Genomic DNA, 60,948 nt, shown 5'->3' on the forward strand with positions numbered 1-60,948 from the left:
AAGTCCCGTATCAAGTATTTGCTGGCACGGAAAAGATCCCTCACTGTTCAGAAGGCCATAAGTGTCGAGTACATGCAGGTCTAAATTTGCAGCCCTCAACTGGCAAGTGGTGGCATCTCAATATGAGTGAAATAATCTTGTAGGGAGGGTAAGCAAACAAATGAACAGACTATTAAAATGATTGATATGTAGATATTTGTTACTGTTGTTAAGATAGCAGCTACCTGGATAAAATGCCTGCAACATCTCACTCAAGTGATCGTATGTAAAGCCTCACCAGTCATAGATGAGTAAAGACATTAGCTAAGGATGCCTAGAAATTAATACATGTAGTTGAAATCTTTTGAAATGATTAAATCAACATAAGGTCAAAAAGTTTTACTTAAACTTGTTTTCCAACAGCAGCATGCTAAGAAACCATGATGAACAATTACATGTACATGTATACACCTCAAGCATGTTTATAGATACAGGTATTTCTAAAAGGTGTTGAAACATAATTCCATTGACTTTTTCATCAATAATATTGTAAAGGTGCATTATGTAGGACATGTATACAAAGAGTTTTTCCACATGAACTGATTATTTACTATTTAGTAGCATAGAAGGAGTGTTATTGTGGTCAATTTTCTGCCAAAAAAAAACAATTTCATATAAAATTTAGTTTGATGAGTACACTTTCTGAAAATTGTATCAATGTTTACTTTAAAATGCAAAAAGGTCTGATTTTCATGTACAAAACCCATTATATAGCCTCTGTTTCCATGGAAACGGTGTTGGGGACATATATATTTTTTTAGTCCATTGTAATGAAAATTATCCATTGAACAATTTCTTGGATTTTTGTGGAATCGGTAGATATAGATAATGGTGATTTTTACTTGTTTGTTGCCATGGCAACGGTTTCACTTTATTATGGAAAGTTGAAAAAAACCTCTTTTTTAACCTAAATTTTTACATTTTCAGTAACAGAAATAAAATAATATGATAAATTAAGCATAAAATAAAATAATTCATGCCATTTTAATTATTTTAATATGATAATATATAAAATTAATAAATTTTTTTCATTGAAAATAATTGAACATGTAAAGCGTCAAATACCTCAAATTTGGCGTCTTTTACTTAAAAAATGGGACGGGCAATATCTTTTAAGATGGTGTTAAATGATGAAGCTATTCTTCCCAAACAAATTGATGTATGACATATGTACAATTTCAAAAAAATAAAATTTGGAGGGGGTCGCAAACCTTACCTTAATAGAATTCATGTTATTTAATTTTAAATCAATACGTTTTGTAACCACGGACCAAACTCAACAACACTCTAACGTCAAAATATACCGACATGAGGTTCTCAAAAAAAACTATCCCTAACCATTTCACATCGTATTGTCCAATACCAGTGCACTCATTAAAAACGTTTCTTTATCACTTGAAATCTATTTTGCTAACGATTGTTCCAGTAGCATCATTTTGTTTGTCAATGTAATAAAAATTTTCACTGCATAAGTGTGCTTTCACAAGATCAGCATCTGTGAAGCGCCAAACTCTCAGCATGACGTTATTAACTTTTCAATGTTTTTGTTAAGATTTTTACCTATACTGTTATTGGTAATATATATCCAAAGTTGATATAAAAAAGATGATTGAGTTTCTTATTGACAGTATCTATGTAGTTATTTGAGATCAAGTCTTCCAGCAATTGGAATTCTCATTGCTATAGCAGACCCATTTTTGTACAGCTATGAAGCAAAATTGATTTAAAAACGTCTAGATGAAAAGAAGTATCTAGATCTGGCCCTCAAAAAGACGTATGTGTATACACTTTTAGTAACCATGGCAACACATTGTGTGTATACACTTAAACCAAAAACCGATAAAAAGAATTATGTATCTTAGTGTAGTGCACTTGTGTCCCAAGTTATACTGAAATCGGACCAAAACTGTAAGAGGAGTAGCATTTTGAAAGTTTTTCACAGAAATGTCTATTTTTAGTTACCAAGGCAACACCGTTCATTGAAATCAAAAACCGATATATAGAATTATGTATCTTAGTATAGTGTACTTATGTGCTAAGTTATACTGATATCAGACCAAAACTGTAGGAGGAGTAGCGTTTTGAAAAATTGTTTACAGACGGACACCTTACTAGTAGAGCTATAAAAAAAAATAACTGATATGTTTACATTCAAGACTATTGGATGTTTGCTAACTTTAACTTTGAGTTGTTTTTCTTAAAAAGTGTTCAAAAAGATAGTTTTAAAGAAAATATTTGCTGAGACTAACTGTTAAAGGTCAGAACACATATAATATCAATAGACCTTAAGAATGAGTGACAAATATTGCTCCCTCTGTTCAAACTGCGATTATATTTTGCCACTATTTATCGATGATAGAACTTGCAATAAGCAGAAATGTATGTACCTTGCAAATATTTCGGGGGGGGGGGGGTTGTATAAAATGTACAAGTTTTGTCCATAAAGTTCGTGGAATTGTCTTATATATATATATATATATATATATATATATATATATATATATATATATATATATATATATATATATATATATATATATATATAATTTAAAATGCCACAAACCTTGAAATAAAGTGCTCTGAGTAAAATTTATTTTCTTTATAAAGTAAGTCAAAGCTTAATAGAAATTAAATGTGTCGCAAGTAAAGCGGCTATCGTCATTTTTGATATCTTTAGTGTAACTTACTATACAGATAGTGAAAATTTTAAGATAAATATCTAGTGTTTCAAAAATTGACAGAAAAAGTGACGTCGGGCATTTGAACTGAACAGCGTCCAATCATAAAATTATGTTTTAATATGGATAAAACGACGTAAGAGACAAAATATTTATTTATACAACTTGAAATTATTATAATATTTAAGGAATAACTGTCTAATTTTTTGGTTTCATGATGTGATCAATCGATTGGTTTGCGTGATAATTTGCATAAACCAAAAAATCTGACAGTTATTCCTTATAATTACATGCCCTTGATTCTGCAAATTCACGTGCTACAAGCCCCGCTTCTGTCTCTATTTGTCCCGCCCAGCACGTGATTTCTTTTTTACCATGCCTATCGATGAACCAGTAGATTTATGTAGAAATAATTTAAAGTATTTTTACTATTTGAAATTTTACCTCGCACAAAGACTTTGGAAATGTAAATATATTTAGTTCAATGATTTTAAATTGGTATATACGATTTTTTTAACGGTGTGTAAAATTTTGGAGACACTGCAAGAAGTGGAAAACCACTGGGTTTTTTTTTTTTTTTTTTTTTTTTTTCTGGTTTTTTTTTTTTTTTTTTGGTTTTTTTTTTTTTTGGTTTTTTTTTTTTGGTTTTTTTTTTTTTTTTTTTATGAAAATAGGATATCCTCATTCATGAAGTTATAAATCAAGCGCAACGTGACTGGGCTGCGCAGCCTGTGTTTCCGAAGTGTTTATACTGAAAACGCTCGGAAAATATCGTGTATCGATTTGAGTTTTAAAAATTAAATCAATTATGGTCTATACATAAATATTGTTGCACACACTTGGCAGTGTGGCATAAAAAAGAATATGTAGCGTGTGTCCGTGAACATGTAATTAAAAAAAAAATCAAAATCCATATTTTTGACGTTATCATGTAATTAGCTTTACATGGGACAGGGCCGTGAGGCTTGAATAAACAAAGTATTTACATTCGTATAACAGTTTGTATTGTTTAATTTTTATATATTTACTAAATCATGGTGCAAATTAAAATATTGTCATACACGTTAGGCAGTGCGACCATTATCAAGAAAATTATAGCATTTGTCTACAAACTTATGGACAACCCTCGTAATCACAAACACATATTTACATTTGATGTACATTTTTGTTCTATATTGTATTGAAAGTTTCTGCATCTTTGATACCATGAGTTTACAGTAAACGTCAAATGTCATACATTAACAGAAAAGAATGTAAAATCTTAATCGAAAAGAATGTAAATCATTCTGGTCTGCATCTTTCTTCTTTTTTTTAACTCTTCACATATCTAAGTTGTCTTTAAAATTCTGCAATAGTTCATTCTGATCTTTTGGGAATTGAAGCTTTTAATGATATCACAATAATTGGTATTTGGAAGACCAAAAGTAAAACTTTAAACAAAAACCTTTTTAAGCGGCTATGTGCGATAAAAAGCCTTTAGCAATATCCGGCACTAACAATCCATTTCTAAATGCTCTCATCTTTTTTTTTTTTAGTCTTCTTCATTATTTCTAACGTTATAACCCGAGCATTACGCCTTAGATTATTCTTTTTAATTTGGATCTCTTAAGGTAAGTGAGCGCTTTTAATCATTAGGCCTACACAAGTAATTTCTTTACTTCTGTCAGTGAGTGTATATTATTTAATACTAGTGTGGTTTATTAAATTACAAGTCTAAATAACGAAAAATGGAAAGGCAATGCAGCTGATTACACGTAAAAGAAAGTAAATATTGCCGACAGAGGGTCGTGCCTGCAAGCTACCCCTTTTCTTAATATACACTATACCCTAAGTGTGGATATATTATAACCATATATTTTAAATATAATGATAACACATATAATAGTGAAGTAATATTTCTTTGATTTTGTAAATTATATAGATTTAAATGTTACTATAGTTTCGTTTTCGATTCGACGTGATTTCTAAGGAAACCCTTTAGGGTTTAAAAGTATGTTAAAGCGTCAACTACTACACCAAAACCATTTTAGTGTAGCGCCATCGTAGACGTTATTTAACTATGGTGTTAAAAATTTATTAAATCCTAAGTTCCTCATTACCACTTTTTTGGTCATCTGAGTTACTCAGGTGACCTTTTGCTATCTCTTTTCGTCCGTCGTCGTGCGGCGTGCGTCGTCCGTCATAAACTTTTGAACATTTTCAGCTTCTTCTCTGGAACCAGTGAACCAATTTCAACTAATTTTGACATATAGCATCTATGGGTGAAGGGGAACAAAAATTATGAAATTCGTGGCCCCTGCACCCCTGGGGCCAGAGGGGTGGTGCCAAAACCATCAAAATGAATGCAATCCTTAAAAATCTTCTTCTTTACTACTGGACATCAAGCAATCGAACTGTTGGCATGATTGTAATGAGCATTGAGCCCTCTACCAAAACTGTGAAATTCATGGTCCCAGGGTCAGGGGTTCTGGTGCTAGGACGGGGCTATATAGATCATATAGTGAAAGTGCATTATTTCTTTGAAAATCTTCTTCTTTACTCCTGGGCATTATTTAAACAAATTAAATACATAGCTATGATAAACAGGGATGCCTCTTCCAAAATTGTGAAATTCATGGCCCCAGGGTCAGGGGTTCTGATGTAAGGGCGGGGCTCTATTGATTATAAAGTGAAAATGTTTTAATTCTTTAAAAATCTTCTTCTATGCACCTGGGTATTATTCAAATAAACTAAGTACATTGTTATGATAAGCAAGGATGCCTCTTCCCAAAATTGTGAAATTCATGGCCATGGGGACAGGGGTTTTGGTTCTAGGGCAGGGCTATATAGATCCTATAGTGAAGGTGAATTATTTCTTTGAAAATCTTCTTCCCTGCCCCTATGTATTATATAAACAAACTAAGTACATTGTTATGATACGCAAGGATGCCTCTTCCAAAATTGTGAATTTCATGACCCCAGATTCAAGGGTTCTGGTGAGAGGAGGGGGGGGGGGAGAGGGTTCTATTGATTATAAAGTGAAAAAGCATACTTTCTGGTGTAAGGGTGAGGCTCATGATTATATAGTGAAAATGCATTAATTCTATTAGATAATCTTGTTTTCTCCTTAGTGTTAAGCAGATAAACAAAGTAATTAGTTATGATGAGCAAACTTATGGCCCCAGGGTCAGAGGCTCTGGTGTTTCTCGGTTGGGGGGGGGGGGGGCTCTATTGATAATATAGTGAATCTTTAGTAAAAATGCATTATTTCTTTAAAAATCTTCTTTGCACCTGGGCATATCTGAGGCAAACTATGTAAAAGTTTTTATAAGGAAGGGTATTTTTACCAGATTTTTGAACATCTGGACCATTTAGTCAAGTGTTCTGGTCCTGGCCAGGGCTCTATTAATTTGTATTCTACTGAGAGGAGTTATTCCCCTTTGCCATTTACTTTTGATAATTAATCACTGTAAATAATGTACTCGAAAGGTAAATAGAATAAGAGAATTATGCAAGAATTTTTATTGTATAATACAAAAAGTACTTTCATAGTTTTAATGATCAGGTAGACTTGTAAGTGGTAGATAAATAAAAATGAGACAAAAATAACTTGTCTTAGTATATGTTCATCAAAGACCAAGAGAGGCCAATGTAAGAGATTTCAACAAGAGATTAAAAATAGTACAGAAGCATTGATAATTTGTTAATATACTATATAGTGATAGTGATAAATGGGGAACAGGTTAGAACCTAATTTATGAACTATTAATGAATATTATGGCTAATTATTTTGTTGATCCTCATCACCCTATTTTTCTTGCTTTTGGGCAAAAAAGCTTCACCTTTCAGTTCATTTTATACTCTTTGTATCCTTTAAATTGTTGTATCATACTCAGGTGACCGTTAAGGCCCTTGGGCCTCTTGTTTAATTTAGTGAAAAAACGTTCCTATCTATTTAAAATTCATATATAAAGCATTTAACCTAATATAACAATTTAACGCATAAGAAATCTTTCATATTCTCGGACAGCACTGCACAATTTCAAATTCTTTAAATAGCTTAATCACACCCATTTCTTCCTCAAGAACAAATTCACAAATATCCTAACTTTCAAAGTTTTACGTATAAAGATTACTGGTTTACTCATGAGGAGCAATACATTGATGTAGGTTATAGTTTGTATAACTCAGAGTAACTCCGAGTTTTGTAACCTCAGTACATTAACACATGTTAGATACATGTTTATACATGTACATGGGTTAAGAAACCGAAAAAGTTAAGAGACTGTTTACTGTAACCGATAGTAATAAAAAATATTCTTGAAAAAAAGCAATATATTTACAATAGATAAAAAACGTGAGGAATAAAATCAATATTTATGTAAACTGTTTAAAATGCTTTTAAATTGTTAACCACCCAAAACAAAATGTGATCTTGACTTGATAACAAATCATTGAAAAGTACAGTCTACATAAGTTAAATCGTTAAAAAATGTTGTTCCTTAGAATCAACTACTTTTCGTATCAAGGGTTTAGCTTCAAGCCTTTGATGTCATAAAGGGAAGTTTCGAAGGACGTGTTTTAATGACACTGACTTATCATTCAGTCAAAACGAAAAACGACTACTTTCTCTCGGTAATATTGAAGAAAGCTAATACTATGAAAATTTCATAAACTTTATAGATTTCATTTCAACGTATGATGAAGTATAAATAGTTTTAAATAATTCTAAATGAGTTCATTCCATTTATACATAAAGAAAAATAAAAACAGTATAAATATGTATAAGAATAAGTATGTATTTTTGCAAGTTATGTGCACGCAAAGTAAAATTAATATTAAAACAATTTTAAGTTCACCTGAGCTGAAAGTTCATGTGAGCTTTTCTGATCACATTTTATCCGTCGTCCGTATGTCTTATTGTCCGCCTGTCCGTCCGTCTGTAAACTTTTTACGACTTCTCCAGAACCACAGGGCCAATTTCAACCAAACTTGTCACAAAGCATCATAAGGTGGATTCTATTCAAGTTTGGTCAGATGAAGGATCACTCCTTCATCCAAAGGGAGGTTATTAAGAATTAGTGAAAATTTGGTGGCATCTTTTAAAAAATCTTCTCAAGAACTATTTGGAACCTTTATTACATAGTCATTACATAGTCATACAACCATTCGTCACAATAAATTAAAAAATAAATATTTTGATATCATAGCCAGCTGCTTCTTTAATAAAAGTGGGACGCTGTCTCTTTGAGGGGTGGGCACTTATATATTTAAACTTATCAATACTGAACGACCTTCTGCTCTTCTCTAGCCAGAGTGCTCAGAGAAGCGATGCGGCTTATGTATCGTAATTAATCTATTACAGTATAATGGAAAATTTCGAAAAGTGCTAGAAAATCAATCAAGGTTCTTTGCTGAAACAAAACTGTTCTTCATTGCAGATGGCCGAAGTTAAAAATTCGAAGAACTAGCGCTATGGCCTCAGTGTTGCTGAATGTAACAGATATATGCTTCAGCACGAGATCCACTGCGATGTCTCATTTAAAGTAGGAAAAGAAGAGAAGCTTGTTCGAGCTCATAAGTACGTTCTTGCCAGCAGAAGTCCAGTATTTGACGCATTGTTGTACGGAGACCTAGCGGAATCTAATGAAATAAAAATTCCTGACATTGAGCCATCTGCATTTAATGTTCTTCTGAGGTAGATTTTCATTTTTGATATTTCATTGCCGTATTCTTTTGAAAATCTGTTTAGTATAACATACATCCTCCTTTCCCTCGTTTTTTAAACAATTTAATGATAGGTACAATGCAAATAACCAATTTAGTAGCAATATTGTTTGTCAATTTCTGGATGTATTGCATATTATTTAGCCTTACTATTGACCTATTAAAGTGTTGGGTTTTTTTTAAATTTTATATTACAGAGGAGACTTTACCAAATACATGTACTATTAATTTATTTCACGTAAATTTCTAAAATACTACTTAAACATTATGAAGAGAATATGTAATTATTAAACGTTGTCCATTTTTACCAATTTGAAGTTTAAACATTGTCTGTGATTTGCGAGTACACTTAAAATTGTTTTTTCATGTTGTGTGCATGCTAGTACATACCTGTATATATGCCTCACTTTCGATTTTTTAAAATTTTCTTTTGTTACTGGATTAGTTTTTTTTTAATGGAGTAGTGGTAATGGTATTCAAATAGTGCTGAGAAAATGCAGATGTCATTTGAGGATTTTTTATAGAAAATTTATATGCGTTTTTTTTTTTTTTTTTCAGATTTTTGTATTGTGGCGATATTGATCTAAATCAAGATACAGTGATTGGAGCATTGTATGCTGCTGATAAATACGATGTGGAGGAATTGATGAAAGCCTCTAAATCATACTTAGACCAAAATATTACATATGAAACAGTCTGTACAATTCTTGAAAATGCAAAGTTATTTAACTTTGAAAATCTGACAGAAAAATGTATGAATTTCATTGTAGAAAACTGTAATTCTGTCTTACAGTCACCGTCTGCCTTAGGTTTAATGAAAGAAACCCTATCTGAGATAGTCTCGTCCAAGTATCTTAATATGGAGGAGCTGGAAATGTATCACTTTTTGATAAGTTGGGCTGAAAATCAATGCGAAAAGAAGGGCTTAACGAAGTCTGACGAAAATATCAGAAATGAGATAGGGGACACCCTTTATCAAGTTCGTTTTCAGTCAATGAATTTAGAAACATTTGTAAAAGATGTATGCAGGCGGGAAATACTTACTCCTGATGAGATGATTAATTTGCAGCAAATTATTGTAGGTAATTTGCACAAAGGAAACACAAAATTCAATCTTGGAGAGCGGAAGTATAAAACGTTTACGTTTTTACGCTGCAGTGACCAAAGGGACGGTTGGGATTATAAGGGTACTGAGGACAGTATAGAATTTACCGTGAACAGAGATGTTAAACTTCATGGTTTTATGATGTGGGGAGGAAAGTCGGTTCCATATACGTACACGGTTGAAAGAAAATTATTTGAAAACTCGAACGATGTCGCAGATGTACCTTCCCAGCCTATAGAGATAACCAATTCTTCAGATATTCAGTTCGTTGTTAAATTAAGAAAACCTGTGCTTTTATATCCAAGTAAAAGATATAGAGTATGGGTTAGGTTACAGGGACCAAGAAGCTGGACAGGTCAGACTTACAAACAGTCAGTTAATGAACGAGGTGTTCAATTGTATTTTTATACGCACGGTGGACAAAATAATGGGACTTCAGACACTGGCGGACAATTTCCAGGATTCATCCTGTCATTGTAAGCAGTCATTAACGTTAATAACAGTGGTTTTAAAACAGAACAATTATGTAAATATGAATGTGAGTCCTGGATTTTATTTTTTGCTGCCTCTGCTCGTCTGGTTCCTTCTTATCGTTAAATACCTCCAATACGAGTCCTTAATATGGTCTGACTTTTTTGAGCTAGACCCTCTGATCTCAGCTTTGAACAAATTTCAAATATTCATATATACAATCACACAAATGATTGTTGACAAGAAAGACTGGATTAAGTGAAGGGGGATTCTTCAACACCCTCTGCATAAAGCTCAACTTACACCATGAAATATATTCTGATTCTGTTTTATAGATTTGTCTGCAAGAGATTTAAAAAATACGATTACAATATTGCATAATAATATGCAAACATTTTCGATGCTAATTTGTCGTTTATCTCACCTAAAACTTTATAATTTTAAAGTGATGGGAACAGTCTACATCTATTACTGTGGCAATCTTTCAAAGTCTCAACTGGGAGCTCTGCAAAATTTGCTTTCTTTAGCGACGTAGTAATTCGACAAACAGCATTATACTTTATGAAACAGAAATACGAAAATCAAGTGTCACTGGGAGTAATTTTAGATGAAAAATTTGGCTTTCAGCAAAGATTAAAAACTGCTCTTTAATTTTTTTTTTTTACAAATCTATATCTTTTTTCTGTGATAATTATAGAGCCATGTACAGCTCTGATTTTGCAGAGTCCTGCTATGTCATGCTGTATTTCTTTGTCACCGGTAACATTTATAAATTCATATTAATTTGATTTGATTTACAGTGGTAACATTTATTTCATAAATATTGATATCAATATTTTAAATCTGCGTCAAATAAAATGTTGATTAATTTTGAAATATATGAATATCTTTCATTGTATAGCCTATCATGTTCTACATATATGTATGTATACAAAGTTCACAGTTTAATAGTTGCTAAAATGTGAAATAAACTAGATGCCATATTAATTGTCAAATTCATAATAAACTGGACTTTATATCGTTCAAGGAATACCTACATTTAGAGTGACTATAAGCAATTTAAATGTTTTCATTAATTTGAAAAAGAAACGAATTCAATTTTCTAAATTTGACTACATGTAGGTTAGGGCAAATATCATTAAAACGGTTTGTAAGAAAAGATGGAAAGGAGATTTAGAGATACATGTAATTGTCTCTCAAGAATCAATACATTGCGTGATTGCTATGAGCATTCCACTATTGACAGGAGTAATACTTGCTTTAATAGACTTGAAAACAAGTTTCACGCTACACATATGGTCAGCATCCCCTGCTCGTTGGAACAGCGTCACTTATATCTTTGGATAAAAAATATTCTTGTACTCATAGGTGTATGATTAGATAAAAATGAACATAACATGTAGATTTGAATGTACATCAGCCATTTTTTAAAAATTGTATAGCATCTAAATTATTTAAAGAAGGAGGAGGGAGGGGATTTAAAATGATAGAACTTTTTTTTTTTTAAATTGTGTAAGACTGACTTTAACGTGTACATTTATTATCCTTCTGATAAGAGAGATAACTTTCCAAGGAAATTATTCCAAGGAATCTAATGATCTGTCTCACCAGAGTTTAACAAGAAAACATTGATGTAACCATCAATTGTCGCCCGGGAAATAAATAAACTAAACAATGAAAATGAGTCTTGATCATCAAACCGCTTCGATATGTGTGAAAAAGGCATGCATCTAAATGCTGGAGACGATAGTCGAGAATATTTTGAAAACATATAGTCGGATGAAAATCGAACAAAAACGATACCCTTTTAAACTTTATCAATTCCTCAAGTAAATGTTGGCTGCATAAAATATAAATTGAAACCAGACACATGCATCACCTATTTTCAAAAATGTCTTTCACTTTAAGAATATAAAACACGAACTGTGTAAAGTACGTTTTTACCTTTTTATGCGATAAGTAAAATTCGATGTTCTAAAAAAAGGGACCTGTCGTTTTTTCGATAGTAAATGATACGCAACTTTATATATTAAATATGAAAAACATCTATATTATTACAGATTCACTTTATGAAAGTAAATATATTGTGTATCTCGTAATTTAAAAAGGGAAAGAACATTCTGATTAACAATCTTTTTAATGTTTAGAAAACCTTTAATTCTGAATAACTTCTCCCACCTCAATCCCCATATACCAACACTTAAACTTATATGTATAGAGCAGCCCGGTCCTCCGGGCTGCAATAATAATGACCACATTCTGATGAGCATTAAGTTACAAATATTGATTTCTATTTTCTATTCCTTATATTTTTATTAATTACTTATAATAGTTTACCTAAAACATTCATACTCAGTTCCTTTAAATGTTAAAGTTGAGATATTTCTCTCTCTTAACATATAATTCTTTTAATTGTTACAGAAATTTCACCTGCAGACAAACCAGACTTTACAATCAGTTAATAATATTTTTTTCACTGAAAATATTTTGAAGAACGATAACTCCTGTAGAACGAAAGATGTAGATGGATGCATTTTTATTTTACAAACATAGAAAACAATGTGATATTCTGATTTAAAAAGCAACGCTTCGTTATGTTTTCTAATGTGAATTAGATAGGTATGATAGTAAATATTATTTTCATATATACCTCATATTTTAAATTTTAGGGTGAGAAAAAAAATTATTGATCTTTCTCCATATCAAATTTTCATCGTATCATAATTGGACATAATATTCATTTCTGAAAAAGTAAGCAACGATTCATACTTCAAACTATTTTCCATTTGAATCTAATGCTATTGTTGATGAAAATCAACGTTGGGAATTTAAAAAAAAATTGCTGAAATTTGTAGCAGAGGGATATTTCACCTTAAGATATACAACTGTTAAGTTATAAGTGAAATAATTAATGACGTTTATATTTTTAACGAATTTGTGTTGAACTTCCTTTTTTCCATGTCCAAGGTTAGAGAAATTTATTTTTATTATTCTAGCTGATTGTGAGTGCGTGAAATATTTCATAATAATTATGTAGGTTCTGAAGGCAGAATTTCAGTAATTAGTGGATTGCTTCACTTATCTTAAATGTTTATGGATAAAATTGTGAGTGAATATTCAGAAGGTTTGGTTTTGTACAGAGTGGATACCAGTGAATAGTACATGAAGTAAAATGACAAGTGCTCATTTTTACCGTAAAACGATGATAAACTACAAGAAGGCGATATAATATCCGCCTGTAAATGCGTAATCTGAATTGTTTACATTCGAGGGGAAAACAATACATAATCTAATCAAAAATCTTTTAAAAAGGTTTTTGTGTCTGATTTGGAACTCAGCTAGCTCAGTTCGTATATGACCTTTGCCTAGAATTTCGTAATATCAATACTTACGCTTCTTGCTATTTTCGTTTTATAATTAAAAAATGCAAATACGTTTAATCTGAATATATTTCTTTTTTTTTACCTGTTTTGAATTGAATAGTTATCTAAATATGCATTTACTAGCAGTACAAAGGCATCTGTTGAAAAAATTAGAACAAAGTGTCACGTTCTTTGTTTTGTTTAAAAATGTTAATCAACCAAGCGAATAATTTAAGCAATTAAGACGGATTGCTCCGTAGGTAATGCAGAGAATGTTTTGATGTATTTTACGATCAATTCTGTCAATATTTCTTCCTTACAATGAGAAGAAAACAAGGGAATTCTATAGCGACTTGTTCATGGATTTAAGTTAGGTAGGTGCAGTATTTGTGAACATTTTTAGATTACATCATACATTAGATAAAATTAATATTAGTACATTTCATTATTTTTAAAAAATCTAAAAAAAAAATTTAAAAATAGTTTGAGATATTTGAGAGAATGTATCTGCTTTTCGTTAAAAAATGGGCGTTTTAGCATATTCCCTTGCATATCTCCTTTCATTAAGGAAAATGATTTTTTTGAATTCTTAAAAACTCCTAAAAATAATAATTCAGTGCCCTCTGACCTATATACATGTTTCCAATAAGAGAGGCATGTTACTGGTATTTCGTTATTTGCTTATTCCGTTAATCTAATCTAAAGGATATTTCATGTATATACAATTTAATTTTTGTTTACTATAAAATATGAAAAATTCTTAAATTTTTTTGCATCTATGATAAGGAAAGATACGTGGCGAATTTTACTTTGATTCATATCGGTGCTTATAAATACTTGTGGGTGATTAATTACGTTTTATCAGAGGCGTGAAAAATGTATGTCATGATCAACGAGCAACACGGTATACAAGTAACAAATTTAAACAATTCTTCCAATTCTCTAAATCGCCCACTAGTCCTTTATTACTCAAAAGTGCATTAGCATTCTGATTTATAGCCATAATAAATCCAAGACATAACTTCGAAAGTATTTATTTATGATCACATGCCATTTTTCACAACAGGGATGTAAATAGAGATTTGTTGATTTGTGTTCAAACTTAATTAAGTTGTTTTACTTGCATCCTGATTCGGTTAGTATGTTTTGTAAAGTCAGAATCAAAAGTTGCTCGTATTTTATGAGTATGTGTTCATGGTTAAGACTCGAAGCAATATTTTGGTCAGATCTAGAGGGGTTAGAATCCGATGTTGGAGACTGCGCCGCCAGGTATCGCACATCACTTTTTGCGATGAATGAAATGCACTAAATGAAGTTCACGCTGCTCTAGACATGACCATATCAACATATAGTCAAAGATGAACGATAACTTTTTTTTACTTAACTACTTTTATTCGGAATATTCAATGTTTTTACTTTGATTTTATACTATAAAATATATATGTAATCCTATAATATGAAATATAATACAGACTCCTTAAGAATATTACAACAAGGTTTTAACTGTTTAACTAGGGGTGATAAAATGATGCATGTAACAGGATGGTATAAATAAAAAAAAATATTAAATGAAAAACAAGGGAATAACAAGATGGATGCCCCAGAAGACAAAAGAACAAGACAGTCTCCAAAAATTCAGAGAAAACCGAAAACACGTATTAAAACTTAGTAAAAGAATGCGTTTTCAAACATTCTTTGAGGAACATAAATTGACGGAAGTAGTTGCAAGAAAATGATATTAAATTAAGATTTTTCCAATGTTTGCCCTGAATTTTTCTTCCTTTTTTCATAAAGCTTACAAGAAAGTGAAGGAGATGTCCACAATATGAAAATGTCTCATATATCAGGTAAGTTGTCAAAGTTAGTTGCTATTTAGGCAGTTTTGTCTTTTCATTATTGTGGTTTTCAGTGATGTATTTCTTTTTCATACCGAGGAGCTATACGGATTGTTCAGATAAGATTAAGATTTCCTCTCTCTCTCTCTCTCTCTCTCTCTTAACCTAGTGATTCAAAATCCTCGCCCGTTCATGGCTTAGTGACAAAAAATCCTTAGAAAATATTAAGATGGTTATTTTACTTAGAAGATTTTTGTACCCATCTGATAATGTTTTTGAATTCGAAACACAAGAAAGTTGAAAAAAAAAGATACTAGTCGTAAAAAATACTATTCTTTCAGAGATTATTACAAACACAAAAAATAAATGAAATAAAATCACAGAAACATTTATACCTTTTGACTGTACAACGTTGTTTGTTGTTCATAATATTTCAACTAATGATAAACTACGAAACATTCTTTATAGTTATTAATTGATATGCATTGTATATATTAGACATAAACTGATTTTCACACTTCGCGCAAGATACTTTTTTTTAACTAATTGGATCTTCCGATATTGAGAAAGCGATATCAACTTGCAGTATGATGCTTGGCCTGTCAAATTTGTGCTAAAAGATGTTTGGAATGAATCTAAATGGCAGTTTTAAAAAAAGTCTATTCTGATGTATGGTTTCACTTCACGGTTCATTCTTTTTTAAAGGATGATTACTCTGTATGTTACAAACCCTACAGATCGATTTAAAGAAAAAGAACAATTGAAATAAGTATAGGTTCCCCCTTTTCTTGACAAAAAATAAATTCAAAAAGACAAGTAAATTTCTTTTTAAATGATATAACTTGTATACCAACGGACTCATATATTTTCTAAAAGTGAACATTTATTCTTATATTTCTTTATACTTTATATCTTATATTCTTATATTTCATAATTATAATAATTCTTCGTTTTATACATTGTCTTATCAGTTTACTTAAAAAAGAGGGGGAATACACATTGTTTATTTGTTATACATCATGACCAGATTCACAACAGAGTGTGAAAAGTTTGGAAGTAATATATTGATAGGTTTTAGATGTCCGTGTTTGCTCTGCTCCAAAATTTGTATTGTTTAATAGACTTTTGAGCTTGAATACTATTCGTTTTCTCCATATATTTTATTTGAAGTAATAAAGTATTTGAAGTAATATATAGTACATGTAGAGAAATTTAGGTAAGGTTATCAGAAAGAGGTTCAAAATTCTAAATTTCAAAAAACAAACAACAACAGAAGAAGAGAGTGTGAATTGCAAATGAAAAAGGTATTAAATTGGCCTTTCATTATTTAAAATATACACAAAAGAATTATAATTATTAAAAAACGAATGACGTAGCATTCTTACATTTAATGATTGTTCGTGTAATTTCTTAAGTCTTTTTAGATTACTGAGTAGCTCAGGTGACTTATCGTTATTCGAATTTCGACCGTTGCCATGTGCTCGACGTCGTGCAATTTTTTTTTTTTTTTACATTTTCTTCTTTTTATAAAAAAAAATGACTGACTCAATTCCATCCAATTTTGGTAAAAAGTACTTTTTGGTTAAGAGGAACAAAAATTGTAAATTCCAAATTTTCAAAAATTATCAAATTTGATGCAATCCTTTAAAATATATATATTTTTTTTTCGGATACCAAGAGTAATATTATTGACATGCAATTGATACGCAATGAGCCCTTCAACAAACTTGTGAAATTCGTGGTCCCTGGGCTCCGTGTTTAAGCGCTAGGGAGGTGCCTTGTTGAAAATATAAAGAAGATACATTATATATTGAACATTTTTCTTCTTTACTTATGAACTTCAAGCATCCAAACGGCTTGCAGTGTTACAGGTATCCTGTTACCAAACTTGTGAATCCGAAGTGTCCCAAGGCCTTAGTTTGATACTTAATTGAATTGTTACATGGATTATAAATGCACATCATCTTTAAATGTCTTCTCTCCTCATAATCACGGGTATTTAGCAGGCAAACTCTTTCTGTCCATGATTATTATGAACAATAGCCCTCTATCAAAAGTGTGAAATTCATGGCCCTCGTACCTATGTTTCAGGACCTAGGGTAGGCCGGGCTTAGTCATATATTGAAAATACACTACACAATCGAAAAAATACGCTATAACTTCTTTCTTAAAATTGTGAAATTCGTGGCACCTGTGTTCAGGCTTAAGGAGGGGGGGGGGCACCAATGTTTGGTAATTTATTGAAACAATATTGCATCTGAAAATCCTCTGTTCTAAAATCTTATTTATTGATAGAATTTTAACAGACAGACTGCATATTTTTATACCTATGAGCCCTTTCCTTAAGGTGTGCAATCCATTGCACCTGAGTTAAGGATTAAGGGGGTAAGGCATCAGTGATTGGTAACTTATTGAAACTATATTGCACCTGAAAATCCTATGATCTAAAAGTCATAAAGTAGGCAAGCGGATTTCAAACTTACAATGAGTACCTTACCCTTTATTGACATTGTAAAATTCAGATTTATATGCATTCAGACCCTTCTAAAAGAATTATAAAATTCATGACCCAAGGGTCCAAAGATTAGGCCCCTGGAGGGCTATGTTGGTCATAACAATATAATTATAATTAAAATTTATAATACGGTGTATCTTTTGAAATTCTAGGAGTCAAACTGCATGACTATGCTTATAAATAATAACCAAGATCTGACAGAACTCTAAAATGTTTGTCATATGAGGCCAGAGTTCCAATCCGAGAGAGGGTATTGATCATTGCCGGAGAAAATCATTACGTTCAGTTGGCCGTCAAAGTCCATGTATCTGTTTTTCCTTTCAGGTCGGAGAATCCTTGTGTCTGTATTTATTGTATTTGTCACAACACAAACTACAGAGGGGCAAACAGAAGGTACTTATCAAGTAAAACACAATAAGAATAGAAAAAGGAGTACAAAAGTTATTGGGACATATCCATTCCCATTGACATATTATCCACAAAATATGTTCAAAATAATGCGAATCTTCATAATTATTTGATAAGTCATATGTTGAAGATACAGAAAATATTCAATATTTGCATCTATCTAATATGGCACTTTAGAGTTTAAAAATATTTTGCGCTGTTTAAAGCATGCTGTAGGTTATTATGTACTGAAAGAAAAATACTCAAACTTCGCGAAAACCTACTTATTTCGTCTTCCTCAAATATCAAATATTGACAGGAAAAAAACTTTTTAAATGTTTTAAATGAAGCAATATTTACAGACCTAAAATTTAAGATTTTTATTAAATTAAACTTCTGATCGGACGCCTTAACCCTTTAATTGAAATTTAGAGGACGAAAATCATTTATAGTTGCTACTTCAACTATCGAAATTAAAACTGATTACGTTTGGGTATCTGCTGATAATATACTGATGTATTGATTTCATCCATTGTGTCTGAATGCTGTTCGCTATATTTCTAAATCATTATCATTTTGTGAGTAGTATTTTCATAGTCACGTGTATGGTATTTTAGAATGCAGTCCGGGGAGTTACATGTCTGACGGAACATGCCTTGACTGTGGTAGTAACTGCCACAGGAGAGTTTGTGAAGCTCCAAATGGATCCTGTACTTATGGTTGCAAATCTGGCTTCTATGGTGAAAGATGCGAAAACAATTGTACAAACTGCGACAAACCAAACCTCTGTGATAGAATATCCGGGGTATGCTTGTATGGTTGCATTCCAGGGTACTATGGCGGGATTTGTAATTTACATTGTAATAATTGTATGAATAATACATGTGAACAGGAATCCGGAAACTGCTTTGATGGTTGTATTCCAGGATTCTTTGAGGTTAAATGTGACAAAAACTGCAGCGAAAATTGTAGGTACCAAACCTGTGAACAAACTTCCGGTGCATGTAATGATGGCGGATGTATTGATGGCTTTTATGGTGCAAACTGCTCCGAGCAGTGTAATCCAAAATGTAAAGATCTTAAATGTTTTCAAGATGGAGGCGATTGTGTAGAAGGGTGTGAGATGAGGTGGACAGGTCGAGATTGCAATGGTATCTTATATTCTTATTATGTTTATATCCTTTTAAAAAAGCCTCTCAGAACACAAACTTTATCACAAAGACGCAAATTTTAATAATCACTAAATGTTACAAGCAGATCTCTAAATTTGTTTTGTTATGGTTAAGCTATTATACCATTGACTCGTCTGGCATGAAGAATAATCTCATTCAGTTCATGTTTTACTGTAAACTTTAGACTGTGCCGATGGATGGTATGGAACAAACTGTGAGATGAACTGCAATACAAACTGTAATGCCGGATGTAGGCGGGACACAGGCGAGTGCACCAATGGCTGTAGTGTACCGGGAGTGCAACCGCCTTGGTGTGTCGAAGGTCTGTATATATGTATTGTAAAAACATATGTTGTGCACTATGTATCACATTTTAAAAATAAAGAAAAACTGTCGTTGTAACTTTGTGAAGTATTTTTTTTCTTGAATATCTGTGTTTTTGAATATGTATGTAAGAAAAACTATTGGGCCAAAAACATCACATTATAAAAATGTCTTTATTTCATTTTAAATTCACATTAATAGTTTTTCTCTATAAAGAAATAGTTTGTTAATTGCTAATTACATATGTATGTATAATGTATATTAAGATAAAAGCAAATACATATTCAACACATTTGAGTTAAAAAAAAAGATGTCTTTGAAAGACTTTGAAAACTAAAGCTAAGATCTAGAGTACACTTTTAAAAAAAACGTTAATAGATATACGAATTGATTTTGCTTGTCATCTGTTTATTTCTCTAGCGTGTCCACTTGGTTTATTTGGCATTAACTGTAGAAGCAATTGTAGCATTCACTGTTTGGAAGAATTCCGATGTGTTCCGGTGAATGGGACTTGCTGGGGTGGTTGCAGAGAAGGATACAAAGGTCATGATTGTCAAACAGGTGAGCATGCTATTCTGGAGTGTCACGTGATCGAGTCTCAGGTAGTTAGAAAAAAATGTTTGCAGAAAACATGAACTAAAACTCTTATTATACGATATGACCAAAGAACTTGACATTCCATTAATACAGAGGATTTTGTTTTACTCACCCAGAATAACATAGTATAGTCTTTTTCGATTATCTTTGTTCTGGTGAATATTGAAGGCAACATTCATATTAAGCGTTAATTATAATAAATAAAGCAAAAAAGAAATTTCGAATCAGTCAAATTCTGCATTCAATTTTATTATGCTGGACTTTCTTCCTGAGGAATCGTGCATTTCATTCAATGACTAGACACAGAATCGCTAGACACAGACCTTACAAAGTGTCATAAATATAAAATTTAGGTTTCAGCACAGAAAAAAAATTACACTGATTAACTTATTTTCAGTTTCAGTAGATGGTACAAATGAAGATTATGGAAACAAAGAAGTAATTGCTGGGGCTGTTATAGGCTCCATACTGGGTTTCCTGTTAATTATATTGCTGATCTGTCTCCTAGTGAGAAGGTAATTATCTTCCTGTTTTGAGCGGTTTCCTTTGTAATTATCTATCTGTTTTGAGCGGTTTCCTTTGTAATTATCTTCCTGTTTTGAGCGGTTTCCTTTGTAATTATCTTCCTGTTTTGAGCGGTTTCCTTTGTAATTATCTTCCTGTTTTGAGCGGTTTCCTTTGTAATTATCTTCCTGTTTTGAGCGGTTTTCTTTGTAATTATCTTCCTGTTTTGAGCAGTTTTCTTTGTAATTATCTTCCTATTTTGAGCGGTTTTCTTTAGCGGTAGGTAAAAGGGCTGTATATCGTTAAGGAAAAAAAGGATTATGATGCATCAAACGATATTTCAGAAAATATCGAAATGTATAATCAAATATCAAGTTATGACGTTTACTAGTTTTCTAGATAATTCTTTTCTAATCTTATGGACGTTTAGCATTCCTTGTTTAAAATATCTTCCTTTTAAAACCAAGTAAAAAACAAAATATGAACTTCTTAATTTCTTATAAGGATATTGGCTATTTTGTGAGACCAATATGTGCGTATTATATACTTGAGGACTTTATATAATTTATCCATATTTCAGTACGGCCCCCTATGATTACAATACATTGATGTATCAATGTAATGTAACATTCCTAGAAGGTAATTCAATTCGAATCATAACCTGAATGTTTTGCAGAAAAAGAAAGCAGCGTGATGAGAAAATCAAGGACAGGAAATTCGATGGAGAAAATCAGAAAGGTATAGGAAAAACACTTAGCAGGGTAATCGGTACAAAAGACAAGTTGGTAGATTAAGAGGGCTGGGTGGTTGTGGCCATTTTCAGACTATATTGATCTCCTTTAGGAGAAGAGTTCCATATAAAGATATACAAAAATGATCAAATTTTAAAACTAAAATGTATGAAATCTTTGTTTGCCAAACGATAGTTGACAGCTTAAGATATCATATCTAAAAAGTCAAGTTATATGTGATGGTTAATTTGTTGACCCCCCCCCCCCCCCCAGCCTCCTTAAACGATTAGGATTGAAATCACATTACTGTATGATAAGGCAGAGATTTTAATATACTGTCATCTAAAACATGACGATATAATGCAATAAAATAAAATTATCTTCACAGCGACAAATTTATCAAAGTTACACTAAAGCCCTTAAAAGCATAAAAGTTTCAAAACAAACTTATATATTACAGATTGAAAGGTAAAATAGCTAAAAATGAAGTATATATGTAACCCTCAAGTTTTAAAGCCATTAACATATAAAATGTAAAAGTTTCGAAGCATGATAACATTAAATTCAGTCAAAGGAAAATATGAAAGGCATTTACATGTAACCCAATATATATGGTGTTAATGTCTTTAATGTAATTTCTTTACAGAAAATGGCATCGATGCGAAACCAGTGCATCTGAATGATGTAGACAAGGGCAGAGTGGATGAAAACACCAATGAAGAAGACACAAAAGAAATGGCGCAAAATAGTGACAACAATAAGAAAGAACAAACTGATAATCAATAGGGACTCGTGTTCAATTGTAAAGTATCATAATGGGAAAATCAACTTGAAGATAGACTTGGGATGGGTGTTCTTTGTCCCACTCTGTTTTCTCACCCCTCCTTATTACTCATTCTCTTATCAATTTTCCTCCCCTCCCAACTCTTTATCAACCATCCTGTCCCCTCTTATCACCTAACTTCTTACCCTTTCCCTCTCAATCGAAGAAAAGAAAGAAGGTAAGAAGAAGCAAGACCTACTAATTACAGGAAATACAGGTTCGGCAAACCATTTCTTTCTTTTTCAAGACTATGTTTAAAGTATCTAATTCTTCTCAGCCCTTGAAGCTATGTTACAAATAATACTGTAGGTTAAGGATGACAATGTACAGAGAAAATTCTGAAAAACAAAAGTCACACCCTAATACATGTACATAATTTGCTCAAATAAACATGTATTTACTTTTTTTCTTTCTTCAAAATCAGACCCTTGCTCAAGTAATCTTTGGTTTACAAAATTTTATTTTCACATTAGACAGGAAACATTTTTATAATCAAACACAAAGGTAAACTAGCTAATTTTATTTTCATAGAAATAAGTTGTCATAAAAATTAGTTTAACTATTTTCAAAACTTATGTTTTAATTTTTTTTTTCGTAATTTTTAAAATTAAAGAGTAAACAAATATATAATAGAAACTGATCTGACAGGCTAGGGATATCAGGTTTGCGTTTGGATTCCAGGCATTTTTGCTGTGTATGTAAAAGGAAAGTTAAAAGTCATAATTATGTAAATCAGCAGGTTCATTTTTTTGTATGAATAACAATATTTATCATGCTTTCATGAATCATTTAAAATAGAATGCAATGAATTGTCTGGCATTCATACAAGAAAATACATGTACCCATTTTAAATACCTTATCCATTACACAGGGAAAACCGTTTCACGAATCATTTTTTGAATGAATTTTTATTTGCATTTTTTAAAAATATTAATAGTATTTAGCTTATTATGTTTTTAGAATTTGTGCGAAATAAAATCATGAAATATTATTCTTTAAAAGTTTTGTAATTTGATGCTTTAAAAAGGATTAACATACGCCGTTTGTTTTTTGTTAAAATCTCCAATGTTTACAGTATATTGGGTTATATTATCTGTATCCGATAGATGTCGGAGAGTAGATTACTATTGACTCAAGAGGATAGCCCAATGACAAACATATCGAAAGGAAACGTTTAATACTTTTTGTTAAACTCCTTGACTTGTGAAAATCAGCGTCCCTTTTCACAAACAAATCTTACGATTAAGATTAAAAATTGATAACTTCGTAATTTTTTGTTCAATGAAAATACTATTTATTTTAAAATATTATTTACAATGTTATATAATTAAATAGAAATTAAGATTTTGGGTGACTTACTATAGCTGGGATTCTTCTTAGAGAAAGGGAAATATTTATCTTAGTTCTAAGAATTTTTTGTGAAAAGGACAACGGAATACCTATTCTTACAAAAAATTGCTATAGCTTACTATATTGTACTTCAGCTTATTATAGTGTGTACAAAGTATGAACATGTATATGTCTCAAAAATATTTTGAAAAACTCTTTGTTTTACGTCTGCTTTTCGTCTGTCTAGTCTAACAGTGTCACTCATGCCCAATTCCTTCGGTCGGAGAGTTAAAAGTCCTTAGTACGTAAATCAGCAGGTTTATTTTTTTTGTATGAATAACAATATTTATCATGCTTTCATGAATCATTTAAAATGGAATGCAATAAATTACCTGGCATTCATACAAGAAAATACATGTAATTTTATTTAAATTACCTTCTTCACATACCTAGAAAAGCCGATTCATTCTTTTCATATACTAAGGAGTAGAAAATATTTCCATATGTACCAAAATATTTCTGTTTTATGCGTTTTTGTAGGAATGAATTCAAGATCAGAACATTTGATCACAGTTCAATGAGCCGCCTATGTCAAGGCAGCAGCCAATTTCAAATTGTCAGCCGGTCGACATTCAACATTAGATTCATAATTAAACCATAGACACGAAAATTTGAAGAAATGTAATTAACATACAATTTTTAAGAATGTTAATTTCTATTATCGACATTTTGAGAAGTAAATACTTTTTTGTCGGATTTTAAATATATACTGTTTTTCATTGCAAATATGAGGTACTGCGCCGTCTATCCTATCAAAAAAGTACTATAGTTAACTATAGTAAATCAAAGTGTCAAAGTGATCACTATAGTAAATCAAAGTGTCAAAGTGATCACTATAGTGTCATAGTTATCACTATAGTAAATCAAAGTTTTCAAAGTTATCACTATAGTGTCAAAGTTATCACTATAGTAAATCAAAGTTTTCATAGTTATCACTATAGTAAATCAAAGTGTCAACGTTATCACTATAGTAAATCAAAGTGTCAAAGTTATCACTATAGTAAATCAAAGTTTTCATAGTGTCAAAGTTATCACAATAGTTAACTATAGTTAACTACAGTATTTTTTGTTAGGGTTCCTACACCGGACATTCATTATTTTATTCCAATGGGGCTAATATGTGTAATTACTCAATGTTTCTCCATAAATTTATTGGGTTTTTTTTTATTATTATTTATTTTTATTTTTTTTTTTTTCGTTTAATCTATGTACAAAATTTCAATAATATATGATACCGGTTTCCTACACAATAACGCTTGTTTATGGAATTTTGGGACAGTCTTCGTACATGTATATGTAAATGGTTTTCGAAAATTTAATTTTATTTAATTTCAATGTTTAAAAATTAATCTTCTTACATTTTATTCTCATTGGCTTTTCTTTAGTTGGTTGCCACCAATCTACATCTTTAAACATTTATGAACTATGCATAACGTAATGACGTACATACATTAATATTTTGTAAAAAAAAAAATTTCACCCTATCAACAGAGATCAGTACAATATGAACAAAATAAATAAGGTTTTATCATTTTTTCACATTTTACAGATTTTCTAATGCGTACGAAATGACGCTTTTAAACTTATTTTATTTGCTCACGCTAAACACAAAATTGTTGTACAAAATTACTGACAATCTTGTTTTCAAAAACAATTGTTATTATTGATTGATTGATTGTATGATTTGATTTATAAAAAAAAAATGAAATAAGTGAAATTATACGTAAAAAAATATAGAGAGATTAATACACTTCACATATTTGTAAATAACTGCTGACCATGGTCATTTTTTCCTAGTTTTTCTACTTGAAAGTGCATCGACACTTCAGTTAAATACATGTGTTAAGCAAACGAGGCAATAGACGAAGTTCAAATTATTGAGAGTCGTCGGAGTAACACTCACTATATCCATTGTAACTTCCGTAATTTTTTTCAAACCTTCAAACGTTATCGGACAATTTTGATCCCTTCCTGTATTACAAAAGCATGGTAACATGAAGACATGGTGAACATATGAATACCGACATTGCCCCTACCGTTTGTAATGTTATAGAGAAAACAGTACCTTACGCCAGTTGACCCCAGATTGACACCGCAAAGGGAAATAACATTTGTATATGTGAAAGTCCTCTATGCAATGAAACGAAATGAATCTTGAGGAAGGCTAGTTTGTGTTAAACGTTGTGACGTTATAGGTATTTCTATTTAACTTCTTGTTGACAGCTGAAAATCTGCCCTCCAGTCGCACCAACGGCAGCAAACGAAAAACAATGAAAAAGGCTACAATTTTAAATGTTAATCTGTTCATGCTCCCAATCAAATATTTGGAGAGTAAATATCTTCCATAGACAAGCAATCGAAAAATATTTTGGTCACAAAAGCTCAGTAGATTAATCATTGGACAGAAACTTCAGCTTTCATTGGAAAGCAAATCGGAAACGTGGGATTACGTAACTCCAAACGAAACAACTTATCATTCCCCAAGCCTCAACGCGTTTCATGTAATTTTCATTACATTACTTCTGAAAATGCCATTAACGTTTATAAAGCTAGTATTAATTGAAATAGTTCTAAAGTTTAATCAATAGAAAACAAATACTGCTGAATGTAAAAGTAGTTTCAAAAAAATAAGATATCTTTTGTTGAACACAATGTTTTAAAACATCAATAGAATTGTATCTCCCATGGTCGGAAGTTCATCTTTTAGAAACGATTATTCTTTTTCGCATTTCTGTAAATTCAGTTAAATTTTTTTCTATACAGAGGTTCAAATCAAAATGATTCTTGTTAATGTTACATGTATTATAAGTCCATCATTTCTTTTGTTACAGTCGGCGTTGATATGCGAAAGGTATGTTACTTTGTACGGGGAAAACGCTGTGGAATGTATAATTTCACAACCAATAGAAGATTAAAATAAATATGATAAATTTTAGTGAGTTTCATTGGTGCATACGGAATTTAATAACGACAAATAAGATACCCTTTTATGTCATATTGTTGTTTGTCAGCAACGTCTGCAAAAATTCAAACTATGGCTAAGAATTGTCCTATATTTTTGGACAACGTGCTTGCTCAACAACTTGTTACAGGCCTTCATGATGATAATGTGAGCAATTAAACAACGGAGTAATAGAAACAATATTTTTTTTGTTTACTTTAGATAGTGAACAAAGTTTTTGCATCAATTGTTAACTTACATTACACCAATTCAACTGAACATTAATCCAAGTTTTATTCATGAGAATAAATATACTAAGTAATAATAATAATATTCTGCAAAAGATGTCAAGAAAAATGGATATATATCAGCAAATGAATATAATTTTATTATCTCATATAAATATTAAAGTTTTGAAATAAAACTCATTTTCAGTATTACTTTGTGACATAGTCCATTACAAAAGGGCCCTATCCTGTTTAGCGAAGAAATATAAACTGCTGGTACCGTTTATTGAATCCTTTTAATGGAGACTTGGACAAATATTTCCATTGACCAGCGACATGGTTAAGATAATATTTGTCAGGAAGATGAAGTATACTATGAACATATTGTTTTTCTTCATATTTTGTTACTGATTTTTTTTGCATTACGTAACTATTGAAATGGATTAAATCTTAATGGAACTTTGAGATAGTTTTATTTGTAGTTAAATAAGAACCTTTGTAGGGTAGAGACTTAACCGAAAATCGAAAGTGGCAATTCACGATTAAAGCCACGTGCATTTGGGGATGTATCACGCTAACTTTTACCTTATGGAATCTGGAAGGAAACGTATAATTTCAAAATTTTGACCGTCTACTTGAAAAATGACAATTGTATCTATCACTATTTTATCCACTGCTTTAATATTCTGTGAATGTTGTGATTTCAATATTAGTCCAATACATGGAGAAAGATACATCAGCCCAGTTGTAGCCGTTGTCAGTGCAGTTGGACCACAACAATGTGTCCGTGAGTGTTTGGTGAGAAATACTTGGTGTAACGGTGTCAATTACAACCTCAGTGGCTTCGTTTGTGAGATAATGACAGACATTAATGAAACAGAATTAAAATCGGATTTCTTCAGAATTGAGCGAAATCAGGTATGCATTTAAAGGAGGTCGGGTGGTCATCAAATCACCAACTGATTAACCTTAAAATATGAAATATGATTTTGCTAGCCTAAACTAATAATTAAGAAAGGAATAATACATATACTTTTTATTCAGAGTTTTTTTCTTTCTAGGAGGTTGAAAAAGTCTTAACATTGCCATGGCAACCGAGTCCTCCTTAAAAAAATTTTCTTTATTCTCTTTTATGTCCAAGCACTCAAAATACTTTAAAAAAAAAATGAAATATATACGAGAAAAGTAGATTTAATAAAAAGTATTAATGAAAACAATGACCCTATGATATCAACTACTGATAATTCGAATCCCCGCCTTCATGAGTTTATATTTTTTTCACATGCATATGTGTTATTAAACTATTAGGTTCCACACGTGAAGATATGAAGAATGCATATATCTAATGAAAAAAATCGTATTTTCTATAATATGCATTAAGCCATGTTTGGAAATTTACGACAATAAACCGTAACTGGCCCGTATTTTGCCAAAAAGTATTCATATTTATATAATGAATCGTTTTATATGTTTTAAACTTTTCATCTTTCTCTTAGTTTAACGTATACATTCGTTTAATATATAAAATATAGATAGAGGATATTTACTGTTTTGCAGTTGATTATGAAATTTATTTTAAGTTTTGAACAATATTTTCTCACAAGTGTAATAAATGTCATACCTAACTACAATAATTAAATTTTCTGTTATTTACATTTTCTTTGGTTTCTTTTTTGTTTCTTTCCGTTATTCAGTTTCATACAGCAATGTAGCTAAGCGACTGTGAGAACGAAACTTATCAACAGGGATTTTTAACAGTAACTTTTAGAAACTTTGAAAGTTTCAGTCCATGTCAGGATGATTTATTTACTTAGCTCGCTATATACAAGGAGATTTTTCTGAAGGGAAGGGAAATCTCGAGTTTTGCCGAGAATTATTTATTTTCACATTCAATTTGAAAATATTTCTTGATATTTTTTCACTTTGAAAATATCAATTTTCATGAAGTGATAAATTGCAGTATTTCACTGTTGAAAGTCTGATATTTTATATTACTAATCCTTTCAATATTACTTTACGTTTTATCATTGTAGATGACGGTCCAAAATGTTGGATGTCTCTCCTGTTTTTCATTAGAAAAATGTGTCAAACTGTCTAGCAATAAAACGTGTTGTGTCAAAGGTTGGTATATTAACCGATTTTTTAAATATTGATTTACCTACTTGTGTGTGGAGACATTCAAAAAAGATATTCTTAAAAACATCTGTCTTTACCAAGAAATCGTTTTTCTTAAAACATTCGTCTATAGAATGTGAGGTCTTTGAAATGAAAGATATCCTTACTAACATGTTTTACTGTATTTAAAATAAAAATTCAGATGACTTTGATCCAAAGGACTGCACGACAATACATGAAGTATTATCACATGAACCGAGTGGATTATACAGAATTAAAATCCCAGCCCTAGGTCACGTGATTGTATTTTGTGAAATGGAGGCTGATGGAGGAGGATGGACGGTAATTATCTTATTTGATACTTATAATTGATACTATTTACTCACAAGTAATCAGTTCTTCTTAAAGAGGAATTATTTTTTTGCTAAGGAAGATCACAGTGATTTTTTCACGCGTAGACAACAAAGCGTTTGAATGTAATTTTGTTTCATCTTCTGTTTGAAAAGTCATTTTTCAGTGAAAGGTTTTTTTTCTTGGCTCAGACATAGTCACTGTTCTTGAAAACGACAGTATCATCCCCGGTACCTTGTAAAAGGGAGTATGAGGATTGATAACAGTTAATAAATGTTGTGCTTTGTTATCCATATTGATTGTTGATCGATCGATCGATCGTTTGATTGAATGATTGATTATGGATCTTCGCCCAGTTGGCAGTATCGCGGCCATTTTCCGGCAGAATATCATTCGATGGTTCTCTAAACGATATAATGAATAAAATGTGAAGTTTAACTTTCTTTTAATGAGAGTACATGGGGGTGGGGGGTTGGGGGTATTTTGTTTTTTTTTAAACGAATAATCTTTCTCTTTTGTGCATGTAAAACAATGTAGAGACATAAGTTTTACGATATTTTGTTATTCCAAGATTTCTGAACAAGTAAAGAATAGTTTATTGTGTATAAAAATATTTAGTATTTCACGCTTATTCGATAGTATTTTGAACTAATTTTGTTAAATTTAATCATTCAAAATCTTGTTCATGAATCAAGGTTCAATATTATTTTAAAGGGAAGATGGTTTAGCAAATCTCTGCTAACATGATTATTGGTACATTTTGCACAATTTACATATCGTTGTTCGTTTTCTCCTTGGCTACTTTTAAATGAAAAAAATGTGAAGTTAACAAACAGCAATCTATAAATACACATTACAATTCTGTGAAGAGGGCATAAAACACGGACCCCAGGAAATTCAATAGGTGATATCAAATGCCTAGGAGGAGTAAGCAGCCCCTGTTGACTGGTCACACCTGCCGTGAGCCCTACGTATTGATCATGTAGACGGGATATGCTGTAGTCAAATTAAGCATAAAATCAAAAGCCTTACAATAAGTATGAAAGAAGTCTGCCAAAATACGATATAATGATAGGTTATATTTGCTAACAATTGTCATTATAACGACCATTAGATTTACAAATTTCTGATTTTAAACGAGCTGTAGAAATCCATGTAGCATCAACTTATATGTAGTTAGCCTGCCTAAGTATACCAGTTTCGATTTTCAAACGTGATTCTTGTGAACGTCAAGAAAATATACATGTAAAACGTGTTATTGACCTCGCTCTTTTCTTAATTTCTGTTTACTGTTTGTTTTCTAAGGTCTTCCAACGTCGAATGGACGGATCTGAAGATTTCTACAGAACCTGGGCGGAATATAGGAGCGGATTTGGAAACTTGACAGCTGAATTTTGGTTAGGTAATTATAACGAATTACCGTATATACTCGCTTATTAGTCGGTCGCCTATAAGTCGGTTGTATTTTGAAGATTATTTTGGAGGGATTTGCCATTGACCCGCTTATAAGTCGGTACAACTTTTTGCCAGAATGGTTTGACAATTTCAAATCAATGCTTTTATGTTTTTACCCGTGTTTTAAATAATATTTCAAAAATGACACCGATATTCTTTTTTTTCAACAAATACATTCTATATCAATTCTCTAATGTATTACCTTTGATTAAATAAAATCCACCAACATTCTGATGATATTTATGAGAAACTTGATAATAATTTGTACTTTATGCTTAATCTTAGAATGCATAAATGATGTGTTCAGACTTTTGACAACGATAATTGGAAGTGATTAAAAAAAAAGTACTACATTTTGCATTTCTGAAAAATACCAATCTTTTTATGACTCGGCTGTTAGGCGGGTATCGAGTTTTGGACCAAAATTTAACTCCCCAAAAAATTAATAACAAATATGATTATTTCAATGGCGCCATAAATTCCAACAATTAACACCGAGCATCACATATGGTAATCAGCATTCCTAGTCTTCAAATCACCATATCATAAATTCACTCAACTAATGTTCTTTATAGATTTCTTTTGCTATAAATATGGGCTATTTTGTATATACTATTTTCTGTGATAATCAATATAAACATATCACAGCAAAACTAATCGAAAATATTTAGAATTCAAATTCTAAAATTAAATATTAATATTCATTGTGCTATAACGAAAGTAACTAATTCCTGTAGCAAACTAGCATTAATTCTACTTTCGGTAGAATTGCCGTTATTAATCAGCATATGGTCGACTTATCTAACACAATTGGTAAGTATTTAGATCAACAAGCTTTGTATTTATATAAACCAGGAGTAATATCGTATATGTAGAATTTGTTGCGAGTGCAATTTAAGCGATTTATTTAAAAAAAAATTGATATATAATTTTAGAGAGAAGTAAAATAAGCGATTTTTATTATGTCCAGAAAGATAGCTATAACAACCGATACGGAATAAATTGTTAGAAATATTCAATTTTACTGATCTCAGAACCCTCGCTAATAAAGCCAAAATTGAATCTTCGCTAAAATTCTGCTCATACGGTACTCTAATAAAATAAAAGCTTCAAGCTCTGTACTCTTGCAGATTCAAATGAAGCAAATCAGTGACCTTTATTCAAGGCAAAAATGTACCAAATTATTGACAAATAAATATGGTTTGCTTTTTAAATGAATGATGTCATTAAGTTGACGGACCAATTAACTGTATTTATATAGATACATACTGCCAATATTCTAGATAGATATTTAAAAGGATGTTGTTAATGCCCTCTTTTCAAGGACAAAACTTACAGGTTATTCAATATTTATCTTCCTAAAAAATATGTGTTGGTAAATACAAGTGCCTGAACCTAAATTCCTTTCAAATAACTTGCTGTGATTAAGAAAAACCAATTGATGTCACAGTTATGCTGTACGGAATAAAATTTATGTTTTTATTCCAGTAGTTTGCATTTTATTTTTACTGAAAATGTATTGAAACTTGGTACGTATATAAAATATACGAGGAGTGTATAGTCAAGAAAGTTTTAACTAAATAAGCATAGAAGCACATTACAATCAACACCTGTTATCTTATTTCTTTTAAATAATCATGAAAATTCCTAACTGATAGAAACAATAAAGAAGTATTGCCGCTTTCAGAAGTCGGTGTTTTTAATTGATATGCTTTGATTGGTAAATATCAAGAATTCATGATTTTTATCTTGCTTTATTAAATAATTTCTATTAAAATTCTTTAAAAAGGTAATGACAAACTGTACCATCTACTAAGTCAAGGATTATACGAGTTGAGGGTGGATATGAGTGATTTCGACAATCAGACACGTTATGTTAAATTCAGCAGTATATCTCTTGGAAACGAAGAATCAAAGTATACCATCACTTTATCTGGTTTCTCCGGGAACGTCGGTAAGATTTCTGATTCCACTATTTTTATGATGTACATATTTCTCCACAAGCTTATTTACGACATAGTTTAAGCTATATTTACCTTATTTACACTACGTACAAGTATAAGCTACATTCAGATTTGTTACAACTACTTTTATGCCAACACTGTTGAACCTTGCTTATCTAGATAAAGTATAAACACAATCTAAGGTTCAACTTAGTTTAAGCTACATCAACTTTATTTAAAATCAAGCATAGCTAAACTGAGATCATTTAAACTTAGTTTAAACTAAACCTAGCTTACATGTACATTGTATGTACATGTATTATTAAGTATATAATAAACCTAGCCTAATAATGACTTAGTATAAGCTGCATCTACTTATTTAAAATTAAGTATAGCTAAAATCTTGTTTATTGACAACTTATTATTACATTGATTTATCTCATATACATCGTTACGGTAGTATTTGCGTAGCTTATTTCTATCATATTTAAGTTATATTTACGTATTCTATAGTGGCATTATATTAGAAATCTAAATCAGCGGAGTAATAACACCTTTTAATGATTTTTTTACTGAAAAGAAGAAGGTTCGGTGTTGGCTTAATTTTGCCCTAAAAGTTGATAATTTTAGAGTTCTGAAAATATGACGTCATTACTTTATTACATTTCCAAGTTTTTAACAAAAAAAGCCTCATAATGATTTATTCAAGGGGTTATTTTCCTGGGGAAAAAAGCGTCCACAGCCGCAGCCACTGATTAATATTTTCGGTTATGTTGAAAATCTTTGGAAAATCTCATATCTTGAAATCTTTGTGGCTTTGCATATGGTCAATATTGTCTGAAAGAAAGTTCCAATAAAAATTGATGTATTATGCAATTTTTAAAGAATATACGGGAAATTGCAAAAGTTTATGACGTCAAAACTGGATTTAGAAGGTCATGTAAAAAATAATAAACAATTTGTATGATCTTAATCCTGGAAGTTTGAAAAATTCAGAAAAAATGAATTTTAATTTCTCAAACCAATGTCATAAAAAAAATAAAACAGGGCCAGATTCATATTGAAACCGTACCTTCTTCTTTTATCAAACCACCATCTATTTTTTAAATCTCCTTTAAAGGTGATTCCCTCACTTATATAAACAACAGGAAATTTTCAACAAAGGATCAGGATAATGATATGAGTGAGGGTAGCTGTTCAGTGGGGTACAAAGGGGGGTGGTGGTATGGAAATTGTCATTTTACTAATCCTAATGGACTGTACCTTGGGGGCGTCACATCCATCAACGCCCAGGGCATTACCTACAGCCAATGGCTAGGGCAGTCTTACTCGCTGAAACATATTCAATTTATGGTGAGAAGAGTCGACTGAAAGACGTCCGTTTATACGAAGCCAAAGAATGGCCAATTTTATCAAATGAAAAAAAAATGCCTTAAAGTAAATGGTTGATTCATTTGTTTACTGTTTGAATCAATAAAAAAAGAGGAATTGCAAAAAAAGAAACATATCTAAATATTTAGTTTACTTGTGAAGGGTATAGAAATACTTTAATTTGTTTTTGCTGTTTGCATTCATTATTTTGGAGATTTATGAAAGTATCATGATTATCTATTACATGTATTGATGTATTTAACTTTTTCCCTTTTCTCTATTTTATTTCATATATTATTGTAGGCCACGGAACTCGTCCTTTCTAATTATAATAATATAATTTAAATATTAATGTTCCTAGGGAGTCATGTCATTTCTTTTTTAATACATGTATATATGTATTAATCACATGTTATAATTTAAAGGTACTTAAAAGTTTTAAACTCATATGTCTTTGCTTTGAAAATACCTCTTTTTGGATGTTTTTATACTGACATGTGTCTGATTTATGAGTATGCTCTTGTTAAATTTTCGAGCGAAAACCTCCTTTTATTTCCTATTCGAATTTCCATTGTTGAGAATCGAAATACAGTATGTGGCATAATAAAGTCTTTGAGTCTTAAGCTTGCTGTTTGCCTTTTCACATTGGATTCTTCAATTCTGTCAGGAATGAATAATGAAGAGTGTAATAACATAATATAAACCAAACATTGATTTATAACTTACCTACTTAACTAAGGTAATGAAATTCTGTATTTGTCTTCTAATTTTGCATTTATGTATGTACAATGTATTAAGACAAGCACTAGGGGAATACAAAGGCGTTGCACTTTTTGGTAATATATGTACCTGTACCATGAAAACGTGGAAAATATTATACAAATGTTGCTAGTTTTTGAGGTCAATACGACGATTTAGACACCTGAGGAGTACAATATTCACTGAGCCCGAAGAGCGAGTTGAATATTGTACTTCGAAGGTGGCTAAATCATCGTTTTGACCGAAAGAACAGCAATGATTGTTTTATTATATGATTCAATGATTAAATGATACACACTAATTACGAAATCCATGCCATCTTACTAGTTTACATTTACTTAAGTACTCGCCAAACATAATGAGAGAAATGGGGTTAAAAAAATATAACCAGTTGTATTATTACGAAATTTTGAAATTTATCATTCTACTTTAGGTGCAATGTAGAAATAATAAATATCAGGCACATATATAGGATTGACTTTGGAAAAGGGCATTATAAGGAAAAACAATTACAACTTACCTGAATACAAATCTTTGACTACCCCCCCCCCAAAAAAAAAAAAAAAAATTCTCCTAACTCAAAATATTATATGGTGGAATGTTAAGGTCCATGAAGAAGGGAGAGGGGCTTTCATTGAAAATTTTTCCCTTAAAATTTAAATTAAAACTTGACTTTCTCAAAAGGTGGGGAGAGGGGCAGGTCTCCTGCAACTCCCTGTCCCACACAAACACCTCACGCAAGAATCAAAATTTATATTAGACTTCATTGGTGCATACAGAATTTAAAACACTTAATAAACACGAGTTTCTAAAAAGTATTTTACTACAATATGGGGAAAAAATTTCAAACATCACCAATTTTGAGGGAAACTTCTTCTGTAAAATATATACAGATTTTCGTTTTGTTATCCAACTGAGATTCTGTCATTTTTAATCGAAGTTTGAATAAACGGTTCTACAACTGAATGATAGGGTTTGTTGTGCTGTTTACCATACATATAAATATAAGCTTATCTATCCTTTTATCTGGTTTAAAGAACTATATCTCAAACATAAAAACTGATTCTTTGCCATAAAATCTGTTTCAATTTCACATTACTTTGATTTTTTTTCTGTCCCAGTGCTTCTTAAGATGAAGTTTTTATATGTAAAAAAATATATATATTTTTGCCTTTTCTCCCTTATCTCCTCTTTGATGAAGGCGGTTTACTTTTTACTTTGCTATTTACTTGAACAAAACTTAAATCCCCTTTAACCAAGAACATCTCTTGTGCAAAGTTTTGTTAGAATTAATCCAGTGATTCTGGAGAAGAAGTGGAACAATGCCACAGACAGCTTTACCTATAGATAGACTACGAAGAAACTTGATCAGAAAGCTCACTTGAGCTTGGCACAGTTGACATGAAAAGTGTGATTTTTTATAAAGACCTTCTCAGAGTGTATACCTTTTACATGCTATATACAGAGTGAACTTGAACAGTATATATTCAATAAACAAACAAGTTTTTTTTATTTGTTTGTTCGTTTGTTTCATTGTATTTTTCCCCAGTGAACATGGTGTTATGAATATCATTTTTTTTTCTGCGCAGACCCTTTTGGGTTTCACTGTAAATACGACCCCCCCCCCTTCCTAAAAAACTGACGATAAAAGATTTCTTAGCTTTTCGATATATTTATTTGTTTATAATAATTCATAAGGATAACTGGTACAAAGAGAGCTATTATTTTGCTTTCTCTGTGGAGGAATTCAAATCAGTTACGCAACATTTTTTATTTCAATATTTTTGATGGAAAACAGACAATTTTTAGGGGAGGTTTCCTATAAAATATAAATACAACTCCCTGAAATGACAATTTTACTTAGAAATACATAAATAAACATCTAGTGACAAACGGATAAATATATCAACTAGTATTAAAAGGTATAAACTAGCTCTCAATTGATCTGGTCAAAGTTTTATACGTCTATAACTGGTTTTCAGATGATGCAAGCCAAGTCCAGAGCTTGCAACATTCTGCCATGTTCATATTTAGAACACCATTACCAAAATATTGGTAAAAACCCAAAGATGGTAGATACAATGTTTTTTGAGGAAATAAATTATCTTGAAGGAAATGTGTTTCTGCATCATATGCAGCTTTAGACAACTCAGATTTAAAAATAGTTTGAAAGCATCCGCCCACTCCCAGTCATTTCACCCTAAATAGTTTTTTTTACTGAGGTAGAAAGACCCGTTTTAATTTCAAGGGGCATTTAAAACTGACACCCGCTCTATCACTCCTCTGCCACATCGCCACTCGTTGGTACTAAAATTTTGCCACTACTCAAGATTTTCATGCCAGGAAAACAGGTTTCTCCTTCACATTAATGTCCAAATACATAATACATAATACATAATACACTAAACAATACGTTTTGATGATTTGGCAATCTTCTTTAATTCTTTTCAACATGGACGTTGCCATATTGAAAATTGTTTTTAACGATCTCACGAGATCTTTAGATATTTTGGTTTTTTAAACTTAAAATTTCTTTTCATACAGCACCATTTACATTAAATTGTTATATATGAGTATTAATCCAGTTGAATGAAAAATATATCGGCATTAAAGATTCAATACATTTCTCTCAAGCGGAAAATACCGAGCACGAATGCTCAATTCTTCATCCCATACTCCCATACCTTAATGCTGTGTAATCCTTAATAATTCTTAAAGGAGAGATCAGCTAAAACTTAATTTTTGGTCATTTTTGTATATTTTTCATTGTTAACACCAGAGCATTCCTCATCTGACAAATATATCTTTTTAAAACCACTGGAAACATTGATTTTTTTGTCTAAGTACATCTGGTAGTACTATGATTTTGAATAATAATATCTTTACGAATTCCATTAAATAACTTGAATGTGAAGGTATGGTACATACCGTAAACCAACTCTTATTCGCGTCATCTTTTATTCGTGAATCATCAATTTGGAATCAATCCGCGACAATTAATTTTCCCGATTGAGGAAACATTCTATACAAATACAAAGCGAACTTATTGATTGATTCTCTACAAATACAAAGCGAACTTATTGATTCGCGGCCATTAATATTCGCGAGTTAAAGTAGGTCGCGAAAATTGCGAATATTTCTCGCACGCGAATAAAAAATGTTTTACAGTATAACCTTAAACATTACCTTGAAGATTTAACGATCAGTACAACAGGGCTTCAATCCTGTTTATTTAAAAAAATCTCTATTGTAAATTTAACTGAATGCTTTTAATGAAAATCAAAATAAATGTTTCCATTGATTTACGGATATGTATGATAATATTTGTCAGGAAGAAGTCTTTGAAAAATGTTTTGTCTATCTACACTGTTCGTAACCTTAATGGAACCTTGGAATAATGCTTTTTTGAGTAGAATACAAATCTTTATAGGACAGAAACTTGACTGAAAATCCAGAAAGATAATTCAAGAGTAAAACCACATTTCACATGGAGATATAAGATTAAAGTCTGTTACAAAGAAACGGGTGGGTTTTTTTCCTAAAAGAAATCGCCCGTCTGAGCCCAAAAAAATGGCGATTATGTGTATAACCATATTATCCGCTGCTTTAGTATATTGTGAAAGTTGTGATTTCAATTCGATACCTGGAGAGAGATACGTCGGTCCAGTTGTAGCCGTGGTCAGTGCTATAGGACCACAGCAATGTGTCCAAGAGTGTTTGACGAGACGTGCTTGGTGTTACGGAGTCAATTACAATCTAAATGGCTTCACTTGTGAGATAGTGTCAGACGTAAATGAGACAGAATTAGCAACGGATTTCTTTAGAATTGGACGACACCAGGTCAGTTCTTATCCCTCACTTCCTTTTTTTTGTTCTGGTTTTCCCCTGCAATTTCACATAAATAGGGAATAATTTTTAAACAAAATAATTGATGTTTTGTATGACAGTATGATGATATAAAAATATTGCCTAATGCTTTGTACAGTTGGAGAGTATATTATGTAAAGAAAATCATATTTACCATAAAATGATAATTAAGATTAATTTAATTAGCAATGATAACGTTTCTGTGAATATTCTTAATCAAGCTTGGGGGTAATTGGCAATAAGTATGCCAAAAGCATGTAGACAGTGACAAAGGATTAGTATAATATAAATTTATTAGTATAAAGATATGTGCATGCAATTAATGGATTACATCTTCGTTTAATCTTTGATTGTTGCTATGCGTCTTAACGTTGCAGATGATGGTTGATAATGTTAGATGCCACTCCTGTTTGTCGTTAGAAAAATGTGTTGAACTGACTAGCAATAATACGGTCTGTGTCAAAGGTGAATTGATTTTTATTTATCTAGTTGTACTAAAGCCACTTTTGTATTGTTTTTTTCTAACACTCAAAAAAATTCCTTAAATTTTTGTTCCCCGCTTTCACTGAAAGTGGGGGATATTAATTTGGGTCTGTCTGTCCGTCCGTCCGTCCGTCTGTCCGTTCGTCCGACCATCCGTCCGTCCGTCTGTATTTCTGTCTGTCTGTAACACTTTCGTTTCCGCACGATATCTCAGGAACCCTTTGAGCTTTCGCAATGAAATTTTGCATAGCAACTCCCTATGGCCTAAAAAAGAACCCTATTGATTTTGAGGTCAAAAGATCAAAGGTCAAGGTCATAAATTCTGTCTGTTTTAACACTTTCGTTTCCGCGCGATATTTCTAGAATCCTTTGAGCTTTTGCAATGAAATTTTCCATAGCAACTCCCTGTGTCCTAAGGAAGAACCTGTCACGTATTTTTAAGTCAGCCTTTTTCTAAATTTATTATTTTATTTGTTTATTTAATATTCTGCAGTATTTATATAACTCCCGGTCACTCGTTCTATTTTTAGAATAGTTTGTTTACACCCGGTCACTCATTAGGAGTGACGGTCATTTGTTTATACCCCATCACTCCTTAGGAGTGATGGTCATTTAGTATATATACGGGTACTTATTTGATACGAGGACAGTTTTTTTTATATAGTTCTGTTGGGAGATACTTCGCTCAAAAATTGTTCCAGGATTAATTATACAGTGTTTTATTGTGTTGATTTTGGATGATTCTTAACTATGAGTATGTGTAAATAAAATTTAAACCGATACTGACTTTTGATTTCCAAAGAAGGAGTAAATCGCCAGGAGCGATTAAATACTTGGATTAACGCATTGAGCGTTTACTTATATTTTACATATTATTGCTAGCTGCAATAAAAATGGACTAATTAATTTATCTGATAATTGCTCGGACGTTACAACTGGTGGCAGCGGTGGGATAGTTTCTGTGACATATATTAGTGGATTTGTGAATTATGGATTTACCTAGAAACATTTCGAACCAGAGACTGGCATATATTTACGATTATGATGATTCCGGGAATAAAGTGCTCGTCAGGATTGAACCATACGATTTGAGAAAAGAGTGCCCGAATTGTTACAATAGGTTTATCAAAACAGAAAATCGGCATCGTTTGATAATCGAAAGTAAAGGGATTGTGAGCCATTTCTATCGATGCCCGGCATGTGCTTGCCGCATCAAAATTCACGTGTAACATAATTAGATGTGATGTGAATAATGTAATTTTTTTTGTCAAACTGGATTTATTTGTGAGTGGTGTTTTGGTGGCGCACATTGCAGTGATATTGACATTGCTATTTAAACAACCTGAGAAACACAAATTTGATATGGAGACTATACGAAGTGCGGAGACTCCAAGAGCCCCCCGAAGTTCAGTGCGCAGAAATTTGCTAACGGAATTTGACGAAGCGGATACTTCAATTTGTCGTACACCCGACTTTAATTTACGTACTCCAGAAACGGAAGTGCAATTGACACCCGAAGTCGATCGTGCTAAGGGATGGGGAAATTTGTTAAAACTCTGGATGTATGTGAGCTTACTGTGTGTTTCAGTGATAGCTGTGATTTACAATTTTTTCCCTGGCGAATTTTTGTGTTGGATTACTCGAGAATTCATATTCATAACAGGATCCATAGTGGTGTGTACTGTGATAGGAAGTGTAATTTGGAAAATATGGGCCAACCGAGAACGCCACATAGAGGAATCAGGACAGCCTTTATCTAGTACTGTGCGAGGAAGTCGAACTCGACCGAGAGCGACCAGAGAAAACACGGATTTTTCACATGCCGTACCAGCAGTCTCTAGTCAATCACCGGATATCAATATTCCCGTGAAACGAGTATTTAAAGGAGATGGATCCACTATTTGGAGTGAATTCACTCGATACTTTGAAAATGTGGCCAGTTTGAATCAGTGGTCAGAGCAGCGCATGAGACGCATTCTTCTGACAACTTTAAGGGATCAAGCTGAAGCTTTTGCCTATGGACTTCCGGAAAATACGTTGGGACAGTACAAGTCATTAAAAGAGGCACTAAATCAGAGATTTGGGCATACAGCGCTTAAGGAGAGTTATATAGCCGAAGCTAAGCTGCGCAGGAAACAGGACAAAGAAACATTCCGGGATTTCGGACAGGCCATTCAGGACTTGTATCGTCGTGCTTATCCTGAGAACAGAGAGTATGTAATGGAAAGCTCAATGAAGACATTCCTGGATAACTGTAGCGATAATGATGACTTCCGCCTTGCAGTTAAGCGAACACGTCCAAGAACCTTAGACGATGCTGTTACAGCTGCTATGCAAGAAGAATGCATACGCTTTACAGAAAATAAAAAGCCCCAAGTGAAGAAAGAATACCAACCACAGGTGTACACAGTAACTGACAAAAGGTACGTTAGTAACAGAACATCAGCTAAAAATGTCGACCATGCGGTGAAAAGATGTTTTAAGTGTAACTCGTCTCAGCATCTAATGAGAAATTGTCCAAAGAATGGGCTATCGGAAGTCAATGGCAACCATGATGTCAGTAAACCCGGAAGGGGAAACGTTAAATATTCCGGAGATGGAAGTCAGCGGTTAAACTCGAATCGACCGAGGCAGTAGGCCATGCGTCGGTCACCGCACAAAATAGGCCTAATACAGAAAATATACAGCGTCATGTTTCATGTTCTGAAACTCAAACAGATGTTGTAACGCACAAAGATTTCCAAGTTAAAGCGGATGTGCAGAGTAGAATGACTGAAGATCTAGTGATTGTGAAAGGGAAATCCGGTATGAAAGTGAACGGATTAGTTGAAGGCACTCCGTTGGAATGGAAAATCGACACAGGTGCGGTGAATACGTTTATCAGAGAGGAAGTGTATTATAGTATTCTTCCATTAGATAGACCTGTATTGGAGCTAGTGCGCAAGAAATTCAAAACTGCTGATGGGAGGGAGTTAAAAACCATTGGAACTGCAAAAATGATTCTCACATTCGGAAATATGAATGTGTATTTTCGCGTGTTCGTGGGAGGCGTACAGTGTAATTTGTTTGGACAGGATTTTATGACAAAATTTCAGGGGCAGTGGAATTATGATAATTATAGCCTAAGTTTGAGCTTGGTAACTGCCAGCTCAAGTGAAGAAATCGAGCAAAGCTGCCTAGTAGTGTCTATGGAAAATAGTGTTATTCCACCGAGACATGAGGCTGTGTTGAAGTCAAACGTGAATTCCAGGACTAATATTAAAGAAGGAATATTAGTGCCAATTAAACAATTTGTTCATAGTCATGAACTGACAGTGGCGCATGCATTAGTGAACGCGGAAAACGGCGTTGTGTATGTGCGTGTATTCAATCCCGGGAACAGTGAAATTTGTGTGACGAAAAATACGGAAATCGCATTATTAGCACCAGTGAGTTGTGTTTGCGATTCATTTCCATGGAATGATGTGTGTAATGTGCAAGCTGGAAGTGTGTCCGATAAGCTTCCGGATTTTCTATGTGATGTGTATCAACGAGGATGTGAAAACCTGTCAAAAGAACAAGCAGTGGAATTTAAAAAGTTCTTACTAGGACGTAAATCTGTGTTTGCTGATCCCAAAATGCCCACGGAGCGCGCAAGAATAGGAGAACATCGTATTAATCTTAGTGACGACAGACCATTTAAGGATCGAGTGAGAAGAGTTCCTATATTCAAGCGAGACATATTAGATGCTGAAATTGATAAGTTGTTGAAACAAGGATTGAATGAGGAATCAAATAGCCCGTGGTCATCTCCACTTGTTTTGGTACAAAAGAAAGATAAATCATGGAGATTATGCGTGGATTATAGGCGACTGAATGCACAGACGATTAAGGATTCATACCCTATCCCGAGAATTGCCGATGATCTCGACTCATTAGCGGGATCAAAATGGTTTACCTCGCTGGATCTTAACATGGCTTACCACCAAATTCCAATGAGGGAAAGTGATAAAGAGAAAACGGCATTCGGAACTCCTCGTGGCGGATTATATCAATACAAAGTAATGCCCTTTGGATTGTGTAATGCCCCTGCTACTTTTCAGAGAGTGATAGAACAAGCATTGTGTGGATTACAGTGGCATATAACAGTATTATATCTAGACGATATTATTGTGTACAGTCGCGATTTTGAGGAACATTTAAGAAATCTGAGCCTTGTGTTTGATCGCTTAGAAAGCGCAAATTTAAAACTGAAAGCCAGCAAGTGCTACTTCTTCAGAAAAGAAGTAAATTTCCTAGGACATGTTGTCTCGGAACAAGGAATTATGACTGATCCCAGTAAGACAAAAGCCGTGCGAGAGTGGCAGGCTCCACAAAGTGTCACGGAACTGCGTAGTTTTCTTGGATTTGTTTCATATTATAGACGTTTCATTAAAGATTTTGCTAAGATAGCGAAATGTCTGCATGAACTTACTAGTAAAAATATTCAATGGAACTGGACTGCAGAATGTGATGAAGCATTTCATTTGTTAAAGTCTAAGCTGCTGAGTGCTCCAATACTTGGTTATCCGGAAGTAAATGGAGGATTATTTATCTTGGACACGGACGCAAGTAATGAAGCAATAGGTGCAGTGTTATCACAAATTCAGGACGGACAAGAAAAAGTGATAGCATATGGAAGTCGAACATTATCAAATGCGGAGAAAAATTATTGTGTTACGCGCAAGGAAATGCTAGCGCTTGTATATTTTATCAAGCACTTTAAACACTATTTACTTGGACGTGAATTCATTTTAAGAACGGATCATAGTTCGTTAGTATGGCTACACAAATTCAAGGAACCTGATGGACAGATTGTCAGGTGGCTGCAACAACTGGCTGCATATACATTTCAAATACAGCATCGCCCTGGAAAGCGCCACGGAAACGCAGATGGGTTGACCAGAATGTATTCACATGATGCAAAGTGCAGACGGTGTAAATTAGATGATCAGCAAAACTTTAATGATCAACAATATCATCACATCGATGAATTACGGAAATCGATCAACCATACTGTTACCGATAATCAAGTCTGTGATTTATTTGGTATCGATACATTGTTTACTGAAGTTGATCATGTAGCGCCTGTGTATTCTAACTGTAGTGCGCTGACGGAGAAAACATCAAAGAGAACCGCCAATCGACCTGTGCGCGCTAAACCTAAATTACAGCCAAAGGAATCCTTAAGTTTAGAAAATATTAGGAAATTCCAATTAGAGGACAAACAATTATTGCCGTTTCTTAAATGGAAGGAGGATCCGAATTGTTCAAAACCGCCAATTCATTCTATATCGAACTTCGGATTTGAAGGAAAATTTCTGTATTCTAGATGGGAATTACTTCAAGTGAAAGGAGGCGTGCTAGGTATAAACTGGATTGAAAATAACGGTGAAAGATTTAGAGTGTGTATACCAAGGAAGTTACGTAATGTAGTTATGTGGAACTTTCATGATGCACAGACGGCAGGACATCTTGGAGTAAGACGTACCTTGGACAAAATAACGAAAAGTCAATATTACTGGCCACACCAACGAAGATATGTGAGTGACTATGATTCGTCTTGTGACATATGTGAAGAGCGGAAAAATCCGTCAAGGAAGAAGAGAGCATATATGAAAACACATCTCAGTGGAGTGAAATTCGAAAGAATTGCAGTTGATATAGCTGGTCCTTTCCCGAAATCACTTAATGGATTTGTGTACATTTTAGTAATTGCCGATTACTTTACAAAGTTTACAGAAATATTTCCGCTCAGAGATATTGAAGCGAAGACAGTAGCTGAAACAATGTTTCGGGGGTGGATCAAACGATATGGTTGTCCACAGGAGATCCACTCAGATCAAGGCAAACAGTTTGAGAGTAATTTATTTCAAGAATTGTGCAAACTTTTAGAAATTAACAAAACACGTACGACTGCATACCACCCACAGTCTGACGGAATGATTGAAAGACTTAACAGAACAATCAAAGACATGCTTTCTAAATACATATCTGTGAATCAGACCGACTGGGATAAATATGTGGATGGAATGGTATTTGCGTACAACAGTACAATACACGAAACAACGGGAATTACGCCTTATCGGATGGTATTTGGCGAAGAAATTGCCTTACCTGTTGACCTTATAACCAAGAATTTTGACGGAAAAAGAAATTCGGTGTATCAAGCGGAATATGTGCAGGGACTGGAAAATTCTTTGAGTGAAATGTATGACATTGTAAGGGAAGTAACCGGAAAGAACTGTGAACGCCAGAAACACTATTATAATAGGAATGTGCATTCAGTGAATTACGATATTGGAGATTTAGTTCGCCGAAGTCAACCAAAAATCATAATGGGAACTAAAGCAAAATTAGCCAGAAAATGGACAGGACCCTGGAAAGTTATAAAAAGATTAAGTGATGTATTGTATCAAATTCAGCTTTCCAAAAACATCAAAACCAGTTATCATTCATTCGAATAATATAAAACTCTATCGGGGATCTAAAACAACCAATGACTCGAGGAACTACCCTGACGAATACCCTGACCAAACGTTGTCGGCGGATCAAACGCCTAGAGCGCGGGAGGACAATAGTCTAGACAACGGTCGTGCGCTACCGAGACTTCAAAGAGATGCCGAAACAATAGCCGCCCCCGCTAGAAATTTCGACCAATCAGAAGCCGAGTTGAGGATGACCAGAAGAGGACGGGTACTTAAGAGACCAGCCAGATTCAGAGACTAACCAGTTCTAGTTTATTTTCAATGCGAATGACTGTCTGTGACCAATGCGGAATTCAACTTATTTCAATTAGTGCTTTAAACCAACACAAGAAAGAACAACATTCTTCAAGAATCAAGATAGTGAAGTGTAATTTTTGCCAAAGACCTTTTGGTAGACTTTTTAATCTACGAAGACATTTGTGCAATGTACATAGATTAACTATGGAGCAGGCTAAGACTGAAATGACTAAGTGTGACAGGACAGAGATGACGCGCGACATGATGAGCGAGTCGAGAAAACCCGTGTATGTAACAGTGCTTAGTGACCAGTACAGTGACATTTCTTCTGATGAAGCGTGTGAACTAGAGTACGAGAATGTATCGTCAGACGAAGAAGAGTTGGAAAAAATGGTGACCGACCCGAACTCGGAAGATCGCGACATCCTATCCGTGAGTTCGTCATTACTAGAGGACATCATGCGCGAGGAGCCCGCAGTAAATATTGATGACTTTCTGTGCGGCGATCATAATGATTTCGAATTTCGGGGAGAGGACTGCGAACAATACATGGAGGAAGAAGAATACGGGACCTCGGTGCCCACAGAGGATAGCGACATGGACACTACCAACGAAACCGGAAGTGCCTCAGAGACGACGGTGATTTCGTTAACTCTAATTAAGACTGAGACTGTGTATCCAGATGGTACATCGGAAGTTGTGCGTAACACATCCATCGCGCACTCGAGAAATATGGACCCAACTAATGTAAACTTTGCCGACATTGCGATGGAAATAATCACCGAAGTTCCTTACCATTTTAATCACCGTAATGCGCGTGTCGTGAACTCTACCTTGTAATTTTTCAGTGACTATGGAAACTAGAACATTTGTGCCAATGTATTTCATTGTGTAAATATGACAGTTTGTAAATATTTGACTGTAATTGAACGTGTTATATCATTATCATTTATGCATTTGAAAATGTTGTATATTTGTATGTACATAATCTTTGAGCGGAGTCAAAAATCTTAGGCGGGGGAAGTTGTCACGTATTTTTAAGTCAGCCTTTTTCTAAATTTATTATTTTATTTGTTTATTTAATATTCTGCAGTATTTATATAACTCCCGGTCACTCGTTCTATTTTTAGAATAGTTTGTTTACACCCGGTCACTCATTAGGAGTGACGGTCATTTGTTTATACCCCATCACTCCTTAGGAGTGATGGTCATTTAGTATATATACGGGTACTTATTTGATACGAGGACAGTTTTTTTTATATAGTTCTGTTGGGAGATACTTCGCTCAAAAATTGTTCCAGGATTAATTATACAGTGTTTTATTGTGTTGATTTTGGATGATTCTTAACTATGAGTATGTGTAAATAAAATTTAAACCGATACTGACTTTTGATTTCCAAAGAAGGAGTAAATCGCCAGGAGCGATTAAATACTTGGATTAACGCATTGAGCGTTTACTTATATTTTACATATTATTGCTAGCTGCAATAAAAATGGACTAATTAATTTATCTGATAATTGCTCGGACGTTACAAACCTTATTGATTTTGAGGTCAAAGTTCAAGGTCGTAAAATCATACATTCCGTCTGTGTGTAACACTTTCGTTTCTGGGCGATAACTCAAGAAGTTTTTGAGCTTTTGCAATGAAATTTTATACCATAACTCCCTAGGGCCTCTCTCGCCCCTCTCAAAGTGTCCCGCCCCGTTCTTTTTTTTATTATTATTATTTATTGTATTGAAAGTCGCTTGGCACTATTTTTAGCAAGGGGCATATGTGGAGAGTTATTAAGTATAATACAGGTTGTCGGCGGACTTTATATTCTTTTTACATCTATTAAAGCTGTTTAGTAAAGGCTAAATCAGACACCATGTATTGTGTATAATTTTGACAATATCGAACATGCATATAAGCATTATATGTGACCTACTGTTTGCATTTAATTTGCTACATAATCAAGTGCCTCCGTGTGGTCTAGGGGTATGACTCTCCCTTAGCATGTGAGGGGTGCTGGGTTCAAATCCCGGACGACCCCCCCCCCTCTTTTTGGATTTACTAAATGATAGTATTCAGCATGTGAAATGAAAAAGTTATGACGTCTGGCTTGTACAAAAATCATTATTACAGTGTGATAAATGTTCTATATAAAAAGAATCTTCTATACACATATTAAAGAGGATTAAAGAATAAGCAATCAAATCTTTATATCCATGTTGGCATTTTTTATTTGCTTCAATATACATGTCTACATATACATTTAAAAATTCTACAAATCCAGGGGGAGTCTGACCCCCCCCCCCCCCGAACTCCGCATGCTCTTCTTTTTTCCTTAAGCAGGGGACACAAATTCTCTGAATTAGCTTGTTATTGAAGAATGTGATCCGATTTTAACTTTGAAAGATTTATTGAGTTATATATACATACCCTAAGTCTTTGTTAAATATTGTTTTCTTAACAAAGGTAAGCCCCTTATGATCCTGATTTAACGCCTCCTGCATGTCACCCTAAATGTTATATAATTTTACGATTTATAATGTAGCTCCAACAATTATCCATGTTTAGCTATGAGAAACATCAATTTACAGTAAAACTTGCTTTTAAAAAAATCTGTTAAAAAGACCCTCGACTATGACGATTTTTAAAGACATTTATGCAAAATACTATCCTTTTTTAGTTGCTAAAGGCTGGGTATAAGTTATTTTTAAAGCATAAATATCAGAGTGTTCCCTTTAAGCACATTTTACTATATTCAAATAAAACTTCAGATGACTATGATCCAAAGGACTGCACTGCAATATATGAAGAATCATCATATGTACCCAGTGGATTATACAGAATCAGAATTCCTACCCTGGGTCACGTGACCGTATTTTGTGAAATGGAGGCTGATGGTGGAGGGTGGACAGTAATTATCTCATACTTATTAAAAATGATAATTATTAGCTATAAGTAATTAATGGATTTATTAATTAAAGTATATTTGCCTCTATGCTAATGAGATTAAAAGAATTTTGTTTTGAAATATAGTATCAATAATTTTTGCATTGAAAGCTCTGTTATTAAAAGAAAAGGTAGATATCGTTAAAAGTTCATTTGGAAGAATGCTATTCTTGAGAATCTCTAAAACATTTTACATTACAAAAACGCTAATTTTCGAACAATGCTGCTTCTTGAACATGTAATATATATATTTCTTCATCACTTATTCACTTCCATATGAAAATTCCCTCAAATCCTTTTATATGTGTCTATACATCGAACCTCTTAAACCTACTTAGACAACATGATAAATCTGAACTTCCAGAATGTGCTATACAACTTCATTTAGCTAATAATTTATTCCAATTCTCTTAGGTTTTTCAGCGTCGAATTGACGGGTCTGAAAACTTCTAGAGGACCTGGAAGGAATACAAGAACGGATTTGGAAAATTAACTGCCGAATTTTGGCTAGGTAAGGTTAAAGATTTACTTAGTTTAATTTCAATCTAAATTCAAAGATATCTTTTATATTGAAAGCTGCTTCATTTCATATATAAGCATTATAAAAAAATACTTAAATATGCCAATCGTTGCACATAATAAAAACTACAGCTTTCAACGAAATTTCTTTCTTTTCAAAAAAAATATATTGTTTGAAATTTGCTTGCTTCAAAAAGCCAGAACTATGTACAGGTATCAGCATGTTAATGCATAAAAATGCAGGATTCAAATTTAATAGCATACACTTGTAAATATTTGCTGTTATTTGCTGTTTAAACAAACAGCATTGTCAGAAACCATTATTATATGATCGTTATTAATCAGTTTCAAGTCAGAACATGTTTATCCCAAAATCAATCAACATTACTTTATCAGATGTCTGTTTTTTGAGCACAGGTAAAAGCTATCGGTTAATATATATACCGCAAAAGTTATTAAGAAAAGTAAAGGCCAAAAACTATTCGTAAATATTTAGAATTCAAATGCTAATTTTATGTAGTTGACAATCAATGAACTATGGTATCTACGTCCTCTAGCATACTTAACAAAAATCCTACTTGGGGTAGCATTGTCCGTCAATGACCTAATTGAAGAAGCAGACGATCAGCATAACTGGCAGACTTGAGAGCATTTAAATTAGCAAGCCTAGCATTTATTACTGCATTAATACTGTACTAGAAAAACCTCCCAGCTCTGTATCCATATTATTCTGATAAAGTTAATCAATTTCCTATGTTAAGGCGAAAATGTACCAAAGTATTGACAAAATTTTATGGTTTGCTTTTGGAATGAGTAGTATCATTTAGACGACAATCTAATCAGCAGTATTTGTATAACAACTTATAGTCAATAAACTGGATAGGTATTAAAAAAAGAATGATGTCAATGCCCTTAATGACAATCAATCCAAGATTTATTTACGTAGACAATAAAGGACTCTTAACATTAGTCCTTGACCTTAAAATTCGTTTTAACCACGAGTTAGGATTGAGATAAAACAAGCATTCTGAAAGTATTGCATTAGCAATACTAGTCCCCTACCGGCAAGTGTAATCTGGTTCCCGTTAGGAATTGAAAATGCCATAATTCCGTCAAAAATCAATGAAGCGGGGCGAAATGCAAACTTGATCTATAACTAATCAAGGTAAAGTCACATACCAAAAATCAGCTCAATATCTGAAAGCGTTTAGGAAAAAATTGCAGAAAACCCCTAAAAATTGAAAAGGCCGTAATTCCGTCAAAAATCAATGAAGCGGAACGAAATGCAAACTTGATCTGTAACTCATCAAGATACATTCACATACCAAAAATCAGCTCAATATCTGCAAGCTTTTAGGAAAAAAGTGCGGAAAACCAAGTGGGACAGACTGACAGACAGACAGACAGAGGGACAGACAGACAGCAGACAGACGGACGGACAGACTCAGAGGAAACCTATAGTCCCCCCCCCCGGTTTCAACGGTAGGGGACTAATAAAGCTAGGTATACAGATATGTTAATGTAACCATTGCGAAACTGACTGCATGTGTGTGCGATGAATGGTATTACTGTTTTTACATTATTTGATATTTTTGATAAAATGCATTTAAACGTACGTAATTAGTATACAATTATCAAGAGTGCCCAAAGAAGGTATTATTAGATAAACATGCAAGCATATTACAATCAACACCAGTTTTAATCAACTAATTAAATAATGAAAATTGATGCATAAATAAACATATATTGACTCTTTAAAAATACTTTTGCTATAAGTTTAAAATGCCAGATGTCTTAAAAGTTTAAAGTTATTTTTATCGTGCTTTTTTTATTCTTACAAAAAGGAAATGACATGTTGTACAACTTACAGAATCAAGGATCTTACGAGTTAAGGGTGGATATGAATGATTTCAGAAATCAGACACGTTATGTTAAATACAACAGCATTTCTCTTGGAGACGAAACTTCAAAGTATACTGTAAGCCTATCTGGCTTCTCCGGGGACGTTGGTAAGATTTTTCATGACACATTTTATTTAAAACTTATTATAAACTACATCTAGCTTATATTCATCTACGTTTTAACTACATTAAGATTATTTACATTGCATGTATATATGTACCTTATTTACAATAAAGTATAAGCTACTCTAAGCGTTTTAAAAACTTAATATAAACTTTTTTCTAGCTTATTTAAAACTAAGTATAGGCTTAACTTATTCAAAATTTTATGTAAGCTACAAGTGCCTAATTTACAACCTAGTATATATTTTAAGCAACATTTAGCCTAGATATATATAACTAAGTATGAGCAACATATTTCTTATTTACAATTTTTATAAGCTCAACATAGCTTATTTGCCACTCAGAATATGCTAAAGTTAGCTTCTTTACGGCTAAGCATTCTCTAATTATACTGTGGTTGTTATAGAAGCTCCTTCAAAAGAGCACTCCATAATCAGAGTTTTAACCCATCTTTCTATTTTCATCCCTGGCGAAACATTTTATTTACAATAATGTCAAAAACATGTAATTAATATGCATTTTTTCTCTCTCAATTCAAGGTGACTGCTTCAGTTCTATAAATAACATGAAATTTTCAACAAAAGATCAGGACAATGATTTACATGTGAACAGCTGCTCAGTTCTGTACAAAGGAGGGTGGTCATTGGTTAGGGCAGTATTACTCGCTGAAACATATTCAATTTATGGTGAGGAGAGTTGACTGAAAGACGTTCAAGGAAAAGAATGGCTGATGTAATAAAAAGATATTTCTGAAAGTAAATGTTTGTTCCTTAATCAATGAGAGGAAGAGTTGCAAAAATGTATATTTAAATATTTTGTTTACCTGTGAAGATACAGAAATACTAAAAAAAAAAATGCTTGCTGCTTGGCAAAAGCATTTATTGAGATTTGACAGAAATAAGATTCATTGAAGGGAAATAACTGAAAAAAATGTTAGTTCTAAGGTTTTCTAAGATTACGTTAATTTTCAAAATCATCCTTTTCTATTTCTGTTCCTATGATATAATATATTCGTTATTTTGATTACTACACCTTCGTTTTCTAGTGATCTTACTGGACAGAGCTTCTATACCAAAACTTGGGAAAATCTGATTTGCAAATCTTCTAATGTTGTGTACGGAATAATAAACTTAATTAAAGAATATCAGGGCATAGATTTCAGATTAACTTCTGGGGCCAGCAGCTTCTACACAAGCATTATATTACCTGATAATTCTATTTTGTCAATGAAAGTTAGAATTCTAGAAAAGTTTTACCATCATACTAATAGCCCATCACTGAGTACACCTTTCCGTAGACAACGAGAAGAATAGTGGATTAGAAAACTAGGCACGGCCTTTCCATATGGTAGCAATGACAATGTAGATACTGTTGGGTATATTTTAAGCCCACAGAGTAGCAATGTGAATGTGATGGGACTTTGTTACAGTACAAAGAGATGTTAGCGTAGTCCTGGACATCGTTTTTAGAATAAAACTATTATACACGATGTCTCCTTTGATTCACAACTATCCTATGTACATAAACAATTAGGCCTTCATCACATTCGCACCAAACTTTCATCTGTCGCTTTGAAAGTTTTGAATACTTTATTTGTAAAGCCATGGAAAGTCCATATTTAGATTCTTCGACAATAGAATACCAGCTAGGATCTGTGTTATGGATATTGCAAATCATAGGCTTTTTAAACTGCCACGTTTTAAGGAAGAAAGTACGGCTAAAACTAACCGTTGTTTCCTTAAACTTCAATATGTCAACAAAGGAATTGATGCAGTTAATATAAGTAATATTCGTAATCACAAAAGGGTCCAGTCTTGTATTCCACCAGATTTCAAATTGAGGACTACACTATTTATTTCCTATAAGTATGCATCAACGATTGCTTCCAAACTTTTTAATTACAAGAAAACTTTACAGAGCCTGGACATTGAGCATCTGAAACATAATCCTCCATTGTGTTCATGGTCTTCTTCACCCTACAACTCTAGTCCTGCTGGCCACGTTATTACTGGTGACGAAAATATACATGTAGTTAATAATGAGACCTTAAATCACTTATTTTAAAAGTGTCAAAATTAAGGGAACCCCGATCTTTCAGCTGGAATCATATTTTCAGAAATATTATGAATTCTGTGGAAGATTACGCCAGGCGTTGGGTCGGACATGAAAAAGAAGACCTTGACACTTTGTCAGAATGGATTAAATATATCAAATAAATGTATCATATGTTAAAATCTCGCATTAAGCGATTGAGGGGCAAAATGAAAACCATCTATCCTTCTGTGTTTAATAATTCGGGAGTGAAAAAAGAATTTGTCTACACGGTCAGTGGATACTGGTTCCAGCTGACAAAGCAGGTAACAACATCGTCTTTGTTTGTAAAGCTCATTATTTTAATTGTATTTTAGAAGAACTGGGATTTAATACTACAAGTGGCAAAACACCTTATACCCACAGCTCCCTTTCTAAGGAGGAAATTCTTCAAAATTAAATGTCAGTTTTGAATATTTTTAATATTCCCAACAACTTACAACTTACTTTTCATCTATGTATACAACCATTCCCCACGATTAATTAAAGTCCAGGCTTTTTGACACCATTGACATGTGCTTTTTCAATTAAGATGGAACTCGTAAATTTACTTACCTTGTCATTGGTCATTTGCAAAATTATTTTGTTAAAAACATTCTGATTGTACACACAAGTACTCTGAAGTTGATATTAAAAAGATGCTTGAGTTTCTGATTGGTAATATCTATGTGGTTTTTGGAGATCAGGTCTTCCAACAATCTGTTGGAATTTCCAAGGGAACCAATTGCGCTCCGTTGTTAGCAGACCTATTTTTGTATTCATATGATTCAGAATTTATTCCAAATCTTATACATGAGAAAAAGAAATCCCTTGCTGTGGCCTTCAACTCGACATTTAGATATATCGACGACGTATTATCAATTAACAATAGTTATTTCCATTCATATGTCGATACGATATATCCCAGTGAGCTTGAAATAAAAGATACAACAGAGTCTTACACATCTGTTTTATATTTGGATATTTTACTAGAAAAAGACGGTAATGAAAATCTAATAAAAAAGTTTTATAATGATGACTTTAAAGTCAATCGTCAACTTCCATTACTTATGCAGCAATATACATGTACCCTTGTAGGGTCATATAAACACAGTTAACTAGAACTAAAACGATACATGAGAAACAAGAAACTAAACGCATGTGGCCTAAAGTCAACGACCGGAACGGATATCGATAAGCTTTTTCTAAAGACTGAAACCAATATCGGCCTTAAAGGTCAACGCATATATTTACCTAGAAGTGATCCTTTATAAGCAGCAAAATTTTTGTAGTGAGGTTTGCTACATGTACATAATAATACATAGAATTCACAAAAATTACAATAAATTCCACGTAAACAAACATATATTTAGCTACCAATCCTGCCAAGAAAAAAAAGCAAAGAAACGCTTGGTTTTTGAAGTATTATTGTATTTTTCTTCGTTAAAATCAGTCGGAAATCTTAAATATTCATCCACCTATAAACACAAGGATACACAAACGGAAATACGTACATGCACGCTTTTATTACATCAAGAATACATTAATGTATTATTTTATACCAGCTTAATTGTAAATGGTTACCCAATTAAATCAATGTAAAAATATATTTATTTTGGATTTAGATTTATTTTTCCTTTTTTCCTCGCATCATACATTTGCATTAATATACTTTCCCTGTCAAAATGGCTATTCCGTTTAATATCCATTAAAGTTCTGAAAGGCGAATAATTTATCACAAAGACGAACAAAATTACATTCGTAAAGATTAAAAATTAGCGAACGCAAAAATAAGCACTGGATTACAATTTCTGGGTGTCATCGGTCGTATAATAGCACCTCCTCGTACCGACAAATTTTTATAACCCGCTTTTGCGTTGTATTCAATTTGTCAATATGGTCAGGTGCTGTTATACGACCGACGACATCCAAAATAATAATGCAGTGCTTAAATATGTTCTATTGCCTTTGAAGTGGTATAGTTAACAACCTTTAAAGTGGTATTCTCCGAAAGCTTATTTTAAGTCAACTAGCTCTGAAAAGGCCGGGTAAAGTAGGTTTGTTTGCTGATTGAATGAATAAATGCTGTTTTACGTCCCATTCGAGAAATTTTCACTCATATAGAGATGTCATCATATTCCAGTGAAGGGCTTCAAATTTAAACCTTTACTCGGCGATCAGGGCCATTGATCAGTGAGGGATCTTTATTGTGCCAACGCCTGTCAACGGGGTCTCGGTTTTTAAGGTCTCGTCCGTACGACACTTTAAATTGTCGAGAACTTGGCGAAGGAACAGTTGCTACCTATTTTTTTTTTATCGACTTAGGTCAGTCGAGTTTGAACCCACAAACTTCCAATCACGAAGCGAGCGCTCTACCTACTGAGCTACTGTGATGATAACTATAGGTTTGAAGTGGTATGTTCGGATAGCTTTGATGTGTTATGGTTTATAAGCTTTGAAGTGGTATGTTCGGATAGCTTTGATGTGTTATGGTTTATAAGCTTTGAAGTGGTATGTTCGGATAGCTTTGATGTGTTATGGTTTATAAGCTTTGAAGTGGTATGTTCGGATAGCTTTGATGTGTTATGGTTTATAAGCTTTGAAGTGGTATGTTCGGATAGCTTTGATGTGTTATGGTTTATAAGCTTTGAAGTGGTATGTTCGGATAGCTTTGATGTGTTATGGTTTATAAGCTTTGAAGTGGTATGTTCGGATAGCTTTGATGTGTTATGGTTTATAAGCTTTGAAGTGGTATGTTCGGATAGCTTTGATGTGTTATGGTTTATAAGCTTTGAAGTGGTATGTTCGGATAGCTTTGATGTGTTATGGTTTATAAGCTTTGAAGTGGTATGTTCGGATAGCTTTGATGTGTTATGGTTTATAAGCTTTGAAGTGGTATGTTCGGATAGCTTTGATGTGTTATGGTTTATAAGCTTTGAAGTGGTATGTTCGGATAGCTTTGATGTGTTATGGTTTATAAGCTTTGAAGTGGTATGTTCGGATAGCTTTGATGTGTTATGGTTTATAAGCTTTGAAGTGGTATGTTCGGATAGCTTTGATGTGTTATGGTTTATAAGCTTTGAAGTGGTATGTTCGGATAGCTTTGATGTGTTATGGTTTATAAGCTTTGAAGTGGTATGTTCGGATAGCTTTGATGTGTTATGGTTTATAAGCTTTGAAGTGGTATGTTCGGATAGCTTTGATGTGTTATGGTTTATAAGCTTTGAAGTGGTATGTTCGGATAGCTTTGATGTGTTATGGTTTATAAGCTTTGAAGTGGTATGTTCGGATAGCTTTGATGTGTTATGGTTTATAAGCTTTGAAGTGGTATGTTCGGTAAGTATCTCATTAATGTACTCTTCTTATCTTTTATGGGAAAATCAAGAGAAAGTTCAGTGGTAAAGGAAGAGGGGAGGGGGAGGGCAAGAAAGGACGGACACCCATTTCAAAGTGTTTTTTTTTAGATTTAAATAAAAGTGAAGATTTAAAATGACGTTACAAGCACTTGCAGATGGATTTGATTGTTTGCTTTTGACACAGGAAAAATATAAATATTACTTATTTTTACATATAATTTTAAACATAAGAGGTTTTAAGAGATTGTGATCGATAGAATACAACTACTTCTTGTATGTGTGTGGTTATTTTTCTTGGTTCGATTTTTTCCTCTCATTTGGGGGGGGGGGGGGCTGCTATTTGCTTGTATGCATTCAAATAAAATTTTGTTAGTTTACATTTTTTGGTCATGGAGAGGGGAATACGTTTACATTTATTGATTTTATATAGTTTTTTCGAGTACTTGTTTTTGTTTCTTATTTGTTCAGTAGAATGTGTTTGCACATTCTCTTACTCTCAGTACTTTTTGGTGATTTTATCTTTTCACACGAATCGACATAATGTCCTCTTAAATTGAACCAGTTAAATATGTTCAAAATTTTGCATTTAATGTACAGGAATAGATTTAAAATTGAAAATATGACCAAAAAATAAGATAGAATTATATCAATATTTAACTCTTAATCCGATTTCTATGAAAAGGTAACGAAAAACTTTACAACTTACTGAGCCAGGGCTCGTACGAGCTAAGGATGGATATGGGAGACTTCAACAACCAGACACGCTTCGTTAAGTACAGTAATATCGCACTGGGTAATGAAGCTTCTAAATACGTCATCTCCCTGTCTGGATTCTCTGGAAATGTTGGTGAGACATTAATTTTAACATACGAGGGCTGATCGGAAATTATTTAGACATTCAGATTATTCTTCTTTCTAATCAACGTTTATGATGAATTTACATGTAATAAACACCATCAATATATGTAAGCAAGAAATATTTCAGACATTTTGAATGACTTATTAATGGGGCAATGACACGGGTAAAAGGTACAATCTCGCAATCAGGTGTTCGAATTCTGAAAGTTCTACATGTACAATTCCTAGTTTACCCAGAGAATGCATAAAAAATCATCCAATTATACACCTCGTATTTCGATCACTATATTGACTTTATTTTGTGCAAGTTTGGTAGCATTTTTTGTCAGGCTATAGAAATCTGATTGTGGCGTAAAATGTATTTGGTCGTCAAGGCCGAACAGCGGGGATACTAGGGCTGTGTCAGTTTATCGATTAATCAATACGTATCAATATTCTGGAATGTAATGTATCGAAAAAATAATTTCCAATACGTATCGGGCAGGCAGTTTTTCTTATAATTCTGTGAAAAGGTTGGGAATTTCAGTCACCAAAGGTTATTTTTAACTGTTTTGAATTAAAACTGCTTGGCATTTGCTGCACAGATAAACTAAAATTGAAATAAACATTAAGGAAATTACACATCTTAAATAACTATTAAGAAATACAGAGACAACTACATTTTAACATGTTAGTTTTACAGTCATTAAAAGTTTGAATTTGAAGTGTACTTTGTAAAGACAGTAAGACATGAACTTCCAATTTGGTAATAAAATACCTAGTTTTTATCAAATTTATGCAATAAATGATTTACAAGACTTTTTTGATAGACTTGTTAAAGAGTCAATATATCGCATATCGCTGTATAAAATATCGTATCGTATCGAAATATTTTGCTCATTACACAGCCCTAGGGGATACATTAATTTTTTGAAAAGCTAAATGTAGGTGAAACTCTTATTCAGACAAATGACGTTCTAAAATAAATACATTACAGAGGATACGTACGAAAGGATTAATTAATCGTTAATCGTTTATTAAAATCATTTAACCATAGCAAATGTAAAGAGCTGCACGACCATCAGCTATTGGAGAAATTAACGTCACCAGTCTCTAAGTTCGTATCGAATGATGCACGTCTGGCTATGAGAGATGTTGCTTTGATATTTGGCATTGGGTAGCAACAACATACAAGTGTGTAAAGGGAGATTGAGAGGATTTGTGCCTGTTTGTTGGGTTCCTAGAGTCTTCTCAAGTGAAAAAAGAAACAGTTGACGTTTTTTCATATCGTTTAAATGCGAAATATAATGTAATGCTGGAGTAACGTTAAAATGACGTTGTTATATATCTGCGGAGTGCTCCGGGTCGATGGACGACTCAGGTGTATAGAATGTTATGGGGATTTATCTAATGATGCTACCAACAAGATATTTTGAATTTTAGTATTATTTGTTACAGAAAAATTCTGAGAAACTTTCATGAATTGTTCTCCCTCCTCTCTTTAGTTAAAGTAAATGTCTCCATAATTTCTGAAAAGCCCTCGTATATACAAGTGCATGTATATATGGAGTCATGCATTTTAGATATATGTCAATTCTTCCCTATTTCCCTTTCTCAATAAAATATTGGTTTAAAGCATTTTGATCTACTCTTTCACTTACACAGAGACACTAATATACATTTATTGACTGGGTTCGAGGGCAACGTGCGTTTTGTCGGACCCAAGAACCAAACTGTTTGCTTGAGGCCGTTAGGCCCGAGAACACAGTCAATAAATGTTTTGGTATACCTTTCATTTATTTATTTTATTTTTATTATTTAACATATATACATGTATGTCAAACACCAACGAATGCAGATGAGATTTAGCTGCCCCGCCCATTGTGTGACGTAAGCGGTCCAACATCTCATCGACAGGTCCAACATCTCACTCCGCGGTCAAACTTCGATTTTTTTATGACCGCTCAGCAAAACATTGGAAATGTTAGACTTTTATTAGTATTGATTTATATAGGAACAAATTTTCAAAGGTATAACAATTAAGTCTCTGTCTCTGCAATATCATGTATTATACATTTATTTACTGTGTTCGAGGGCAACATGCGTTTTGTCGGATCCAAGAACCAAACTGTTTGCCTGAGGCCGTTAGGCCAAAGGCAAACAGTTTGGTTCGAGGGGTCGACAAAACGCATTTTGCCCGAGAACGCAGTCAATAAATGTTTTGTTATACCTTTTATTTATTTATTTATTTATTTTTTTTTTTTTTGGTCATTATTATTTTTTGACATACATGTATGTCGAACACCAACGAATGCAAACGAGATTCAGCTGACCCCGCCCATTATGTGACGCAAGCGGTCACATCTCATCGATAGGTCCAATATCTCAGTCCGCGGTCAAACATCGATTTTTTTATGCCCGCTCAGTAAAACATTAGAAATGTTAGATTTTTTTTAGTATTGATTTATATAGGAACAAATTTTTAAAGGTATAACAAACATAATTATGGCTTTTATTTAATTAATATTTTGTTTTTGATGATAATGAACCATGTCACTGTCTTTTTAGGTGATTGTTTCACAGGAAGCTTAGGCATAAATAATATGAAGTTTTCGACAAAGGATCAAGACAATGACGTTGATTTGTCTAACTGTGCGACTGCGTACACTTCCGCGTGGTGGCATAATCGTTGTCATTGCGCCAACCCAAATGGGCAATACCTGTCTGGATACACAGACTTAGTTGCAAAGGGGATCACGTACGATCCCTGGCTTGGTCACGGCTACTCACTAAAATATGTACAACTAATGGTTAGAAGGGTACTCTAAGAGTCAACTTAAATATTTACAATATTGTCATCTATGAAATAAAGATATCATTCTCTCGATGTGGATTTCTGACCATAAACGCATATTACGTGTAGGCACACTTTAAATCATAACTACTTTTCTTAGTGTATCTAAACATTACATTTGCTACAAACCGTGGCATTTTGTTTAACTTGCTTTTGAAATATGCACACTTTTTCAATGAATTTAATGCATGTGTAGGTAGTTGTATAGTTAACAAAATGTCCTAGCTTTCAATTGAAGGTTATATTATTTTCCAATTAGCAATGTTGTGAATATATTTTCCAATTCATATTCTGAGTTATCGTATGAGTCCCGAAATTAAGTATATATCAATTCTATTCTTCAGTTGTGCGCATGCACGGGAGCTAATAGAGATAACTCTACAATTGATAGATCTTCGTTTTCTTTATAACCATTGACTAAATTGTCTTGAAATTTTCCCGTTTGATTTTTATTTG

General features: G+C 32.8%; 3 protein-coding genes and 1 pseudogene across 4 annotated transcripts; all 4 read left to right on the forward strand.

The window, feature by feature from the left end:
• The first annotated feature begins 8,141 nt into the window (after positions 1 to 8,141).
• LOC133180490 (BTB/POZ domain-containing protein 6-like) lies at positions 8,142 to 10,841 on the forward strand. Its single transcript, XM_061315004.1, has 2 exons — positions 8,142 to 8,394; positions 8,982 to 10,841. Exons 1-2 carry the CDS (start codon positions 8,204 to 8,206, stop codon positions 10,006 to 10,008), a joined length of 1,218 nt encoding a protein of 405 aa, XP_061170988.1. The 5' UTR covers positions 8,142 to 8,203; the 3' UTR covers positions 10,009 to 10,841.
• Positions 10,842 to 13,652: 2,811 nt separating this feature from the next.
• On the forward strand, positions 13,653 to 22,783 carry LOC133180250 (scavenger receptor class F member 2-like). 2 transcript variants are annotated; one of them, XM_061314791.1, is made up of 9 exons: positions 13,653 to 13,735; positions 15,156 to 15,208; positions 18,036 to 18,104; positions 18,716 to 19,249; positions 19,455 to 19,592; positions 20,015 to 20,155; positions 20,589 to 20,706; positions 21,372 to 21,433; positions 22,073 to 22,783. In XM_061314791.1, the coding sequence occupies exons 2-9, from the start codon at positions 15,187 to 15,189 to the stop codon at positions 22,210 to 22,212; spliced, it is 1,224 nt and encodes a 407-aa protein (XP_061170775.1). In that variant the 5' UTR covers positions 13,653 to 13,735; positions 15,156 to 15,186; the 3' UTR covers positions 22,213 to 22,783. The 2 variants fall into 2 exon arrangements, with proteins under 2 accessions (XP_061170775.1, XP_061170777.1); XM_061314793.1 differs by having other exon boundaries at positions 20,598 to 20,706.
• A 4,665-nt stretch (positions 22,784 to 27,448) lies between these two features.
• LOC133180322 (ficolin-2-like) lies at positions 27,449 to 34,196 on the forward strand. The gene is made up of 6 exons (XM_061314868.1): positions 27,449 to 27,724; positions 28,840 to 28,927; positions 29,124 to 29,263; positions 30,578 to 30,674; positions 32,517 to 32,681; positions 33,791 to 34,196. The coding sequence occupies exons 1-6, from the start codon at positions 27,449 to 27,451 to the stop codon at positions 34,039 to 34,041; spliced, it is 1,017 nt and encodes a 338-aa protein (XP_061170852.1). The 3' UTR covers positions 34,042 to 34,196.
• Positions 34,197 to 38,370: 4,174 nt separating this feature from the next.
• LOC133180323 (ficolin-2-like) lies at positions 38,371 to 60,466 on the forward strand (annotated as a pseudogene).
• The last annotated feature ends 482 nt before the right edge of the window (positions 60,467 to 60,948 follow it).

The sequence above is a fragment of the Saccostrea echinata genome, unplaced genomic scaffold (genome assembly GCF_033153115.1).
Source record: "Saccostrea echinata isolate AGI-Se365-2 ecotype Australia unplaced genomic scaffold, CSIRO_AGI_Sech_v1 ptg000006l, whole genome shotgun sequence".
Classification (NCBI taxonomy): Eukaryota; Metazoa; Mollusca; class Bivalvia; order Ostreida; family Ostreidae; genus Saccostrea; species Saccostrea echinata.

Excerpts from the sequence above, each read along its gene's own strand:
- LOC133180490 (XM_061315004.1), top strand. The coding sequence starts at position 8,204 with ATGCTTCAGCACGAGATCCACTGCGATGTCTCATTTAAAGTAGGAAAA. Across the intron at positions 8,395-8,981 it reads GCATTTAATGTTCTTCTGAG|ATTTTTGTATTGTGGCGATA; the intron begins GTAGATTTTCAT and ends TTTTTTTTTCAG.
- LOC133180250 (XM_061314791.1), top strand. The coding sequence starts at position 15,187 with ATGAAAATGTCTCATATATCAG. Across the intron at positions 18,105-18,715 it reads TACAGAGGGGCAAACAGAAG|AATGCAGTCCGGGGAGTTAC; the intron begins GTACTTATCAAG and ends ATGGTATTTTAG. Across the intron at positions 21,434-22,072 it reads CGATGGAGAAAATCAGAAAG|AAAATGGCATCGATGCGAAA; the intron begins GTATAGGAAAAA and ends ATTTCTTTACAG.
- LOC133180322 (XM_061314868.1), top strand. The coding sequence starts at position 27,449 with ATGACAATTGTATCTATCACTATTTTATCCACTGCTTTAATATTCTGT. Across the intron at positions 30,675-32,516 it reads GACAGCTGAATTTTGGTTAG|GTAATGACAAACTGTACCAT; the intron begins GTAATTATAACG and ends TTCTTTAAAAAG. Across the intron at positions 32,682-33,790 it reads TGGTTTCTCCGGGAACGTCG|GTGATTCCCTCACTTATATA; the intron begins GTAAGATTTCTG and ends TCTCCTTTAAAG.